The sequence below is a fragment of the Gossypium hirsutum genome, chromosome D08 (assembly GCF_007990345.1).
Source record: "Gossypium hirsutum isolate 1008001.06 chromosome D08, Gossypium_hirsutum_v2.1, whole genome shotgun sequence".
Classification (NCBI taxonomy): domain Eukaryota; kingdom Viridiplantae; phylum Streptophyta; class Magnoliopsida; order Malvales; family Malvaceae; genus Gossypium; species Gossypium hirsutum.
In genome coordinates, this window is record NC_053444.1 from 21,511,603 (window position 1) to 21,566,215 (window position 54,613).

Below are 54,613 nucleotides of genomic sequence, written 5' to 3' on the forward strand. Positions count from 1 at the left end.
CAAGTACTTTTCCTCTCAGTCTCACTACTCAGTACAAGTATACCAAACTATCAAGAAGAAACTCTCCTCTCGGTCTCGTTTATCTAGATTTTCCGCTAGAGGTGTTAATTCTAGCATATTAAGTATTTTGATATAATCAAACAATCAATTAATCAAGAATAATTCCTCTCAGTCTCACTACTCAATACAAGTATACCAAACTATCAAGAAGAAACTCTCCTCTCAGTCTCGTTTATTTAGATTTTCCACTAGAGGTGTTAATTCTAGCATATTAAGCATTTTGATATAATCAAACAATCAATTAATCAAGAATAAATGTTTACTTAAACTAACAAAAAACTAGTCAACCAACCATCAACCAATTTGGCATGTAATCAAACTTAAATTTCAAGCAAGTATTTTATCAAAAACTTGGTAGGCATAAAATAAAATTAAAGGGTTTAAGAAAATGATCATTTAATTGATGAAAATCCAATGAAGCCCAAGTGTAACACCCCAAACCCAGGCAAATTGCTTCGACCCGAATCTGGAGAGCTACATTAACCACCAAAGTGACTTTCCATTAACTCCCAACCTAACCTCCAACACACCACATAAATGCAACATATAAAGTGTTAAGCTACAGCACAGCAGCGGGCTAAAATCATACATATAATGTAAAACATAAGAGCTAATCAAACAAATAATAAAAAGGTTTGCATGTCACCTGAACAATAAAACTTAAAGGTTCGCAAGAAAGAATTTGGACAGAGAGCTTTAAGGTACACGCCTATAAACATATATGCAAGTACATAGAAGTTGTTATAAAGCTTCACATACATCATACAACATAGGTTCAAATAACAAAGCAACACATGACTTTGTCTAATGATCTATCGTAATTCAGTGTAGCAAATTAAACTAGTTTTCACATTTGAGGAGCTTCAATACAAGTACTTTTGTTAAGTTTTGAGTCGAGTTTTCATAATGTCATTTACATTCAATAAAAAGTGTAATTTGAATAATTTATTGACCTTAGGGGCCGAATAAGGCCTAAGGGTGACCTAATATACTTAGTGAGTGTACAGGATACCATTAGAGGGCGTTCAAACTCAGTGTTGGTCATTGTGTTGCAACACATGAAACTTGATGTCGTAACACAGGGAGCAGAATACTAGAATTCCAAGATTGCCTTCGGTGCCGCGACACAACCAATGGATGTCGGAACACACCCCTGAAAATTCTTTGAATATGAGCATACTGCCTTCGATGTCGCGACACAGACACTAGGTTGTTGCGACATCGTCCTATACAGGAAGCACTTACTAGCCAGGGGCGTTTTGATCTGCACAATCAAACGTTTAACACGAGAACATCAGCTTACCTAGGGTTGAGGATGGCGACAACACTAAATCTATAAATAGGCTCATTTAACACTTGTTATGGATAGTTTTTTCATATTATTAGTTTCCTTTGTAAAATTTAGTTTTCAGTTTATTTTTATTTGTCTTAGGGTTTAGACTTCTTTTCAGTTCTTTGTATTCGTGTTCTTTGGAGAACTTGATTTGTTATTTAGGGTTTTCTTAACGGATTAGCTATTTGAGAGAGGAAGAACTTAAACCTTAGGTTTGATGACCCTAGGAAGTCATTTAGGTGGAAATTAACCTAAATTTAGTATGGCCTATCTGTAAACACCTTAGCCCTTAACCGGTCTATACTGTGAGGTTGGAAGATAAGTAGTTCTTTTTGACTCATTATTCTAGTGGGCGTATCGAAAGATCCTACTAGGGTAGTGATTAGTTGATTGAGTAGAAACCCAAAGCAATAGTTAGTTATGATTACCAAAGCGAGCTAATCACCCATGTCTACATTTGATCCAGTTTATAATCTAGTTTTCCAAAGACTCTTTTTATTTCTATTCTTTTTAGTTCTTTAATTATAAACACCAAAACCTTTTATTTATGTTTATTCGTAATATAGTTTATTTAAATTACTAATTAGATCTATAGATCTATTGGCATTTAGGTTAGAATTAATCTAGCAGTCGCCTCCCTTGGGTACGATTCTCAGAGTACTCACTCACTCTGTTGTAACTATATTACAACCTGACCTATATACTTACGGACACTGCCTCGATCTCATATCCTATAGTTGTAGTATTCACACTCTGGATGTTAGTACGTCTAGAGGCAGTCACCTAACAATGTAAAGCATGAGTTCGCACAAAACCATGTGTTTGCATGCAAATGAGCTTCGCCACAAAACAATACTATGTCGTTAAACTGACTCTCATGAAGTATTAAGTCATAATTTGACTAAGTTAAGAGATTACAACATGGCATGCATGCAAGAAGTTATAAGGGAACATTAGTCTTTATTCATAGTAGGAACAAATAGATTAACAAGTAAATGTCTTAGTGTATAGTTTACAAAAACTAATAATAAAATAAGGCAACATAAACTTAAGGAAATTTTCTCAATAACAAAGGTAACATAATAAGACTAAGCCCACATAATAATCCAATCGCCTTTATCCTCTAGTTTATTGGTATCTGTTTAGGATCTAGCCTCACCCTAGTCATCTACCTCGTTGCTGTCATCCTCAACCTAATTACCTGCGAAGTAAAAGAGGAGTGGGTGAGTTCATTGAGAACTTAGTGAATATTTAGAAAACATCATAGTATTCCTAAATTACAGAGTTCCAAAATAGAGAGGAACTTACTCTGAAATTCATTTTGCGTGCTAGGTTCACTGTGAAGATGCGAGACCCAGTTCATACATTTTGCTTATCAGAAAACATGTAAGTTTGTAAAATAGTTTCAATTGTGCTTGTTGAAAATCATACTTAAAAATTTAGCTTATTCTTGTTCGTAAATAGATCTTGTATAGCATGAAACATGCTTTTAAACTTGTCTTATCAGAATCGTTGAATAACATAGAACATGTTCTCAACACTAGTCATAACTTGTCTTATCTTATCTGTTGGATATGTTGATCTCCTTAGAACACCTCAAAATGATTCAAAGAGTCCTTAACAAGTCCCATAAGTGTAGTATAAAGCTAAACACTCTCTTGTACGCCAACATGTCCCTGTGAATGGAGCATAGCTCAACATTCCCTTATCTCTCCACATGTCCTAGGACCTCAACGCCTAAATCATAGAATTGGTAGGTGAGTACTCACAATCCTTTCGTAGACCAATATATCCAACATAAGGCTCACAAAGGATCTTGCACAAAATACTTATAACATAGGGCTAAAATAAGGATATTGCTTGAAAACACTTGTTAATATAGATCTTGCACAAAATCTTGTAAAAACATAATTTATAAAGTCGTACTTTAAAACTACATATCTTTAAAACATAGGCTCATATAGGAACACATATAAAGCATAACTTGAAAACATGACTTGAAAACATAACTTGAGAACATAACTTGAAAACAGAGTTTATAGAAAAGCTTACTCTCAGAACTTAGTTTAAAACCCTAAGTTATTTGCAAAATAGAGCAGTTCACACACAAATAATGAACGCTTTAAAAACCAAGATTTCTATAAATTTTAGTGGTTTACACATACAAATGGTGGCCCAAAAAAACTCACCAAAAAGCTGAGAATTTTAAATGAGATTTTTTTTCCTTTATGCTTGTAGGTAGATGGTCCAGCTGATTCACAACATACACAAATACACAGATTACTTAAACAAACAAAAGTTATAGATTTCACACAAATAACGAACCCTTTAATAACCAAGATTTCTATAAATTTTAATGGTTTATAAATACAAATGATGGCGCAGAAAACTCACCAAAAAGCTGAGAATTTTAAATGAGATTTTATTTTCCTTTATGCTTGTTGGTAGATGGTCCAGTTGATTCACAACATACAAGAATACACAAATTACTTAAACAAAAAAAAACTTACAGAGTTCACACATGCAAGCGAAATTAGCTTTCTGGACGATCAACCTTAATAGGACAGAGACATACCCTAGTTGCTACAAACTTGATTCTGAATAGAGACTTGACAATAGAATAATTGATGAGAGAATTTTCATGGAAAAGGAGCTTATTTATACGCCCAAAGTGTCTTAGTATTCTTAGGATCCTACTTTACTAACAAAACCCTAGTAAGTTTAGAAGTAGGTTATGTGCACAAAAACTATCCTAGATACACAGTTTCTTAATTTCCTAATTTGAGTTTGACTTGACTTTGACTGGCAAACCCTGGTTCACCAAACCAACTACCGAACCTCAGTTCGCTACTCACCTAGTGAACACAACTTGTAATGAATCTAGCGAACCCCCTTACCGCATCTTTTGGCATACACTGCTTCATTATATCTCTTGATGAACTCCTAGTTGATATTCTTTTGGTGTATCCTTAATTTGTTAAAACATTGATGATCCTTCACTAGCGAGGCTAAAACTTTCAAGTCCTCTCTCAAGATGTTACACCAAAAGTTTGATCATCTCTCTTTTGCATAGTCTTCAACAAGAAAAGAATAAATATAAAACCATAAAAATTAAAGTCTATTCTAAAAAGAAAAATAGAAGAGGAAACCTAATCTAAAAATGAGAAGAAGAGAAGAGAAAATAAAAGAACCTAATCTAAAAATATAAGAAGTAAAGAAAATGTCCAACCTCCAAAATCCACTCCTAAAAACTTATGAAGTGGTATTTATACTCTACTAACAGTAACCTAACATTGACAATTATGCCTTTAAATGAAAAGTAACTTAAGCTTGTTCGGACACAAACTTGCCCCTACTATTTTTTCACCATCAGTGTAACAGCTCGATTTTAGGCCTAGTCAGAACAGTGGTTTCGGGACCACAAGTTCGACGAGGAAAATTTTATTTTTATTATATTTTTATGTTCTACAATTTCATAGAATGATTTCTTAAAAATATCATTCAAAAATTTCGACGTTTGGGCACTCAATTTAGCCAAAAGAACTAAATTGTAAAAAGTGCAAAAGTTGAGTTCTACATGGTAGAAGTGTCCAATTGTTATGAAATTTTAAATTAGAGGTCCTTAAATGGTAATTATACCATTGGTTAACTTGTTGGACAAAAATGGGAAAGAGATAAGTGAAATAGGATATTTTTAAGTTGGTGGTGTTTTGGTTATTTAATACTTAAAAGAATTAAAAAGGCCAAACTAGTCAAATATTTGTCCATCTTCCCCATGATGAACGAAAATAGCAAGGGGGAAACCATGGTTAGGGTTTTCAAGCTTCCAAGTTCATAGTAAGTGATTTCGAGCCCCATTTTTAATGTTATTTACTTTTTGAAGTCCCGGTAGCTTAATTTAGCTTATTCTAGTAATAATTTAACCTAGGGTTTATATTTGGAAAAATACCCATAGGTGAAATGTGTTTATTTTGATGTTTTATGGCAGAATATGAAGCTTGAAATTGTGTTAAACAATTTTTTCTAAGCGATTTTCAGTGAAACAAGTGAAACGGCATAATCGGTAAAAATTATTATTGTTCATAAGTGCATTTTAGAGCAAGATTTTATGTTGCTATAGAAGGGAAAAATGTTCAGCATGTTATAAAACATAAGAAAAAGGAATAAAGTTTAATTTCTAAGCCTAGGGGCAAAATCATAATTTTGCAAAAGTTTAGGGGCAAAACTATAATTTTTTAAGTATGATTTCTGGATCAAATTGATTAATATGAGTGCTAAATAGGTTAAATGTGTTGTTAAAAGCGGTGAATGGTGAGAAACTGACCTTGAAAATATGATAGTAAGTTTGTATGTAGATAATATATTGTTTTATTAATGCTTAAGCGTTTTATTATTTTAGTTAAGAAATGTACTATACGTGGAACAAATATTTCATGCAAATTATGAATTAAGATTGGTTAGAGAAGAACTGGTAAAATATTGAAAAGTAAAAATTTCCCGATTGAACCTCGGAATAGAAAAGATATGAATTATCGTAATTGGGTCATGTGTGGTACGAACTAAGTGCAGGCCACTACGTGTACCAGACTGATAGGTCGCATATGTGGCACAGACTGTGTGCAGGCCACCAATATTCTGTTAAGATACAAGGGTGGCACGGACTATGTGCAGGCCACCGAGAGTCTGTTATTACACAAAGGTGGTACGAACTGTTATAGGCCATCGCGAAATCTGTTTTTATTCCGATAAGTTCATCGGGAAAATTGACTAAGTGTAATTGAATGATGAATATATATATATATGTGGATTTGAATTGAAGATTGACTTGAAATTGGAAATGAGAAATTGGATTGCTTTGAATATAGTGATAAATTGAATGGATTGTATTTGAATTGAAATGAACTATTGGAATGAGATGTGATTAATTCAATGGAATTGAGATAGTGAAAAAGTGAAATTACGAAAGAATATAGCTTACTACAAAATAGTTTAGACAGTAGCAGTTGTGTAACTTTGAAAAATCACCAAAAATGGTGGAAATTGAATTAGAGAGTGAATAAGATATGAAATGAAAGCTTAATGAGTTTATTTTTACATAAAATAAACAAAGCAAGCAAAAGAGTTATACATTTTGAGATATTTTAATTTTAGTGAGGCCGGGTCGGATTAATTTCGGAATCCCCTATTCTTATTTAGGAAAATAATTAAAAATTTTACAAAAATAATTATGAGTTATAATTTATATGCTTAGAATCCTTATGAGTCTATTTTCAAAGGAAACAAACGGAAATATCATCCAAATTTTGTACAATGAGATAATTCATTTTTAGTGAAGAGAGGTCAGAGATGTTGAGCAGTGAAACAGGGGTGACTTTAAAGAAAAAAATTGTACTAATTGGACAAGTCAAAAATTCTGAAAATTTTATGGTAAGAATATATGTGAGTCTAGTTTCAGAGAAAATTAACAGATCTTAATTTGGAGTTTTGTAGCTCTGGATAAAAATGAATTAGTGACTTTGACTCAAATATACACCTTTGAATTTAAATATAAGTGAATAGTGAAATTATGTATAATGCTATTTGAGCATGTTATATTCATAAAGGCTGTGGGATGGAGAGGAGGAGGAGGACAATAAAGTATATGAATGAATTGTGTATAATTGGTTATATGCCTGATTATAATTGATAAAAGTTGAAATAGGAGTGACGTTTATATTGGTGCATTACTGGTCATGTTAAGCTCATAAGAGAAAATAAAGTTTCATAGCATATGTGTGTGGTATATCTGGGATGAAGTGATGTCATGAGTGACTCATGAATTAACTCAAGTTGGTAAGCTTATGCATAATTATAGTATTCAAATATATAAATATTTGTAATATTTTGCCATGTGATTCGAAAAAAGGGTAATAAATAGCATAATGAAAATTCGGCCATGGTGCTAGTTTATGTTAAAGGAGTGTTTTATGGCATATCTTAAGTAATGGAATGTTATAAATTTTGAGGTTAATTTGCTAGTCAAATAAATGACAAATGAATTGATTGCGTATTCGTATTTTGACATATGCTTGGTATATGAAATGTAATAATATATTCTTGAATAAACTTTAAGTATTCGAATGACATGGATTTGATGGTGATAAGAATCGAATATTGAATTCATGAAGCACGGGTGAAGTATTATTGTTGTGTGATAGCTTGGTTCAAGAAATTGATTAGGTAAATGGTAAGTGGAAGCATTTATGGTTTAGAAGAAAATTTGGAATGAACATGAAACTTCGCTCAATTAAATGATTTCATCAATTAAACATTGTGTATACCAGAATGTGTTAGTGAATTACATATTTGTAAATTAACATTCGAAGTTCGGTAAATGATATATGAAATTAACATGAAAATATTTATGATTGTTATTAATATTGATTCTAACATAAAGTGGATTCTTTAATATTGGATTGATTTAACGAATATATTAAGCATATGAATTGGTATGTATTGGGTCTCGTATACCCTAATTAGCGACTCGAAGATAATAATTTGAAAGTTTTTAATTTGGATGAAATTTTATAACTCGGTTTAATATGTCTAAAAGTGTATTTATTCTAGTAATGCCTCGTACCCTATTCCAGTGTTGAATACGAGTAAGAGGTGTTACAATGTGACATCACCAGATTCGGCCCTAATGTTTAGGCCGGGTTTAGGGTGTTACATTTAGAGGTATTAGAGCTATGATTTAGTCGGTTCTCAGGCCAAACGTAGCGTATGTGAATCTAGCTATACATGCCATGTTATTTGTAATAGCCCAAAATTGACCCTAGTCGGGAAGTGGTTTTGGGACCACAAAACCGAGTCATAAAAATAATTAATTTCCATATTCTATGCTTATTATGTGTGTACATGAGTATGTGGAAGTTTCATTCTCCAATTTTGCCAATTGCATGAGAAATTATTAAATAGGGATCGATATGAGACATGGTGAAAATATGATAGGCTAATTTAAAATGGTCTATTAATGCATGTTGTGAAAATGATGGGTTTGCATGTCAAATTACCCAAAATTTGAGCTAGTGGTTGGCCATGCTATGGGTGGAAACATGTTGGGAACATGTTGGCCTAGTGAGGTATGTAGGAAAAAAATAAAATAAGGAATATGGGTAATAAAGAAAGGAAAAACAAAAAAATGAGTGGTTGTTCCCCCCCCCATTGCCGTGAGCTAAAGAAAGGAAAAGAAAAATTTTGTTCATCCTTTTTCATCCTCTTTTGACCGAAAATTCTAAGGGAGGAGGAAGGAGTTCTTGCTTCATGTTTGGTTTGGAAGAGAATTAGGAGGAAGTTTGGCCATGCATGTAACTAGATTGAGGTATGTTTGATATTATTCTTTGAGATTCATGTATATTTTAAGTTATAAGTTTGAAATCTACCTAGCCATGGTTCAAACTTTGTTAAATGATGGAGATGATATTCGGCCATGCATGTTACATTCTTGGTTGGTATTTTGATGTTTGATGTTGTGGTGATGAGGCATGAAGATGAGTTAAGATTCGGCCTAGGTGGAGTTTGTGTTAATGCCATTGCATGCTAAATATGAAGCTTGTTAATGATGCATGTGATGGTGGATTGATGATTCTTGAATCTCTTTTTTTTAGCATTTTTGAGTGAGCACATATGTGCATTGGTTGCTAGATGGGGAAGAATCGGCTAGCAAGTTGTGTGCTAAGGCCGAATATAATTTTTGTAGGTTAATGAGTAATGCATGTGCTAAATTGATGGAAAGGGAGAGGATGCTTTACTAGTGTATAAATGATATAAAGATTTTAGAAATTATTTTTTGGTTAGGTGTATGTATGATTAGGTATATTCGGCCATATGAGTAAATATATAGATGATGTTAAAATTGATTATGTATAATGGGCCATATAGGGTACACATTGTGATATTAACTTTGATTCTCTATAATTGATCAAGTGGGTGATTAGTAAGGGTGATTGCCGAATATACTAACATACATATGCATGTGTAATTGGATTGTAAATATTTAGCAAGGCGGTTAAACTAGTTGATTTATTGATTAAGCTCAAGGAGTTAAAGGAGGAGAATCGAGCAAAGGCAAAGAAAAGATCATCGAGTAGCCGAGTTGGAACCATCTTACCCAACACAAGTAAGTCATTAAGCATATCTTTGGTATTGATTAAAGGATCGTAATACCTACACCATTGTGTTTAATGAGATGAAATGTATACAAATGAATATGTAAGTAGAGATGAAATTTGTCGAATGTAAAAAGGAAGTGAAGCCTATTGAGTGGCTGGTTTTCGGCACTAAGTGTGCGGGCAATAAGTGTTCACGGTCATGAGATTGGCACTAAGTGTGCGGGTTTAAATTGTACAGCACTAAGTGTGCGAGTTTAAAGTAGATGGCACTAAGTGTGCGCGGTTGATTATTAAGCACTATGTGTGCGAACCCAATATATATTTTCTATAAATTATTTACATTAAGGGTGCGACTTTACCGAGTTGATTTTGGACAGCGGAAAAGGTAAGTGTGCGAACTTGAAATGCATGGACTAAGTGTGTGAGTTTAAAGTGCATGGCACTAAGTGTGCGTGGTTGATTATTGAGCACTATGTGTGCGAACCCAATATATATTTTCTATAAATTATTTACATTAAGGGTGCGACTTTACCGAGTCGATTTTGGACAGCGAAAAAGGTAAGTGTGCGAACTTGAAATGCATGGCACTAAGTGTGTGAGTTTAAAGTACATGGCACTAAGTGTGCGCGGTTGATTATTAAGCACTATGTGTGCGAACTCAATATATATTTTCTATAAATTATTTACATGAAGGGTGCGACTTTACCGAGTCAATTTTGGACAGCGGAAAAGGTAAGTACCTTGAGTTCATGGCTAATAGGCGCTATGTTTATATTTGGAGTTGAGATTGGTAAGTTTTGAACCTATGTGACGATTATAGTTGAAGTCACGTACATAAGGTTCATTGTGGAATAGGTGAAAGTTCGTTTAATTGTATGATCATAACGAAAATAAAATGATGTATGAAAGGCCAATGTAGGACTTGGTATGAGATTGAACCATAGGGTTTAAGGAACTATGGTATAGTTTGGTATGGATGGAGTACTTAACCTCATTTCATTGTTTCCTGTTGTGATAATTTTATTAATGGATGGTTGTGGAATGCTTATGGCTTACTGAGTTATATACTCATTCGGTGTTTGCTTGTCACCTATTCTAGGTTTCTTGGACTCGTCTCTTTTTGCGTGATCGTGCCGTCGTCGAAGTCATCACACCGGCTAGCAACCTTTGGTATTTTCTTCTTAGTTGGTCTAAGAGAACATTTCGGCATGTATAGGCTAATATGTTTTGTTGAAATTTGGTATGTAAACTTTTAGCCATGCGAAAATGGCATAATGTTCGGTTGAATTTGGTTCTAATGTTGGGTCGTAAGTCTTGGTAATACGATTTTTATGCCATATGTCATGGTTGATTATTTTGGTGTTAAAATTCATGATATGGCAATAGTGTAGTAGGGGGATGTTTGACAATGATTAGCCTTTGGCATGGCTAGTCATGATCATAATTTGTGATATGTATGACGAATCACTAGTTAGATCAAGGAGAAATCACGAAATGGGCATAGTTGCTTTCATAACAGATGCTGGCAGCAGCAGTGACGTGAGATTGAAAAATCACTAAAAATAGTAGGAGTGGGATTAATTGATGAATAAATTATGTATTCGAAGCTCGATGAGTCTATTTTCATATAGAAGCAACGAAAAGATCATATGGACAGTATGTTAAGAGATATTCAGGTTCTCGTGAGACAGGGCCAGAACTGTTTCTGGATTCCCTGTTCCGACTTTGGAAATTCATTATAAATTAACCAGAGACAATTAGGAGTCATACCATATATGGATAGATTCCTCTCTGAGTCTAGTTTCTATAGAAACAAACGGCATCAGTATTGAAGCTCTGTGCAGGGAGATATCCAGGTCGTAATGCGCAAAGGTCAGTGTAGTCGATCCCTGTAACATGGGAGACTTTGACTAATAAACTGTACTAATTGGCCCGACCAAAAATTCTAGAAAAAAATATGTAGATGGGCATATGAGTCTAGTTTCAGGGAAAAATCACGAAACTGATTTTCGAGTTGTGAAACTCAAGATATGATTTTTAAAGCGACTAGTACGCAGATTGGCAGTGTCTGAGAAATATTTTTATAAAGGGTTTAAAGTCTGCTAACACCTCGTGTTCGACTCCGGTGTCGGTCTCGGGTTCGGGGTGTTACATTATTACTCGTGATGATGTGATATCTCCGGGCTCTAACGAAATTTTGTTGTTAAGACAAAGATGATTTTCAATCGAGCTATTTTCGACAATGCTGAAAATGATATTGAGATAAATGAAATATGCTCACATTATGTTGGAATTTGGAAAGGTAAGAATAAAAATTTGTGATATGTATGTGTTCATGTATGAAAAGAGATGATCATAAGTTCAAAAAAAAAGTTTATGTTGTGATAAGCTTATCCAAGTATGTTGGTGATTATATGATGCTATGTGTTCAACATATTTGATTAAGTGAATATGATAAGCGAATTTACTTAAATAGATGGAATGTGTGTTTATGTACATCTTCTTGAATTAGTGAAATCAGTACGTTCATATGATAGAATCTTATGTTTAAATTGTTAAATTAAAGATAGTAAGATATTTTGTTTTATGTCTTTACTACTAAACCATGAATATTATAATAGTATGAAAATTAAATTGGAAGATTAAATTGAGTAGAACGCAAGAATGAGTACTTCCGTTCAGTGGTATGTGATGAATTGACGAGAAAGACCATGGTTGGACCATGGCAACATGTGATATGTGATTTTTGTATAAGACCATATCTAGGATATGGCATCGGTGTGATATGTGCTACTGTATAAGACCATAGTTGGACTATGGAATAGAGAAAACAAAGTACTCAATTCTGTAAGACATTCTCTAATTGAATAAATGTCGGTAAGTAAAATGGAAGCTAAGTATTGGAATTTAATTACATATTAATATTGAGCTTGAGTAAGTAAATTCATTGTGTGAAATTGTAGGTGACAGAATGTAACAACCCGATTTAAGGCTTAGTCGAAACAGTGGTTTTGAGACCACAAATCCGAAGAGGAAAAATTTATTTTTACTATATTTTTATGCTCTACAATTTGACGGAAAGATTTCGTGAAAATTTTGTTAGAAATTTTTGACGTTTGGGCACTCAATTTAGTCAAAAGGACTAAATTGTAAAAGGTGCAAAAGTTGAGTCTTATTTGTTAAAGGTATTTAATTGTTATGGAATTATAAATTAGGGGTCCTTATGTGGTAATTAGACCATTAGTTAGTGATGGACAAAAATGGACAAGAAATAAGTGAAATAGGATTTTTTTAAAGTAAGGGGCATTTTAGTCATTTAGTAAATAAACAGAATTAAAATGGGAAAGAGATGTAAGAAAAGGTGTTAGGATATTTCCTTGCTGCTAAAACTTTAAGGACTCCATAGCTAGGGTTTTGGCCACTTTCAAGCTTGTTTGTAAGTGCATTTTAGCCCCGTTTTTAATGTTCTTTGCATTTTTAAGATTTCTGTAGCTTGGTTTATCTATTTCTACTGTTATTTTGAGCTAGGGTTGAAATTTGAAAAACTAACCATGTGTGAAATGTATGTATTTTGATGTTTTATGGAAGAATATGAAGCTATAATTTATGTTAAATAACTTTTGTTAGTCGATTTTAAGTGAAACCTAGCAAAATAACATAATCGGTAAAAATATTTAATGTTCATAAGTAAGTGTTAGCGTGAGGATTTGATGTTGCCATAGAAGGGAAAAGTGTTCAGCATGTTATAAAACATAAGAATAAGGAATAAAATTTAATTTCCAAACTTTGGGGAAAAAATTTAAATATGCAAAAGTTTAGGGACAAAATTGTAATTTTGTCAAAATTTGAGTCGAGGATTATTTTAATAAATGTGAATATTAAACAAGCTAAATTTGCTATTATAGATTAAGAAAGACGTGGAATCAACCTCGATAAGGGAAAGGAAAAGATTGTGAATTGAATTGTAAAATTCCTATATTTTGCACCTAGGTAAGTAGTATGTAATTAATACATTGTTTATAACTATTTCTGATATTTTGTTATAATATATGAGAAATAGTTGAATATGAAATAGTTATATAACAATTAGAAATATAGAATTGATAGTTGAATCGATTAAAATATGCTGAAATTGTGGATATATCATTGACAAGTAATAAGTGAAGTAGTTGAATTGAATTATTAAATTTCTTATGGGATTGGACTGAAATATTGAAATTGTGATTTGTGTATGGATAAATTGTAAATCGTTGAAAAGTAAGAATCTCTATGGGACTGTCGGAATAAGAAAGGCTTCAATAAAGTGCCTATAAACACGTGTGTAGTACTAAGTGTAGGCTACTACATGTATCGATAGATAATGGTCACATTTGTAGTATTATGTGCAGGCTACTATGTGTACCGGAAGGCTTTGATCACGTGTGTAGTACTATGTGCAGGCTACTATGTGAACCAGAAAGTTTGATCACGTGTGTAGTAATATGTAAAGGCTACTACGTGTATCGAATGATAATAATTACACGGGTGGTACTATGTGCAAACCACTGAATATTCGCTATTATACCGACGTGTTCAATAGGATATGAGTATTGATAAACATATATGAGTATGTGATTGAAGTGTGAAAATTTGCTAAAGAGTAACTGGAGTGATGAAGTTTCGTACTGTGCTTACAAAATAAATTGTTGTAATGTTATGTAAATGAGTGAAATTGAAACATAACAGATTCGAATAGTGGAAGTGATGTTAGTTTGAAAAATCACAAAAAATTGTAAAAATTGAGTTATTGGTTTAATGAGATATGAAATTAAAGCTAAATGAGTCTACTTTTATATAAAAGAAGCAGATCAAGCAAAAGATTTGTATATTTTGAGATATTTGAATTTTAGTAAGACAGCATCGGATTGATTTCAGAATCCTCTATTCTGAATTGGAAAAATAATTAAAAATTGTATAAAAATAATTATGAGATATAATTTATATGATTAGAATACTTAATGAGTCTATTTTCAAAAGAAACAAACTAAAATATCATCTGAATTATGTACAATGAGATAATTCATTTTTAGTGAAGAGAGATCAGAGATGTTGAGCAGTGAAACAGAGGTGAATTTAAAGAATAAACTATACTAATTTTCCAAGTAAAAAATTCTAAAATTTTTATGATAAGACGGTTTATGAGTCTAGTTTTAGGGAAAATTTACAGAACTTAATGTAGCTTTAGATAAAAATAATTTAGTGACTGTGACGCAGAAAAACAGTTTGCTGGAATTTGAATAAACATCAAATTTATGGTTGATTAAAATTATATTATCTATGGAAACATGTTTCAAATTTGTTTATCAATTACATACGTACTTACTAAGCTCTATGCTTACTTCTCTTTATTTTTTTCTTGTTTTATAGTGTTATAAATCATCTAGGAATTTGGACAAAGTCGGGGATCATCCATACTATCTACATCTTTTGGTATTTTGAAACCAATATTTCTAAATTATGGCATGTATAGAAGACTTAATGTTAATGTGATGTATGTATATACTAATTACTACTTAGCTTAAGATGTTAATGTATATTAATTGAAAGGTTGTTTTTTTAAAATGCTAACGAGGTTACTTTGAATGCCGTGAATGATTTAATTATGTTTAAGTATATAGCTGTATTAGTTGAAATATTGAATTGGTTTGAGATTGCGTTTTGAAAATTTGCAGGAGGGATTAGACATTACTAAAAGGGATTATGTCAAAAATTTTATAATAAAAAAACTCCGATTGTATGAAAATATGTATTTCATGTTTGATAATACTTTTTACCCTGTTTCGGCGATGAACACGGGTAAGAGGTGTTACACAGAAAATATTCATAATAAATAGATGTGTTAATTTGCTTGGAATAAATTCCGTGGATATGATGGTTACATTGATGATGAATGCAAAGTCATATATATATATGTATCTATGAGAGCAAGTTAAAAGCTTTATGACTTCACCATCATCCCCTTATCAGTATTATTTTATGACGAAAATTATCTTGATGAGACAGATATGTTTTTCAACTGAGTTAATTCTGATAGTATAGAAGTAAACACTTAAATGTTTGAGTGAAAATGTATTGATTATGAGTTAAAACTCATAAAGGTATGGATCAAAGAATATAACATTTTTTATTAATAAATCTTATAATTATACGAGCATATGAGTTATAATATTTGGATTATGATGCTATATAGAAATTTCGATTGTGAATTAGTGATTTGAGTTGGCATATGAATTATGTGTTGAGAACAAAAGTGATTAAAAGAAAATGTTTATTAAATGCTTTGAGAATGTGAAATTAGTAACAAATTGGCTATTTGTGATAGTATGTGTTATGCGCATTTATGTGTAAGATAAATTTGAGGCTTTACTACACTCACCCCACATATCAGTAAAATGTTACAATGAAATTTGTAAGATTTTGGTTTAATAAGCTTACGAGTGTAGTACAAAAGTTTGTGTATGGGAAATTAATAATGTGGTTGGAAAAGTGAATGAATTAGCAAATGAAGACAAAATAAAAAGAGAGAAATATTGGATAGTTCTGAAAACTGCTCAGATTATGCAAAGTTACTGTAACAAAAGAAGTTAAATCCGATTAAATAATTTATTCAAGTATGTTATTTAAAGAAAGAATTAACTGGAAGTTTTTCTGGATCGATTTCTGTTAGTAAAGAGATAATGTGAAAATTCTGATGACAGAATTAGACAATTGAGTAATATTTGTATTATAATAATAGCTGAGTACAGTAGCTATAATGGGTAATTACTATGAATCCTTTTAGACATTCTGTGTGTACAATTATCCTCAGAAGTGTATGTGACTGTTTAGTTTCAAAAAGAATTCTTATTGTATGAGAACATTAGCTAAACATATTAATAGATGAAAGAATTATTGGTTTGTTTCGGTTATGTTCGACATTGTCATGTCTTTTTCTAGTATTTATTCCCTTATGTGAATATGAAAATCGACGGTAAAGTCTAAGTGAGGCTAATATTTTATTTCTACTGGTTATTGTTCTCTTAAATATACGTGAAGATTATATTGCTTCTGTTACTTTGGATTCCATTAATTATGAGTGGCATTCATCTTCTAGACATTTTTTATCATCGAAATGGATATCATTCTATATGGATTGTAATTTTTCGATACTTTCTGTAGCTTCAGATGCTAAAATATCGCTATCCTGATTTTCTTATGAATCTATGTGATTATCTATAAAAGATATGAAAATCCAAAATCATGTGTGAATTTGAGTACTGTGTGGAAGCAAATCATTAATCTACTATTTGGTAAGATTTTCGAGAACGAAAATCCCTAAAGGGCGGAGAGTTGTAACAGCCCGATTTTGGGCCTAGTCGCAACAATGGTTTCGGGACCACAAATTTGACGAGGAAAAATTTATTTTTATTATATTTTTATGGTATACAATTTCACGGGATGATTTCATAAAAATTTCGTTCAAAAATTTTGATGTTTGAGCACTCAATTTAGCCAAAAGGACTAAATTGTAAAAAGTGCAAAAGTTGAGTTCTACATGTTAGAAGTGTCTAATTGTTATGAAATTTTAAATTGGAGGTCCTTAAATGGTAATTAAACCATTGGTTAACTTGTTGGACAAAAATGGACAAGAGATAAGTGAAATAGGATATTTTTAAGTTTGGGGCATTTTGGTCATTTAGTAATTAAAAGAATCAAAAAGGCCAAAATAGCCAAAAATTTGTCCATCTTCTCCATGATGAACGAAACTAGCAAGGGGGAAACCATGGTTAGGGTTTTCAAGCTTCCAAGCTCCATAGTAAGTGATTCCAAGCCCCATTTTTAATGTTATTTACGTTTTTAAAGTCCCGATAGCTTAATTTAGCTTATTCTGGTAATAATTTAACCTAGGGTTTATATTTGGAAAAATACCCATAGGTGAAATGTGCTTATTTTGATGTTTTATGGTAGAATATGAAGCTTGAAATTGTGTTAAACAATTTTTTCTAAGCGATTTTCAGTGAAAACAAGTGAAACGGCATAATCGGTAAAAATTATTATTGTTCATAAGTGCATGCTAGAGCAAGAATTTGATGTTGTTATAGAAGAGAAAAATCTTCAGCATGTTATCAAACATAAGAAAAAGGAATAAAGTTTAATTTTCGAGCCTAGAGGTAAAATCATAATTTTGTAAAAGTTTAGGGGCAAAAATATAATTTTTTAAGTATGATTTCTGGATCAAATTGATTAATATGAGTGCTAAATAGGTTAAATGTGTTGTTAAAAGCGGTGAAAGGTGAGAAACTAACCTTAAAAATATGATAGTAAGTTTGTATGTTGATAATATATTGTTTTATTAATGCTTAAGCGTTTTATTATTTTATTTAAGAAATGTACTATATGTGGAACAAATATTTGATGCAAATTATGAATTAAGATTTGTTAGAGAATAACTGGTAAAATATTGAAAAGTAAAAATTTCCCGATTGAATCTCGGAATAGAAAAGATATGAATGATCGTAATTAGGTCACGTGTGGTACAGACTAAGTGCAGGCCACTACGTGTACCAGACTGATAGGTCGCATATGTGGCACGGACTGTGTGCAGGCCACCAATATTTTGTTAAGATACAAGGGTGGCACGGACTATGTGCAGGACTATGTGCAGGCCACCAATATTCTGTTAAGATACAAGGGTGGCACGGACTATGTGCAGGCCACCGAGAGTCTGTTATTACACAAAGGTGGTACGAATTGTGTGTAGGCCACCGAGAAATCTATTTTTATTCTGATAAGTTCATCGAGAAAATTGACTAAGTGTAATTGAATGATGAATGAATATATACATGTGGATTTGAATCGAAGATTGACTTGAAATTGTAAATGAGAAATTGGATTGCTTTGAATATAGTGATAAATTGAATGGAGATGAACTATTGGAATGAGATGTGATTAATTCAATGGAATTGAGATAGTGAAAAAGTGAAATTTGGAAAGAATACAGTTTACAACAAAACAGTTTAGATAGTAGCAATTGTGTAACTTTGAAAAATAACCAAAAATGGTGGAAATTGAATTAGAGAGTGAATAAGATATGAAATGAAAGCTCAATGAGTTTATTTTTACATAAAATAAACAGAGCAAGCAAAAGAGTTATACATTTTGAGATATTTGAATTTTAGTGAGGCAGGGACGAATTGATTTCGGAATCCTCGATTCTTACTTTGTAAAATAATTAAAAATTGTATAAAAAAAATTATGAGTTATAATTTATATTCTTAGAATCCTTATGAGTCTATTTTCAAAGGAAACAAACAGAAATATCATCCAAATTCTGTACAATGAGATAATTCATTTTTAGTGAAGAGAGGTCAGAGATGTTGAGCAGTGAAACATGGGTGACTTTAAAGAATAAATTGTACTAATCGGCTAAGTCAAAAATTCTGAAAATTTTATGGTAAAAATATGTGTGAGTCTAGTTTCATAGAAAATTAACAGATCTTAATTTGGAGCTCTGTAGCTCTGGATAAAAATGAATTAGTGACTTTGACTCAAATATACACCTTTGAATTTAAATATAAGTGAATAGTGAAATTATGTATAATGCTATTTGAGCATGTTATATACATAAAGGATGTGGGATGGAGAGGAGGAGGAGGACAATAAAGTATATGAATGAATTGTGTATAATTGGTTATATGCCTGATTATAATTGATAAAAGTTGAAATAGGAGTGACGTTTATATTGGTGCATTACTGGTCATGTTAAGCTCATAAGAGAAAATAAAGTTTCATAGCATATGTGTGTGGTATATCTGGGATGAAGTGATGTCATGAGTGACTCATGAATTAATTCAAGTAGGTAAGCTTATGCATAATTATAGTATTCAAATATATAAATATTTGTAATATTTTGCCATGTGATTCGAAAAAAGGGTAATAAATAGCATAATGAAAATTCGGCCATGGTGCTAGTTTATGTTAAAGGAGTGTTTTATGGCATATCTTAAGTAATGGAATGTTATAAATTTTGAGGTTAATTTGCTAGTCAAATAAATGACAAATGAATTGACTGCGTATTCGTATTTTGACATATGCTTGGTATATGAAATGTAATAATATATGCTTGAATAAACTTTAAGTATTCGAATGACATGGATTTGATGGTGATAAGAATCGAATATTGAATTCATGAAGCACGGGTGAAGTATTATTGTTGTGTGATAGCTTGGTTCAAGAAATTGATTAGGTAAATGGTAAGTGGAAGCATTTATGGATTTAGAAGAAAATTTGGAATGAACATGAAACTTAGCTCAATTAAATGATTTCATCAATTAAACATTGTGTATACCAAAATGTGTTAGTGAATTACATATTTGTAAATTAACATTCGAAGTTCGGTAAGTGATATATGAAATTAACATGAAAAGATTTATGATTGTTATTAATATTGATTCTGACATTAAGTGGATTCTTTAATATTAGATTGATTTAACGAATATATTGAGCATATGAATGGGTATGTATTGGGCCTCGTATACCCTAATTAGCGACTCGAAGATAATAATTTGAAAGTTTTCAATTTGGATGAAATTTTATAACTCGGTTTAATATGTCTATTAGTGTATTTATTCTGGTAATACCTTGTACCCTATTCTAGCGTTGAATACGGGTAAGAGGTGTTACAATGTGACATCACCAAATTTGGCCCTAATGTTTAGGCTAGGTTTGGGGTGTTACATTTAGTGGTATTAGAGCTACGGTTTAGTCTGTTCTCGGACCAAACGTAGCATATGTGAGTCTAGCTATACATGCCATGTTATTACTCGTGATGATGTGATATCTCTGGGCTCTAACGAAATTGTTTTGTTAAGACAGAGATGATTTTCAATCGAGCTATTTTCAGTAATGCTGAAAATGATATTGAGATGACTTCGTTTCTACGTTTTATCGTCGAGGTATGTTCGTACGTTTAAGTAGCGTTATAAATTTGTTGTTTTAAATGCTATCATGTTACATTATCATATCATGTCTCGACAGAAAAATCCAACGACATATCGACGCCCATCAAATATGAAATGGTGATGACTAGAGGTGTGCATGGGCTAGGTTCGGGCTGGGCTCAACTAAAAATTTAGGCCCGTTTGCTAGGCCCGGGCCCAGCCCAGCCCAAAAAATGGGTCTAAAATTTTGCCCAACCCAATCAGGAGAAAAAAGCAAAAACCCGGGCCCGACCCGGCCCGGCCCACCCATATTAATTTTTATATAATTTTAAAATATATATAATACATCAAAAATAATAAAAACATCAAAATAAATATTTCGCAACAAATTGAAAATAAATTTTAAAAAATATGTATACTTAAATAACACTAAGATAGATGCAACCTAACAGCCAAATGCCTTTAAAATAATAACAAAATTAACAAATGTATTTAAAATAATAACAAAATTAACAACAAAATAAGTTTTATACAATATCCAAACAATAACAACAAAATAGTAGCAACATAATAGTAAAATGGTCGCAAAATAGGGAGAAAACAACAAGAAAATAATATTAAAAAACAAAAAAGCAACTTTTTTGTCCTTTAGTGAATTCGGGCCTGGTTGGGTCAGGCTCGGGCCAAAAATGCCTTACTCGAGGCCTAGCCCAGGCCAAAAATGCCTTACCCGAGGCTCAGCCCATTTTTTAAGTTGGCCTTATTTTTTGTCTAAGTCCATTTTTTGGGCCTATATTTTTGCCCAAACCCTCCCACATTTCGGGCAGGCTTCGAGCCGAGCCGAGTGGTCCGACCCATGAGCAGGTCTACTAACGACCATCAAATATGAAAAGGGATGGTTTCGACCATCGAATATGAAAAGGGATGGTGATGACCATCGAATATGAAAAGGGATGGTTGGAAACACGAAAATATACACACTTTTTCATGCCTTTTTTAACTCAAATTCATTCAATTTCAATAAAATTCTTGTTGAAAAATATATAATAATTATAAAATAATTAAATTGTACTTAAATTATTAACATGTTGAATTTTAATTAATTTTATAATAAAATTTTGATTAGTTTTGATCATTTTCGACAGATTTGCACAAAGGGCAAAAATTGGCTCGGTAGACATTGCCAGAAGCACAAAACCAAGAATAGATTTTTGAAGCATCGAGGCAAATTAATTTTTCAGCCTAAGACAGTCGAAATTATGTACATTAATTCATAATATAATTAATTTTAATTTTAATCCAATTTAATTTGTGTTAAATAAATTATTATTAATTAATTATGAAAAGTGGCCCAGTTGAGCTGAACCGAGAAAACCAATCCAACCGAGCACTGGGCAGCCCAAAACCGTCCCATATGCTGACCTAATCAGTTTGTTTGGTTGATTATTTGGCTTGCGAAATGGTCCTTGAAGACTCCTTCAAATTGCATTCAAACCCCTGCACTTTTCATGCCTTTCAAGATTTGCCCCTACCTAAAAATAGCATGTTTGAAATCTTCAAACATGCCACATGTGTGGCCGGCCATGGGGGGAGTCTTTGGCTACTAATTTTGGCTATTTTTATCAGCCTTCTCAACCTATAAGTACCCCCATTGGCTGCTCACTTCAAACACATCTCAGAACCATTCGTCTTCACTTCTCTCTCACTTTTCTCTCTTCATTGCTCTTCATTTTCTTCCCCATTCCCTTGTCAATTTCACCTCTTGAAAAAGAGTCATTCGACCACCATTTGGAGTAGCCTTCAAGTGTTCGTGGAAGCCTCAGTTCAACAAGAACAAGCGGAGAAGGAGGAGCAGAGCAAACTAGTCAAGCCTCGGAGAAACACTGAATTTGATTCTTGTTCCTTATCCGTTTAATTTTATTGTTGTTGTTATGAACATGTCTATGAATATTTTTGATGTTTATATGTTTAACTTAATTAATATGGCTTAAATTTAATTCGTGTTAGGTTGATTGCATTTCATCTACTTGAGTTATTAAAAATGTATTTGTGTTGTTATAGGCATCGGTAAGATGTTTGATTAAGTAAAACCTTAACTAAATTATTCTTGCATTACAATTGTAAGGCAACTAATGAATTAGTTATTTAAACGGATTGAAATTGTAATTAATTGACACGATACTTAATCAGTGCATGTTTAATCATCTAAGGTAGCTGAGGGTTAAATTAGCAACGGTATCTAACGATACATTAGCCTTGCATAACTTGCAAGATTATGTGATTAAATTGTTTTAAGGTAAAAATATATTGCTACCTCACGTAATTTTTTATGTGCTTATGAGATTGAATTAATTTTTTGAATTGGCATAGAGATATGTACAAGAGATTATTTTAATTTCATAAGTATGTATATGCATTAACACATTTGCTTATTAAAATTTGTTTAATCAGTTGAATTGACATAGAGATATAGTCAAGAGATAAATGGATTTGGTAGGTAAGTATGTTCATAAGTTAGCAAATTACCGTATTGCCGTGAATTTATTCGTAAAAACATAAACATGATTTTAATAACTCTAAGTTGAGAAATATAATTAATCTAGCACAATTATGTCATCTTGATTAAAATAATCTTTTAAAATCGTGCATTTGAACTTTTATTTTATTTTTATTTATCTTACTTAGTTAAAAATCTTAGTTTTTAATAACCTCCTTAAATCAAAATATTTTTCTTCACCAAAGTGTTTTTAATTGCATTCATAAATAATTCTTTTCACAGTCTCTGTGGGTACAATAACTCGACATTTACTTGTCACTTTATTACTTTTTGTGATTGTGTACACTTGCACATTTCCGTCGTTCCAATGGTGACAACCATCGAATATGAAAAGGGATGGTTTCGACAATCGTTTAGCACACTTTGTGTAAGCTTCGGTAAGGGTTCAATGAAATTCCCTTTGATATTTTTGAAATGTATGAAGTATGTATATTCATAATTAAGTTTATGTGAATTATGTTTATGAAATCTATCTTATCATGTGATGATATTGTTAAGTTATGTGATTAAACACTAATTTGTGTAGTTGGTGATGCTTAGGCTTGTGCCAAGCTTGAGTTGGATTGATTCATATTTATTTTTAAGCTTACGCATTAAAATGGTAATCATTGTTTATGATTTATGAACTTACTAAGCATTATATGCTTACTTTGTGTTCTTTTTCTATGTTTTATAGTTAATCGGAAGCTCGTTCAGGTTGGAAGATCGTCGGAGACCTATCACACTATCACTTTTTGGCATTTTGGTGCTTGTTGGCTAATGTTGAAATGGTTAGTGATTATATGTTTTGAATGGGTCTTTTGGTATGCTTGAATGTGATCTTGGTATGTGGCCATTATGGTAGGATTTGGTATGGAATTAGGTTGCAAATGTTGAGTTGATAAATGGCTAAGTTATGCTTATGTTTAAGTATATTTGATGTTATGTGAATTAAGGTGCCTTTTGGCATATTTGTTGTATGAATAAGTACCATATTGATCTAGTTTGATTATGCATGTTTTAGGTACATTTTTAATGCTTGAAATGGGTGAAAATGACTTGTATGTGTGCGCATGATTTGGGTGGAGGAAATGGCTTGAAAATGGCCTATTTCTTGACCGCATGACCTAAGACACGAGCGTGTGTCTCAGCCGTGTGTGACACACGGCCATGCGACATGACCCTTTGTCCATTGTAGGTTTCAAAGGGTTGCAAGTCAGGCAGTTACATAGCCTAGCACACGGCCGTGTGACCCCTACAGTGTAAAAAATTCCATCTTTTTCCATGAAATTCTATATGATTCCGGTTTAGTCCTGAATCATTTCTAATGTGTTTCTAAGGCCTCGAGGGCTCGAATAAGGGACGTTATGAATGTGATTGACTATTAATTGCCATGATTTATGAAATATTTTGAATCGAATGTTTTAAGTTATGAATTTTCGGTAATGCTCTGTAACCCTATCTTGGAGATGGATACGGGTTAGGGGTGTTACACCAAGGCTTCTTACAGAATTTTCTAAAATCTTGAAGTGAATCAAGGATCTCAATTAGAGGTAATGGAAACTGGTATGCCATGGAGTCACACTATTTCTACAATGTAATCTCTGCCAGCTTTTTCAAAGTATAAGTGGTGCGAACTACTAAGAATTGTGAACTCTTCGTAAGGTAATCCGCAATCACCCACATATCATCTTTCTTTGTCGAAGTCAGGGGAAAGTCTGAAACAAAGTCCATGGGGATCCTTTCCCACTTCCATTGTGGGATTTTAAGTTGTTGTAGCAAGCTTGAAGGGAATTGATGCTCTGCTTTTACTTTTTGACAAACTAAGCACTACGCCACAAAATCTGTGATAGCTTGCTTCAAACAAGGTCACCCATACAGTTCGCGGAAGTCATGGTACATCTTGTTACTACCTGGGTGCATTGTATAAGGACTACTACGAGCTTCACTATGGATCGCAAGTCGAAGCTCTTTGCCACAAGGTACGCATAGTCTTCCACGAAAATAGAGTATCCCTTCTGTATTTAGTGCGAAGTCCCTATGTATTTCTTGTTCTAGTTAGCGAACCCTCTTCGCCAAGATTTCATTTGTGGTTTGCCTCTTCTTGATTTGTTGTGATAGGGTTTGTCTTACTTGCAGTTCTATGAGCAGTCCCCCATCACTTGTTACATTCAATCGCACAAATAGAGCTCTCAACTCACTCATTGACTTTCTACTTAAAGCATTTACGACCACATTTACCTTTTTAGGGTGAAGTTCTATCACACAATCATAGTCCTTTAGTAGTTTTATTCACCATCTTTGTTGCAAGTTTAATTCCTTCCTCGTAAGCAAATACTTGAGGCTTTTATGTTTAGTGTAGATGGTTCATCGTTCACCATATAAGTAGTGTCGCCAAATCTTAAGTGCGAACACCACTGCTGTTGAACCCAGATCATGGGTTGGGTAGTTTCATTCATAAGGCTTCAGTTGTCTCGAGGCATAAGCCACCACCATTCCTTCCTGCATTAGCACATAACCAAGTTCCATGTGCGAGGCATCATTGTAGACCACAAAGTCTTTTCAAGGTTCTGGTTGTATCAACACAGGTGCTTTGGTGAGTAACGCCTTAAACCCAACCTAAATAAAAATGTTAAAACCCGGGCTCAGTCCATCCCGTATTAACATTTTTATATATATTTTTAAAAATATAATATATAAAAAATACTAAAAATATTAAAATAAAATTTTCCCAACAAATTGAAAATAAATTTTAAAAAAATATGTGTACTTAAATAACACTAAGATAGGTGCAACTTAACAACCAAATGCCTTTAAAATAATAACAAAATTAACAATAGAACAAAAATTATACAATAACAACAAAATAGTAATAACATAATAGTGAAATGGAAGCAAAATAATGAAAAAAACAACAAAAAAATAACAAAATAATATTAAAAACAGCAAAAAAAAAAACTACAGTTTATTTTTTTTGCATATTCGGGCCGGGCTGAGCCCGGACCAAAAAAGCCTTACCCGATGGTTGACTCATTTTCTAAACAGGCTTTATTTTTTTGCCCAAACCTATTTTTCGGACATATTTTTTTACCCAAATCTTATCACTTTTTAAGCAGACTTTCGGGCTGGGTGGTCTGGCCCATAAGCAATTCTAGGCCTAGTGCCTAGCGATACTGTAATGTTTACATTTTCAGTGAGGTTTGAAACTTCGAACAAAAACAAAATTCGGCTTCTATTTCTATAATGTTAGCTACATATGGGATGACCCAAAATAAAAAATGGGCTAAAGGTTGATCATTTATTATGGCCATCAGTCGGAGCTCAGCTTTTAAACTTTAACTATGATTTTGAGCCCAGTCGTAAGGATGGATATACGTATCCTTCAAAATTTTCCAGATGACTTGGAAAAGCTGGAGCCAATCGTGTCTAGCAGTGCGAAAAGAACCTGAAAAACTATAAAGTCTAATATATTCCATTATCCTTTTGAGCTTTTGATTCTGATTTCTTAGTATGTCACACCAAATATAGCAAAGGATAACCCCATCACATTTCTTATTTCAAAGATGGCACTCCTCTTCTCGTTACCTCCGCCTTCTTCTCCTTCCTCTTCTTCTCCTTCGTTTTCTTCACATTGTTTTACCATTTCACTCTCTTCCGGCCACCAATCCTGTCGCCGTATCCGGTTTCTGCCAGTGGCAGCTACCACCACCACTCACAATCGTCAGCATTCCATTCCTCTTGACAAGTCTTCGCTAGCTGTTGCTGAAGCGTCGGAGGAGGACCAGCTTTGGGCAGCCGCTTGCCTCCGTGTTCGCTCCTTCTATGACTTCCAGGCTTCCTCCTATGGCATCCATGTGAGACTTTATTTCTTTCATTTGGTTTTCAAAATAAAGAAGGAAAAAGAAAAAAGAATTAATGGGTTGCTTTTTTTTTTTCACTGGAGAGGCATAAAAAAGGTCAACGCCTGAATGTTAATTGTTTGATGAACGATTTCATAGTAATTTGTTTAGGGCATTTTAGAAGTTATCGAAGTTTTAGAGGATTGTAGATATTGATGTTAGTGAAGAGGGAGTTTCGTGTTAGCTCGAATATAGAAATTTTGGTTCCTTTTTGTCATTGCCGTTTTAAATTTGCCATTAATAGAGGTCCTCCGGAGTGTAAAGTGCCTGGTTTTAGAGTTTCATTTGAAAAATCCTTGGGACTGGGAATTGTCGCCTGAGTCTGTCTAATTTCTTTTGTACGCAAACGTGCTTGTTTGAGGAAACTGGTAAAATCATAAAAAGACCATTTAAGAACTATGATTATTGGTTAATCTTATCATAGAAGAAATTTCCGAGCAAAACATGCAGAGCTATGCATGTAATGGGTTAAATGTCCAAGACTTTTCCATCCATAGACATCTTCTAGCTGCCTAGAGATTAAACGTACTCTATGGTTTTCGTTTCGTCTAATTATTACCGATATGTCAATAAATTGGTCTTCCAGCTGATAGAGAGGCCCTTTGCATGTTTGAAACTCTTTGTAATTGTACTAACAAGGCTCTAGGCGTAGACAGTTTCATCTATGGCTTTCCTCCATTAACACTGGATACTCATGGACAGGATGTGCTCTGGGGAGACTACATTTTTGGTTCTCTAGATGTATTTTGTTTGCAAGTTCTTGGGCATTATGAATGTGGGTCATATTGATATTTTCCTTCTTTGAGTGGCTTTTGTCGAAAAAACGTTTTGGTCAAAGTTGGTTATGGATTTAGGCAAAAAGTAGTAGAGTTAATCCCTGTTTTTTTTATCGTTGAGGGAGAGAAATGGAAGTGGTTTTCAGGCAAAAGACTAACCCTTTCAAAGCTGTTAGATTCTTGCTTCTACACTCTTGCATTTTTTGTGCAGCAAGCAGTTCTTGAACTGATATGATTGTTTAGATTTTCTATTGTTGTGTGAGAACTAGTTTTATACCTTTTACTGCAGCATTGTTTTAGTTATAAGGAAACTTGAAAAGAAAGAAAAATGTCTCTTGAAGGATAGTAATTTTTTTCTTTTTTCTGTTTCTATTCCCCTTTTATTATGGTATTTTGTCCTTTTCAAGTATTAGGATCATAAAAGGTACTTGGCGGAACGTGAATTTGTTGCGCTAAAGGAAAGAATTGCTGGGAAGAGGGAGGGATTTAAGAGAGTTTCTTGCATAAATGCTACGCTTCCATTGTCACAATTGTCAAGCTCTGAAAATGATTTATGTGCTGCATGTAAGGTTTGTTTGCCTTCTTTTTTGTTTATTTTTTTCTATTTATAATGCTTCAAATTTTAAATGTCAGTTTGGCGTGTTAATGCTATTGTTTTGATTGATTAGAGATTTTAACCAGATTTAATGTGTCATAGATTCGTCTAGGGAGAATCTGTATTATAATGATGAAGAAAAATAAGGAACAAGGAATGACTTTAAACCTAATTTTTTTGAGTTAGGATGCCTTTTTGTCATGAATAGACAGCTATTAGAGAAGAGCGACATATTAAGTTCTAGATTTGCGCGTCTGGAACCTAATCTGTTAAAAACAGAGAAATGGTAGTTGAAATATGAAATTTTACTTCTTGTTAATACTTTCATTGAAAAAATACATGGTTTTGTATATACAATAATTACGAAGGAGGAAACAGAATCCCTAAAGGTTAATTACACCCCAAAGAATCTGTCTACATCCCTAAGAATCTGCTATATACACTAATTTCATGCTAATTAGTCAACACTCCTTCTCAAGTTGGTATATAGATATCACACATGCCCAACTTGTGGATCAAATTATGATAAATCTTGTTGTTAAGACTTTTGGTAAATATTTTGGATAGTTGTTTGTTGGATGTCAAATGAAATAAGCTTAAGGCACCATCAATTAATTTTTCTTTAATAAATTGTCGATCAATTTCAATGTGTTTGGTTCTATCATGTTGTCACAGAATATGAATAATATATCTTCTTTTGATAATTTTATTTCTTCCAATATTATCTACAACCACTAAAGCTCACAGACATCTTGAACCATAGCCATACATTTAGCTTCTGCACTATCTGAGTAATTACACTTTGTTTGCTTTTCCAAGTGACTGAGTTTCCTCCCACAAATGTGCAATACCTCGAGAAAGATTGCTTATCATTCGAAGATCCAACCCAATCAGCATTTGTGAAGGCTTTTAATGGAAGGTGACCATTCTTTGAAACCGCTTACACATGAGATTCTCGAAGATTATGCATTAAGTGGCTTACCAAACTAATTGCATATGTTATGTCTGGTATTAATTTGCGAGAGATTAATTAGTCGTGCAACTAGTCTATGATATCTCTCCTTGTTCACAGAATCTCCAACCCTTGCTTGCAATTTATGATTGCTCTCAAGCGATTCTGCTGGTTTGTAACCTTTCATGTCTATTTTTGTTAAAAGATCCAAAATATATTTTCTTTTGAGGAATGAAGATTCCTTTTTCTTAACCTGGTAAGTTTGCTTACTAGAAAATATTACAATTTTACCAGATCCTTGATTTCGAATTCTTGAGCCAATCGCTTTTCAATCGAGTGATCTCTTCTTTGTCATCTTCTATCATAGCCATATCATCAACAAAAAACTATAAGAAGAGTGATATTACCTTTGCGATGTTTTATGAAATGGGTATGATCAACATTGCTCTGTTGAATTGGCCTTATCAACACCACCACATACTCCTGTCATGGGACTAGACCTTTAGTCTTGCAAACCATGCGGCCTCAAGCAATTTGCTTGCTCCGAATTTTCTTAAGTCAGCCTAACTCTCACAAAAGTGATAATTCCTACAGAATTTCTCTAAAGCACCAAAGTATAGACAAAGCAAACTCGAACCGGAAGAGCAACGGAAAATAAAAAAGGCAAAAGAAAATAACATGTCAAGTATTTGAGTAAATACTTTAAAATATATTTAACTAAGAATGAAGTGAAGTGATTACAAATGAAGGGGGAGACTTCTATTTATAGTTAAGCTCTTCCAAAACCAATGGTATAGATTGAGTTATATCAACGGTCGAGATTAGAGCTTATTTATAATTGAGAGTCTTAAGAGATTTAAACTCTATATAATATTAATTTTTTAGGATTTGTACTATTTACCCTAGTAACTCTTGCTTTATTCGAGTGTTTCACTTGGCCACTAAAGCTTGAAGTAGATGGGCTTCTTCACAGGTTGCACGAGTCAGGCTAGTTTAGTTGGGCTTAATGAGCCCCATTTCATTCGCTAACCTCTATGGGACACTTTTTGCGCAATCGTCATGGGCTTTGATCCTAACCCGTGACATTCTCTCCCACCTATTCTTGCAACGCCCTAATTGCGTCCTCGAAATTACACTGATTTAACTCGCCTTGAAACTTTCTCGATTCTTCGGTCGTTCTTGACAAGACTTTCTGTCTGGTAGTCCTACCCCTCGGAACGCTTGCTTTAGCTTCCGTTAGCTCTTAACTGCAGCCGTTTCTCTTCTTTTTGGTACATCTCGTTTGCAAGAGTCCACTACTCTTACTTGTCCACATTGTGACTTGCTCCGATCAGGATCTCCTTAATCTGTGCAAATAGGCTTCGGCACAACCACTTTGAACATTGGGTTAACTTTGAGTCTCGCTATTAACTCTGGTTTGTAAGCATCTTGGCCTACTTGCTTCAGAACTCTAAAAATGCACCTGGTCTTTGCCAAACCAACAGTAAGTTAAAATGTAAAACACTATCAAAGTATTTGTGATGTACCTCGCTTGTTGCATTTACTCGTTTCATTTGCCTAGTTTGCATCATTATTTTATCCTAAAAGTCTGATACACAACTCCCCTCTCTCTTAGGTGGTAGTCCCGTCTAATAACTCCATAGGCTTCAATCGATTTTCTGTCTGTCTAGCATTTTCATGTAGGTCTCCTTAGCACTCCGATCTACGAAGTTGATGTTCTTTCCACAATGAACATCCACAACTAGTTGGATTGTCGATAATACCTTCGTTCCGGCCCTCATGTCTCGACTCTTTAGCATAACGCATTGTTGTTGAATATCCAGGATGCACATGCAGTCAGCAAAAGGAACCAAAAGAACATTAATCTTGTCAAGAAAATTTAAGTAAAGAAAAAAGTCATAATCATCCAAGTGAATTACCTCAAAGTCTTCCTTTACTTTTCATTGACCGATCTGTAGCTCAACTCCTTGTACTAATCCTACATTCGGGTCCTTTTTGGAATTTATCGTCTTGATCTTCTTCGTCGACTCGCTTACTGAGAGATCAAGTTTACCCACGATTTTTTCGATATGAACAGGTCTGATGGCCTCTTATCAATAAAAGCACTTTTCTTTTGACCAATTTTGATGTCCACATAGATCAATCCTTTTCTACTTGCGATCCCTCTTTGCTTTAACAGATTTGAGTATCAGTGATCCAAGCTCCAATACCTTACCATCAATAGGCTCTGCTTCAATTTCTTTAGTGGCTGCAGACAACTTAAATCTCTTTGGACAGTCTCGCATCCTATGCAAACCACATCATGAGAAACACTTCATTGGCTTTTTCTCATTCTAGTTACCCCTCTTAGCTTCAACCCCATGCACAATCGAACCAAGTCTCATTGGAGCTTTTTCTGGCTCATCATCTTCTTTGATGGCAGAAAACAAGGATTGCTTCGAACAATCTTTCACCATATGTGAACCTTTACAAATGGAGCATTTTAATGACCCCTTCTTTTCCCATGGCTTGTCGGGTTTTCTCTTTCCATTTTGTGGTTTCTTATTATCACTATGACCACCATTATTGTTGTTAAACTCAACTTAACTATCTTCATCTTCCCCATCATTGCCTTTCACTTTTGGTTTGGAAGACTCGAACTTATCTTTCCTCAAAACAAGCTCGATTAAATATTCTGCCACGATCATGACTTTCAACAGTTTTTGAACCCCTCGACGTTACAATTTTTGCTTAACCCATGGCTTCAACACATCAATGAAAAAGAAGAATGTCTCCTCACTTAGATTCGTGATTTGAAGCATCAGTTCACTGAACTCCTTCACATGCTCTCAAATTGTGTTTTATTATGAAAATCGTTGCAACTTAGCTTGAGCCTCTGTCTCAACATAGTAAGGGTAAATTGAACCTTGAATTCATTTTGAAACTCCTTCCAAATCTCAATTGCAGCCTGACTACGCTTTTCATTTGTGGATCTATGTCTCCACCAAAGAAGAGCAAAATCAATAAAATATTGAGCAATAATATTTACTTTAGCATCATCATCCTTAATGTCCACGGTATAGAAGTATTGTTCCATTTCTTACAAGAAGTTGTCCACTTCCCTTGTGAACCTTGCTGCCTTAAACTTCTCCCATTTGGGAACATCAATCTCTCAATTTAGTTTTGCACTTAACATCCCTTTACCCTCAACAGTTCTACACACATCAAGCTCGCTCTCAAGTTCCTTGATTTTTGAGTTTAAAACTATAATTGTGGCTTCATTTTATTCTTATATAGCTGTCATCTCAATTTTAAGAGAATTATTTTTTTCTATCAGCTTACCCACAAAAGTATTAAGGAGTGCTTTCACTATATCCATATTTGAACTAAAGGACTCTGCCACATATTCCTTGAATTATTTTTTCATCAGGTCTAACTCATCAGTCAGTGTGTGTCTTCATTACCTCAAGTGTTTCCTTCACTTCCCCCATGAATTCCTCGAGATGGATCATATGACTTTCTAAAGCTGATAGCATATTCCTTGATCTGCTATTTTTTTCGACCTCCCACGAGTGTCTATCGGGACATTCTGCTTGTCTCCTTCTTTTGTCATCTCCACGGCGCCTTTGATTCCTAGCTCTGATACCAACTGTCACCGTACTAAACTTTTAATCTCGTAAATCGTGCGGCCTTAAGCAATTTTTTTTATTTGAATTTAAGTCAGCCTAACTCTTGCAAAGGTGAGAATTCCCGCAGAATCTCTTAGGCACCAAAGTGTAGCAAAAGTATAATCGAACCGAAAGAGTAACGAAAAATAAAAAAGGCAAAGGAAAATAAAAATGTCAAGTGTTTGAGTAAATGCTCTAAAATATATTCAATTTATAGTTGAGATCCTTCAAAATTAATGGTACAGATTAAGTTTCATCGATAGTTTAAATTAGGGCCTATCAACAATTGGGAGTCCTAAGAGATTTAAACTCTATACTGTTTACACTATTTACCTTTTAGGATATACACTATATACCCTGGTAACTCTAGTTTTACGGGAGTGTTTTACTGGGCCATCAAAACTTTAAGTAAATGGACTTCTTCACAGGTTTCACGAGTCAGGTCAATTCAGTCAGGTTAAATGAGTCTCATTTCATTAACCTCTATGGGACACTTTTCGCGCAATTGTCATGGGTTTTGATCCGTGGCCAGTAACACTCCTCCTTACCTCTTCCTTACTCCCTTGTACACTGTATCAACAAGTTCCTAATTGGGTTTGACAACAACCTAGATGAAGTCCGAGGGAGGATCATGGCGTAGAAACTATTGTGAAGTATTTGTGAAGGCCTTTTAAAAGTTTGCAAAGAGGAGGGCAGAAAAAAACTTATGATGGGAGCACCATAACCAGTCCAACAACTCAGCAGAAAGCTCAATCTTAGCAGCCCGTGGTACCTAACCTTTCACCAACAATAAAAATGGGTGTCCATGGTGTGAATATTGAAAATGAACAGGCCACAATCGAGACAATTGTTGGAAAATTCATGGGTAACGTATGTATTGGAAGCCATCACCCCATAATAATGACAAAGATTGTAGAGGTAACATAGAAACATTAGACGGAAACTCTCCATTAGCTAAGCCCTCAACTTTTAGCAAAGAACAATTGGAAATACTCCAAAAATTAATCAGCCAGGCTCAATTTTCAGCCTCTACTCCTTCCCATGCATCTGGAATAAATGTAATGATTTAGATGCTTTCAATGTCGGAAAAAAGGAAGTTAAGTGATTGGATTCTGGATTTAGGAGCAATTGATCGTATCACAGGTAATGAGATCTTATTTGAATCTTTAAAATCATGTTATAAGAATTCGGCGGTAAGGATAGTAGATGGATCACTCTTCACTCTAAAAAATCGTTGGAATAGGTCTTGTTAAAATTTCAGAGGACCTAATCCTTCATTCGATTCATTAGGTTCCAAATCTAGATTGCAATCTTTTCTTCATAAGTAAACTTCCAAAAAAACACAACTTTGTTACTAAATTTTTCAAAATTCATGTGAATTTTATGACTTGAAGCTGGGGAGGATGATTGGCAATGCAGAATTGTACCCAAGTCTCTATCTTCTTAGAATTCCTAACAGCCAAAGAATATAAACCCATCCAAGCCTAAGTGTGCCATGGGTCAGTCCCAAGTTACCATTTTAGTGAACTAGCGGATATTGGACAAATCACTTTGTGGACATACTTATGCTAGTTAATATTATTTTTTTAATAGATTCTTTTGTGTTTAATTTTATGTCTGGTAAAAGATTCTTTTGTGTTTAATTTTATGATTTTGGAAAAAGAGGGTTTTAAGCTATTCTATGTTCTCTTTATCAGTTGTAGATTTCCAATATGAAAGTTCTACCACATTTTCAAATATAATTTGAGCTGCAAAAGTTTTAGAGAAACTTATGCCTTCTTGATTGTTTGTTTACTTCACCTGTATTGTGTGTAGTTTACTTCCAATGGAGAGGATAGAGTAGTTGTTGGAACCCTTGATCTTAACCAATGTCTTTGGCTTCCAGAAGAAATAGCTGGAACAAAACCAGAGGTATACATCATATCTCAACATTTTTCTTGTGTTATGTGTGTGCTTATTCAGTTATCCATATATCTTTTGGTGTTAAGGCTTCTTAATTGTTCTTCAAAACAAGAACATATTTGCTTATGACCTGAGGTAAGGCTATTGTATATTGTATACAGATTGCTTTGCTCCACAACAATTTGCAGTCAACTTGCATATTGTATATTGGGTTGCATAATCCAATTGTGGATTGTTCGTGTTTTGGGGTGGAGAAATAATTAATCCAAATGCTGGACTCAATCATGCCTAGAAATGAAAACTGTCGAATAAGATATTAAAAGTATATGAAATTACAGCTAAATTACTACAAATATGTTGGTAGGACCTTTTATTTTCCTTGTAGCACCAATATCCTACACGTATCCAAAGAAGGGTGTATGAAGATATATGAAAAAAACCTAGAAAAATTGAAGTAACTCATTTGCATACATTCTCTTTCGACATTCACTGCGAAGTCTTAGTAATAGAATCTAGAACCGTTAATTCGCCTTTATTAATACAAATCTTCAATTCACTTCTTTTATTGAAAACGACTTCTGAAAATAATTTTTTGAAAATGTATTACTTTATCCGAAATAGTTGATATTTTTAATATTTGGATGATTATGCGTAAAATATTTTGTGTTGTTTGTTAAATTTTCTTAAAATAATTTTTTGAAAGTTTTTTCAGTAAAACAAACCCAACTTAAATTGTATTTGTTACAAAGTATTATAAAAGCATTCTTTTTAATAACCGAAATTTATTTTATAATAAGATAATATTTTATAATAACTAATACTTAATCTATACTATTATTTTAGTTTCTAATTTAGTTAATGTCATGAGTTAATCGGGTACCAATTTAGTTGAAAAAAAGAACTAATTTACCTTTTTTATTAAATGATTCTATTATTATTTTAATAGTTTTTTTTCTTTTCATATTTTAATATAAATTTTAAATTAAAGTATTAAAATTAACATTTACACGGATCAAACATATGTTCAATGAGTTTATAAATAAGTTCCTTACCACTACACCAATGATAAATATTGAGTAAATTTTTTAAAAATAAATGTTTTACATAAAATATTTTCTCACCAACATCGTGTATATAGATGATAGAATTTTTACTATAGGTAATGTCATTGATTGAGTTGATGTTATAAGTCAATTCGATGTTTAATTTTTTATAATTATATTTTTAGTATTAAAATTTTCTTTCACCAACTTGATATTTTTTGACATGTTATAGATAAATGACAATATAATGACAAACAATTAGGTTAATAATTTATTATTTTAAATATTTTAAAAACTAAAATTTAAAAAATTATTATTAATATAATAAAATTTTGTTTGATTTGAGTTAGCTTTTATAAAAAAAAGCAAAGTTAATTAGGGATTATCTTTGATACATTGTCAGTACAAGAACTTTATGCACCACTAGTATATCACAATTTGCTGCACCGTTAATGAATAAACTAAAAAAAGTTGAAGAACTTTTTAATAAATGCTTAGAATTATTTAGACCTAATTAAAATTAATTTTAATTTCTCACTATAATTTTCTCATCTCCATATATCTGTATCGACACAAAACTAAGAAAGTTTTAGGATTCACTGAAGTCTTTAAGATATTTAAATACAAAAATTGGGTAATCACTAAAATGGGAGGCAATGATCAAACCACCATTGCCCTATAATTAAGCCCAAATAATGCAACATAATATAACATATTTGATTGTTGCTCGGTATGAGATTAGTTTATGAAGTGATCATGATTTTATGTTGTTGTTTCAAGGGAACTAAGTCTTTTTAATTTTTTGAAAACATTGTTAGTTCATTGTAATGGAAGTTCTGCAAACTTATAAGAGAAATGTTTATCAAAACTAAGATTTTAGTGACTACCCAATTTTTGTATCTATATTTTCTAAGATTTTAGTGAAACCTAATTCTTTTTAGTTTTGAATTGATACACAAGGAAGAAGATGAGAAAATTATAATGTGAGAAATTAAAATTAATTAAGTTTAAATAATTTTTAAGTATTTATTAAAAAGTCCTTTAATTTTTTTTAAGTTTACTCATTAATGATGTGGCAAATTCTAGTGTATTAATGTTGCATAGAGTTTATGTAGTGACAATTCATCAAATATAATCCCAGTTATTTATAAGAGGTTTTTTAGAAAGTAAATTTAAAAAAAAAAAAAACAATCCTTATTTTTTGTTGACTAAACTGTTTTCATGAAATTAAAATAGAAAAGTATTAAAAACATTTTTCATAAATAATTTTCCGAGAAATAAATAAATGGAAAAGAAAATTACCCCATCCATCATTATGAAATAACATGGATCGACTTTATCTTGTTATAATTTTTCGACAGGGGATTGAAGCTGATTTTGGAAGAGCATACTTGAGCAATGTATGTGTTGCAAGGGAACTGCACAGAAATGGCTTAGGTTATGACATTGTCACAAAATCAAAGATAGTTGCCGAAGAATGGGGTAATGAATGCATTTATCTTTTATTATAATTCTGTCCCTGTCATAATCATTTGACGTAGATTAAACAATTTTCCTGGTCTGTCACTCACCAAAAATTGAAATCATGAAGTTCTGCATCAGATGGTAGAAGCTAAATGCATCACCAATACCTACTTGGGCCATTTGGTTTAGTCATTTAGAAATTTACCCTTTCAAATATATAAATGGATTGACTGTCTGTAAGGTCCTGTCTTTAGGATCATATTTTCTTAGGGTATCTCTCAATGGTAATGGCATAATGACGGTATCACCATGCCACTGGGTAGGGAGACCTTGGCCTTATCAAAACCACTCTAGAATTGCCAACCTCAGTCTTCATATAACTTTAAAATGAATAATGAAAGGTTAATCACCCTGACTTTCACCCACATTTTCCAAATATTAATTCTGTTTATCCAAGTTTTCCTTATGAGGAAATTGAAAGGAAATGATATTGATATAGTTTCTGATATCAGTTTTGACTCCTATGGAGACACGTGTAAGACTTAAGGCATTAGCATGCATTTTCTTCATACAAGAGGATTTCTTTATTCTTGCTCTTTTGCTTTCTAATCCTGCCTCGCTATTTAAAAACGTAAAGCATAAGGTTCTATATAATAGCTGAGGGGCCGCCACATACTTCTAAACATTAAACTGGTTTAGCACTGAATCATCTCTGTGGTCTTACATTTCTAGTTTACAGGTCAAGCGTAATGAGTATTTTCAGGTACTGTCTAAGTTAATCATGAATAGATTGTTTGATATACTGTTGCTGGAAATGGAACTTGAAGTAATCAAATAAGCGCTACTAGTTTCTTCAATTTTATTGGAGGCAAGCGAAGGTTGCCCTAAGGGATGATGTGAACCATGTTATCTTGTGTATTATTAATGCTACCAAACTTTTTCAGCGAACTTTGCTTCCTCCAGTGCAATGTTTTCCTTTAATTATAGTTGGTAAAACGTCAAGGACATTGCTCGTTGACAAAGACTGACTAGAGGAGTCTGCACTATCTTAGTGCTCGCCTTTCATGCATTTTAGCATTCTGCTGCAACAATGTGTTTCAAAACTTTTTGGGGGCAATTACTTATAGGAAATTGCATATGAGCATTTGCTCATTGGTGGCTATATACGTATATACATAGAGAACTCAATCTGGATATGCGATATTTAGATGCTGTTGTTGTATATTTCAGGCATAACTGATCTATATGTACATGTTGCTGTCGACAATGAGCCAGCGAAGAACTTGTACATGAAAAGTGGTTTCATTCATGAAAATGATGAGCCTGCTTGGCAAGCTAGATTTCTAGATAGGCCCCGACGGATTCTTTTATGGATTGGTCTTCCTTGCACTAATGAGTTGTAAACTTATAATATTATAGTCATTTCATCTTGCTTCCTGTTCTTGTTATTATACGTTTTGATTCCATGCACGTTTATATCATTTGGAAAACTGCCCCATTTCAAAATGCAATATAATCTATAAACTATATAATATAAAAGGAAGTTCCAAATACCTTCCTTCTTTGACAGATGGCACCTCATGGTGCTTTTATTATTATTATTATATATTAAGATTAGTGGTTGAATTTCAATTTTGGTCTCTCTATTATACTTAAATTTGTAATTTAAATTTTATACTTTAGTTTCTAATGTAGTTTGGTCCTTATATTTTTATAATATTATTAATTACTCCAAATAGTTAATATTGTTAACTTTTTATTAAAATATTATGTGGTTATATATAATTTGAATGTTTTAAGAGTATTAGAAATTGACAAGTAACTTTTCATTTCTTGATTTTGTCTTTGTTTTTTATTTTTCATTTTACATTATAGGGTAATTGTCAATTTTTAGTTTTTGCTTTTATACCATGCTTGTTGATGGAGAAAGTGTGGTTTCAAGGAGGCCAACATACCTGTGACAGGTAGAGAACTTGAGTTGAAAGCTAAGGAAATGAAGAGCTGGAAGTAACAGAGGAAATACATGGGGGAGAAGGGAGGTTCCTCGTGTGTTCGAGTATATATAGGAGAGACCCCCTTGTCATGTCATTGAAAGTACGGATGGTAGGTTGCTTGTATGGTCAGTTAGGTGGTAGGTCGGTTAAATGTTAGTTTTTGCCATGCATAGTACTTTGTGGTCTTGTTAACATACTTATTGCTGAGATTCTTCGAGATTGTTATGCTTTAGTGGTCCCTTAATAGTCCTCTTGGAGGCCAAAGGCGGGTGGCCTCTCGGTTGGTTTAAGTGAGATTTGCAGGTGTTTGGTTATGTATGTTCCAATGGAGGGGTCGCCATGAAGGGTATTCAATAGGTAGCCATTTAGGGGAACTTGTTTGGGCTCTCATCACTCTTTGTTTTGATGGATGTCCTTGTTGGGGAAGGGTATACCAGTATCGAGATTTTAGATTTAATATATATGATTTGATTTATTAAATAATTTGGTTTCTTTATTTTATAATGTCATTAGTTAGTCTAACTAATTAATATTGTTAATTGTTTCAATTAAGTGTGAACTATCAATTTTTCTTAAAAACACCAAAAAAGCTTGTCATAACAAGTTTAAAAAAGTGTTTTGAAGAAAAATTTTAATCACTATTTTTAACATTATTTTTATTGTTGCATGGCTATCAAGTGAATGTATATATATATTAATTTCAAAATGTCATTCTAGTAATTTTAGTAGAATTTTAATAGTGATAACAACTGAATTTAAATTTTTTAAATTAAAAAATAGTAGAAAGATTAAATTCTTAAAATAAAAATAGAGATTAAATTTAAAATGTACAAAGTGTATAGAGAATTAAAATATATTTTAACCTTTAAAATTTTATATCATAATTTAATATAAATAAATAATCAATTCAATATAAAGCGTGAGAACTATAATACAAACCTCTAGCATTTTACTAAGTTTTATTCGATAAAGGAAAACATAGAAAAATAAAAGGAAACCTTATAGGACACCCCATTTAAGTTTGTTTGATTAACAATCATTTGCCTTTAGAAAGCACTTTGATCAAACTCAAACCTTATACATGAAAAGATTGAAACGTGAAAATCGTATCAAATGTTATGAATGTGATACGAGAGATTATAAGTTGGGTATAACCTTAAATTGATTTAATTTGAATTGATTAGATATGAATAATTTTTTTTTAATTTATATGGAACTTGAATTCTATTTATTTTAAGAATATTTTTTATTACTTAAATTTAAATATAAATTATTTTTAAACATTTTTTTATATAGAATCAAATCGATTTTTGACAAATAAAAGTTAAATATGTTAAATTTGAACTTGACCATGAACACTTAATAATTATTTGTCATGTTAATTATATTGTGGAATATTACTCGGTGTCCCGAACAATTGGTATTAGAGCCATGGTGTGGCAATGTTATGTTAGTATGCTCTGTGATTGCAACATCGTTTGATCTTTCAATTGAAAAAAATATTGGAGATTATTTGTGGTTTTCAAGTTACTTAATGTAAGTGTAATTGTGTGAAAGTGCATGTTTAAGAAAAATTCTAGCTAGGTTTTAGGGCTAAGAGTTTAGATTTGGTATTTAAAAGTGTCTTTATAAACTGTCTCTCTTTTCTAGGAACTTAGTGCATTATTTTTGAACTACAGTCACTATTCTAGTATCAAGTGCTTACTATTGAATATTGTTAGTTGGTGTTGAAATGACATTAATGTAACGCCCAAATTTTTTTTTGTTCTACCATACGTGATTATTCCGAGTTATTTGACATTAAATTCTATATAAAAATATTTTTATGAATTTATTTATAAATGAATTATGGAGAAGAAATGAATAAGTATTTTAAGCTGTTTTCGAAAATTTGTTCCTAATAGGATAAAATACAAGTTGATAAGCAAAATAGTGATTGTCACAGAGTATTTTAGTCATTTGAGGCATAATCATGATTAAATCGTGGTGCTTATAGACTTGTGTGGTGATGAGATGATTTTATAATATTAAAATCACTTTTTACCATAAAAATGAATTGTTTCCACATATCATGATAGTTTGACCATTTGACTACATTATAATAATTTTAAAATGGTAAAAAGGGGAAGAACCCCATTGTCATTACTTACTAGTCGACCATTTTGGAGGAGAAAAGAATCATTTCATTCTCTTCTTTTACCATTTCTTTTTCATTTTCTCTTCAACCCATCACCATATTTGAGCCTTATTCTTGACTATGTTCACCATCATCTTCATCACCCATATTTAGGGTTTTGTGGTTTTATGAAAGAAAATTTAGCTAGAGTGAGAAAGTGAGAAGTAAGGGAAGATTTCATGATTTTTCATCAATACTATATCTCATTACATGTTTAAATTCTTTGAAAGGGTTGTTGAGCCATTAATATGGTTATTTAATGTTAACTTTGAATTTTGATATTTGTCTAAAATGTTGTTTTGCATGTTATTTTGAAGAAAAATAGGTTGCTAGAGGTGATTCTAATAAAGGAAATGATAAAGTTGTGGACTTTTCTTTCATTTTTGTTGATTTTGGAAAGGTAAATTCTCATGAAAGTTACTATATTTTCTTGCTGATGTTGTGAGTTAGTATGTTTAATATGTTAAAAGTGTTAATAAATGTGGAAATATATTAGGAATATCAATAAAATTGATATGATAGGCTAGGAAACAATAGAACATGGTTTTATATCTAAAAGAAATGTTTAGTTGGTACATTGTTATGATAGGACTTCAAATGTAATCATGTGAATGCTTATTGAATTTCAATGTGTTGTAACTTGAGAATATGAAATCATGAGTATATGTAGATGTTATAGTATGTGGACAAATATGATTGAATATAAAAGTTCATTTGGTATAAATTCCCATATAAACTTGGTTGAGAGCTTATTATATGATTTACATGCCAATTAGAATCATATGTGCATTTTGTATCGATACATAGGCCTCTAGATAGAGCCATTGCACTCTGTTCATGCTTTTGAGCCCTTTAAAGCCCATATTTGGTCCCGAACTTCTCTGGAAACCTAAAAATCAATTCTAAATGGTTTTAACATATTTTAAAGTTATAAAATTGATTATATATATTTTCTACAATTTTATTAAAAAGTTTTAAAGTTTAATTTCTTAAATAAATCTAATATTTTTTTCATGAAATGTTTCGTTAGCACCTCTCATTGTATCGCATGTCAAAATTATAACACCCTAACCCATCTCTATCACTAGATCAGGGTTATAGAGTATTATGGTACATATCAAAACAATTTACATCATTAAACTATTCATTTATTAATTTAAATAACAACATTTGAATCTACATTTCATTCATAGCAAAATAACATTTACAAGCCTTAAAACGAGCTTACGGAGCTTTAAAAATAGTTTGGGAACAACCAGGGGATAAATTGACTCAAAATAGAAAAAAACATGAAAAGTTTTGAAACTTTTGAAAACAAAGGTCACACGGCAGTGTGAAAAAGACCAGTCTGTATAACCTCGAACTTGGTTGTGTGGCTACTCTACACGCTCGTGTGGCTATTCCAATTTATTTTGTGCTCAAACCGTATAACTAACTATGACCGTATGAAAAATCCTGCAACTAAAATTAATAAGGCACACGACCATGTGCCCAGGCCATGCCCAGGCCGTGCGCACCTTAAAAAGCTTCCAAAACAAGGAAAGCTTCCATCCAACACATAGGTACCAAGCCAAATCAAAACCAACCATTTACATACTTTAAAAACACATTCAAACAAGCCTTAAACATGCCAAAACACTCAACCTAAGTTCCTAACCAATGTGTCCTCATTGACACCACAATTTTATTATTAACTTCAATTAACATATTACACCAAACTTATTTGCATTCAAGTTCATAAGTTCATACATAAAACTCATGTCAAGCTTACCATTTCTAGTTATTCATTCACATTCATTCATACCATGATTCAAACACTTCTTTAAGGTTTATATCAAATGACCAAAACAACTTATATGAACATATTAAGATGAACTTATAGTAATAATAATTAAATATACTTCAAATGAACTTATAGTAATAATAATTAGAGATGCATTAGAACCACCCAACAAAATTTCAAAGCAATTCATGTAAGTATCGATACTGAAACAAATGTATCGATATTTGTCTTAAATGGTATCGATTCTAATTGAAAAATTGATACAAAAACAACATTTTGTTTCTTGTCCAAATATCAAAACTAGGAAATTATTGGTACCTCTATTTAAGTATCGATTATTTTACCTCAAGTATCGATACTCATGATATGATATCAATACCAAATTGCAAAACTGACTACCTGTGCTTTCGAAAATCACAGAGGTAATGTTTTTAAAAACTTGAATATCGATACCTTTGCTTCAGGCAACAAAAATCCAGCAGTTTAAAGCATATAATCCATTCAAACTAATAACCATTCAACATGTATCATTTACCTTATCAAGTAGTCGTCAAAATGGCCACAATAATAGTTCAATCATTGAAAATATGTCTGAGTAAGTATACGATATAACAAGAACAATATCCATAACTCCTAAAAATAAATAAGTTATGAATATAACCATAACATCATGGAAAAATTCATGCAACAATTCTACCACATAGCCTTAGTCTACCCAAAACATAAACGAATAAATAGTACCTGCGAAATAATGCTAAAGTCTTGCTTGGATCACCCTCTAGAACTGCGACGCTCACACCGGAACACAACTAATCTACAATGGTTAAAGAGAGTGGGAGAGATTAAACAAGCTCAGTGAATGTCAGAATAACCACAAAATATACACATCATCAAAGTTTAACCAAGATCATACTACAACACATTCACAACCATATTCTAACCCACGCCACAATAACATATTCACTCTTTATTAAACCATAAAACTAGCATATCCTCTCACATACAGCTACACTCAACTCATCTTCAAATAATGGATTTTACAATAACTACTCAAGACTAAACAATGTATACATGTTTTAATAACTCACGAGTCCAGCTTATATATTCACATACATTCACAAGTTAATTGATAATGATCCACACTACAATTACATACACAATTTGCCATGAGAAGATACTAACATTTTCATGAAACTTAAATTAACTCATTCAGCATATTATTAACATGTTTTTGCATCCGTTTCACATCGTATTATCACAATATGAATGATCACAGCATAAAAGTGGGCTCTATCACCACACATCGGATACACGGATCTCCAACACATCGATTGACTCATAAAGTTGAACAGATCATAAAAAGTGAAGCATAAAGCTATTACTCTCCAACAAACCAAACATGTCTCGTTGAATGGAGCTTAGCTCACATTCCCTTATCTCTCCAACCTGTCCCAGGGTTTCGATGCCCGAAAACACAATAAATGTAGGTGAGTACTCACAATTCTATGGCATGCCAAATATATCCAACAGTTTCAAGAGAGCACAATGCCAAAATATCCATAACCACACATTTTTAATTACTGATTTAATGCACATAATCTCTGTTCATATTCTTCAATTTACATCTCAACTTGTACACAATGTGTGCCTCTCGGATTGACATTTATTGCACTTTAAGTGCCACAATAATGCTCATTGAGCCATTGTAACAATCTAGTTTTAGCTAAATCGGAACAGTGGTTTCGGAATCACAAATCTGTGCTCATAAAATTATTTTAATATTATTTTTGGTGTTTATAGCATGTTATTTGATATGTGTGAAAATTTTGTGAATTAATTTTACCGATTGGTTAGTTAATTTGAGAAAATGACTTAATTGCGTAAAATACAAAAGTTGCATACCGTTTGTTAAAGTGCTCAATTGCTATGATTAATTAAATGTGAGGTCAGTATGATGTGATTAGACCATAGTTAGTGGACAATGACATAAATGGTCATCCATTATATGATTTTCTAATGATTTCAGTAGTGGCATTAAAGTAATTTGTAAAATAAAGATAAAACTAATAAAATAAAATAACCCATCATCTTTATTTTCATCTCTTACAACAAAAATTAAGAAAGTTTGGAAGCCATGGGAGCTTGAAGTTTCGGCAAAACAATTTACATTTCATTGGTATGAATTTTTGCCCCATTTTTAATTATTTCTATGTTTTTGTGATCGTTGCTTCGTATTCTAGCTAGCTCGTGTCTTAATTTTCGAAATTGTTGATGATTTTGTGAAACGCCATTGATGAATATTCAAGCTTTTTATTGTTTGATGGTGAAAAATAAATATTTATTGATAGATTATTATATTTTATTAAGTGATTTTTGATAAAAATGCTAATTAGGTTTAAATTGAGAAATGTGTAAATTGAGTGGTTGAAATGTGAAATAAATGCAACATTTGGGTTGCTAGGGACCTGTAATAAATTCGGCTAAGCATGAGTGTATTGAAATTTTGTGTAATTTGTGACTTTGTGAAATAAAGACTAAATTGTAAAAGTGTAAACGTGGTCAAATGTGTGTTTTGGATTAAATTGATTAAAGTAGTGATTGAATAAGCTGAATTTGATATTATATAGATCAAGAAAAGCATAATTTGAACCTAAAACGGGGGAATCTAAAGTTATCGACTAAATGACTCGATTCACCATTTTAGCATCCCAGGTAAGTTCGTACGTGATAAACCTTGTTACAATTATGCTTTTAATTCTTTGTTATTGCATAAATTGTACACACGAGAATACAATCATGTTTAATGATAAATCAACTATGTTTAGCACTTAGTATAAAATTCGAGAAAGCTTCGGCTAATTATGGCACTTAGTGTGCGATTTGGAAAAGTTTCAGCTATATATATGGCACTTAGTGTGCAAGACTGAGATAGCTTCGGCTATGTAAGGCACTTAGTGTGCGGGATTATAATAGGTTCTACTATACGATGACAATTAGTGTACGAAAGATTAAGTGTTCGATAATGTTACGAGAAGGTTTAAGTTCATTATGAATTTGTACAGGTATATACAAGTAAGTAGGAAGTTCAAATAGAAAAGGTTAAGATTTTGCACATATGTATATGAATAAGCTTATGGAAGGTTTTGATATTATCGTGAGTTATACATTAATTTGTTCAAATTGCTGATTTTGTGTTTTATGATTTGTTGAGTATATTTAGTACGAACTTACTAAGCTTTGTAGCTTATCCTATTTGTTTTCCTATGTTTTATAGATTTGAAAGCTAGCTCGAGTTCGGGAATTGTTCAGAAACATTGTCACACTACCGATTGCTATTTTGGTACCTTATAAATTTGTACTATCGACTTATGGCATGTATAGGCTAGTTTCGTTATAGTACATTTTGATTAGTGTATATATAGCCATGCGAAAATGGCTTAATAATACTGTTAATGTTTGTGAAATATGTGCCATGTATTGAGCTCATTTTGGAAGTATGTTATATAGTATATAATTTAGTGATAGTAAGGATGTCCAAATAAGTTTGCCGATTTTGCTTCTTAATGTTTGGATATGAATATTAAGTCATGCTACAAATGTGTTTCAAAGACATTAAAATATGGTTATTTCGCATAATAATATGATATTCAAATGTGGCTATTTTTAGATGCATAAATGCTGCCTAATTTGATGTATAAATAGTGTCCAAAACAGGGTAGGTTACTTATGTTTGTATTATGTTGCACAATTAGTAGTTTGTTAATGAAATAAATGTATACAAATAGATGTTTTGATATATGCTCGTTATATGTTATGTAATGATAAATGTTTGAAAATGTTTAAGTATTTGAATGATATAAAATTTTGATTAGGTAAATGGTAATGATTTGAGAATGTAATTTAATTAGTAAAGCATGATTGATATTTGGTGTGGGTTGTTAATGACCTATGTTTTGACGAATAAATTGTTTTGATCATTAGGTGAGATAAATTAGGGTTTAAATATATATAATTACATATACATGACGCATATTTATATACAACTATGATATTTGGTTCATTTTGTTAAGTATGAGATTTCAATATTTAGTAATGCTTAGTAACCCTAATCCGACAACGGATACGGGTCAGGGGTGTTACATCCATCACATATCCGACCTCATATGTAGGCATTAAAATTAGTACATCATATATCATACACAAGTATTCTCACATATTACCCGTCATAATAATATCACATTCCACAATTCAACACACATATATACTTACTGGAAATTCACTTGTTTTTGCTACATATTTGCATTATTAGCATATCATTATCACTATCATTTGGCATGTATATCATGCCCACAACGTAGCACAATTCTTAATAGTCATCACACATGTCTCATATCACAATATCGTATCATAATAATCAATTCACAATTATTCACAGAATTATATATTTTGCCAAAATAAAGCAAGAGAAATAGAAAACTTACACTTGAAACTTAGGATAGGGGTTTAGGCTATTCCTAAGCTCCCAATTAACATTATGAATTGTGTCTACAAGTAATGATTCCAAACACTCACCGATCACGCTTTCCCCTAATTGTCAAAAACTTAAACTAGCTTTTCCTTACCTTTATCTTTACTCATTAAAGTTCCTAATGATTCTGAAGTTTAAACAAGGTAAATCACACAACAACACAATCAACAATTAGCCAAAGACACACTTCAAACAATCAAAACAAAAGCCTAAGCTAAATTCTCATGTAATTGAAACTTTCGACATAGCAAATTTGAATTTCAATTATCTCGGTCTATACTTAATATTTTTGTCTAAAATTGATTCCGTTCATCTAATTATTCACCTACGACTGATTCTCAACCTTTAAACTACTCAAAACTACCCAATTCATGGTGTCAAAATTTTCGACATGTTTATGAAAATTTTCACGAAAATTCATTAAAACATTGAAAATCTTCAATGGAACTTTAAAGTAAGTTTAGAAACCTTCTAATCATATTAAAACTAATTGAAAAACACTTTGAAACCATGTTTTTACCTAGAACATGCGATTTAATGGCTAAAAATCGAATTTAAAGGATCAAAGAACATCAAAAACTAATAAAGAATTGAGTCGTTAGCTTAGTTGATGAAAAACCGAATGTTTGATCGAAAACCCAAAAAATAAAAAAAATTCCACAATGGAGAAATCTATGGTGTTCATGGATGTTTTTCTTGAAATACTATGGAGATTTATGGCTGGGGGAATGATAGAAATCTAAGAAATTAATTTTGAGAATCAAAATTGAATGAGAGGAGCTTTGGAATGCAATGGATGACAAAACAGAAATATGGAGAAGAGGCTAACGTGAGTTTTATAAAGATGAAGGGGAAAGTTTAAAATTTTGTTAAATTGCCTTTTAAAAAAAATTCATAATGTAGACTTTTTTACAAATCAGTCCTTATTTCAAAATTGAAAGGCTTTTGAACATTACTTTCAAAAATTGTTTTAATTTCGAAAATGCCATAGACAGAAACATGTTTGAATACCATGCTAATGAAATTCCCGACCTCATTAGAGATAAAATCCCCAATTTACCCTTGAAAATTTTAGGCCCAATTTTGGGGTGTACAATTCTTCCCCTCTGAAAAGAATTTCGTCATCGAAATTTTCCTGCTGACATGTCACTTGCTTAATCACAAAATATGTTCTACTTTTAAATCATCACACTTTCGTTATGCACTCTAATTCCTATTCTTCTTAACTTCATACTGTTTTTCTTAAAGATTCTATTTACTACCACGAACTATTCTACGGTAACTTTGTTAACAATTTCCTCTATTCACTACGACACTCTTGTCTAAAGAACTTGTAACAATTATTCCTAATTTAATAGTCTCTATCAGAATTTTTCACTTATTAGCTAATGCACTCAGAACATACGAATATATTCACACTCACTTTAACACATCTATGAGTCATATTGAATCTAATCTAACATACACAAACAAAACCAAAGGTGTTGGCGGGAGAAATGATCCAAGTTACGTCCTTGCAAAAAGAAAAAAACTTTAGGATTAAGGTAATGTGTTCCTGTTCCTACCCCACATGTAATTCAATCAGAGTTATTTTCGATCAATATAAGCAATCAATCAATATAGATTGGAAAATCAATACAAAAATAACATTCTGTTTCTCATCCAAAAATGAAACCCCATAAATTATTGGTACCTCTATTTACGTATCGATTATTTTACCCTGAGTATCGATACCAAATTACAAAATTGACTTCCTACGCTTTTGAAAATCATAGAAGAATCATTTTTAAAACCCGAATATCGATACCTCTACTTTAGGGCAAAAAAATCCTGTAATTTAAAGAATATAATCGATTCAAACTACTGACCATTCAACATGTATGTTTACCTTATCAAGTAGTTGTCAAAACGACCGTAATAATAGTTCAATCATCGAAAACATGTTCGAGTAAGCATACGATATAACAAGAACAATATCCATAAATCTTAAGAATAAATAAGCTACGAAAATAACCATAACATCATGGAAAAATTCATGAAACAATTCTACCACATTGCCTTAATCTACCCAAAACATAAACGAATAAATAATACCTTCGAAATAATGCTAAAGTCTGGCTTGGATCACCCCCTAGAACTGGACTTTTCACACCAAAACACAACTAATCTATAGTGGTTAAAGAGGGTGGGTGAGCTTAAACAAGCTCAGTGAATGTCAGAATAACCACAAAACATACACAACATCAAAGGTTAAACAAGAGCATACTAAAACACGTTCACAACCATATCCTAACTATGCCACAATAACATATTCATTCTTTATTAAACCATAAAACTAGCATATAATCTTACGTATGGCTACACTCAACTCATATTTTAAAAACTCATTTTATAATAATTTATTAAGACTAAATAATGTATACATGCTTTAATAACTCACAAGTCTAGCTTTTATATTCACATGCATTCAAAAGTCAAATGATAATGACCCAAACTACAATTACATACACAATTTACCATGAGAACATACTAACATTTTCATGAAACTTAATAAACTCATTTAGCATGTTATTCACATGTTTATGCGTCCATTTCACATCGTATTATCACAATATATAAGATCGCGTTTAAACGATAATTTGACACTTGAGGCTATGAAACATAAAAGTGGGCTCTATCATCGCACATCAAATACACAGATCTCCAACACACCAATTGACTCATAGAGTCGAACATATACTAAAAAGTGAAGCATAAAGCCAACACTCTCCAATACACCAAACATGTCTCGTTGAATGGAGCTTAGCTCACATTCCCTTATCTCTCTAACCTGTCCCAGGGCCTCAATGCCCAAAAACACAATACATATGGGTGAGTACTCACAATCCTATGGTATGCCAACTATATCCAATGGTTTCAAGAGATCACAATGCAAAAATATCCACAATTACTCATTTTTAATTACTGATTTAATGCACATCATCTATGTTCATATTCATTAATTTACATCACAACTTGTACACAATATGTGTTTATCACATTCACATTTAATTACACTTTAATTGCCACAATAATGCTCATTGAGCCATCACATATCCGACCTCTTATGTGTGTATTTAAATCAGTACATCATATATCACATACAAGTATTCTCACATATTACCTGTTATAATAATATCACATTCCACAATTCAATACATATATACTTACCGAAAATCCGTTCCTTTTCACTACATATTTGCTTTATTAGCATATCATTATCACTGTCATTTGGCATGTATATCATGCCCACAACACAACACAATTCACAATAGTCATCACACATGTCTTATATCACAATATCGTATCATAATGATCAATCCACAATTATTTACATAATCACATAATTTGCCAAAATAAATCAAGGGAAATAGAAATATTACACTCAAAAATTAAGATAGGGTTTTAGGCTATTCCTAAGCTCCCAATTAACACTATGAATTGTGTCTACAAGTAGAGATTCCAAGCACTCACTGATCACACTTTCGTCTAATTACTGAAAGTTTAAACTAGCTTTTGCTTGCCTTTATCTTTACTTGCTGAAGGTCCTAACAATTCCAAAGTTTCAATAAGGTAAATTAATCAACAACTCAATCAACAATCAACCAAAGACTCACTTCAAACAATCAAAACACAAGCCTAAGCGAAGTTCTCAAGTAATCGAAACCTTCAACATAACAAATTGGAATTTCAATTATCTTCGTCTATACTTTATATTTTTGCCTAAAACTAATTCTATTCATCTAATTATTCACCTATGACTAATTCTCAACCTTTAAACTACTTAAAACTACCGAACTCATGGTATCAAAAATTTTGATATGTTTAAGGTAATTTGCACAAAAAATTATCTAAACGTTGGAAATTTTCAATGAAACTTTAAAGTAAGTTTAGAAATATTCTAATCACATAAAAAATAATTCAAAAACACATTGAAACCATATTTTTACCCAAAATCTTGAAATCCATCATTATCAAACTAATTTTTGGCTTTTATTTAAAACATGTGATTTAATGGCTAAAACCTCAATTTAAAGGATCAAATAACATCAAAAACTAATAAGGAATTGAATTGTTTCCTTAGTTGACAAAAATTGAATGTTTGGTCAAAAATCCAAAAAATCCAAACATTCTACAATAGAGAAATCTATGGTGTTCTTGGATAATTTTTTTTTAAATATGATGGAGATTTGTGGCTAGAGGAATGATAGAAATCTAAGGAATTAAGTGTGGGAATCAAAATTGAATGAGAGGAGCTTTGGAATGTAATGACGACAAAACAAAAATATAGAGAAGATGCTAAAGACGCTAATGTGGGTTTTATAAAGATGAAGGGAGTAAATAGGGTGAAAATTAAAATTTGGTTGAATTGCCTTTTAAAAACTCATAATTTAGACCCTTTTACAAATCAGTCCTTATTTAAAAATTGAAAGTCTTTTGAACATTATTTTTAAGAATTATTTTAATTTTCAAAATGCCATAGACAAAGTTTTTTAAATACCATGCTAACGAAATTCCCAAGCTCATTAGAGTTAAAATCCCTATTTTACCCTTGAAACTTCTAGCCCAATTTTGGGGTGTGACAGAATGTCATCGACATATAAAATGAGAAAGAGAACCTTTCCATCCCCAATACGTTTATAAGCACAAGGTTTATTAATGCTTTGCTTAAATCCATAAGTTTTGATCACTTGATCAAATCATTAATTCCATTAGCGGGATGCTTGCTTAATTCCACAATAGATCTAAGTAGTTTCCAAACTTTATGCTTGTTTCCTTTAACTATATATCCGGTGGTGTACCACCCCTCGCTTGACCTGACTGTCGGGTCTGAGTTACGGGATGCTACAGTCGATACCGAAACAATTACAACATTTAATAACCGAATTACACCATAATACAAGAATTCATAGTAAAAATTTTTTATAAGTACATTATGCAATATTTTTCGTGACTTGATTGAGCTTACGAAAGCTTGAATACTAAATTTGAATATGAATAGGGACCAAATTGCAAAGTTTTCAAATTTTCAGAATAGGTATCGATACCTTTGCTAGGTACAGATATCATTTCAAGCTTCAATTTCCAGAAAATCAATTTAAACCAAAAGGTATCGATACTAAAATTATACTAGCGATACCTTACCTTCGTATTGAAACCGTTTTAGCATTCTGTTTTGCGATAATTTTAAACAAAAGTTCAGTAGTATCGATACCTTTGTATAATATCAAGACTCTGATATTAAGTATCGATACTTTAGTCTGATATCGATACCATTTTGACATTCGATGGTTTCAAAAATTGATTGAAAAATACAATGTATCGATACCTTAGTGTCAAATATGTCAAAAAACCTACATTTTGGTCTCTTTTCTATGCCTAAACTATCAAAAACGTAATTTGTGCTTGTAAGCATATTTCCAACCTACATAAACCAATACAAACATACATATATTTCAATTCTCAAATTTCTCAATCATTAAAAACATTCGTACTGTTGGGACTGCCGGTACTCCCCGTGGCGTAGTGAAAAATTATTTTGGCGATCCATAGCCAAGGATCCATGTACGACGAATGAATTAGGTTGAAATAAGGTTGAAAATATACATTTTTTATTAAAAACATTGAAAGGATGCTACTAATTTGATGTTGATTCCAAGCCACAAGGAAAACATCCTAGCCTCTGCGTAGTCCACCCCGTAAAAAATGAACAACCACTTTCTCTTGAACTTTTTAGAGAGAATTAAAAATGGTTGATAGACCTTTTAAATTATTAAGTTGGTAACCTAAACACACTAAGAGATTATCATCCTTTTATTCTTTTTGATATCACATATTAAAAAGGAAAACCATGATTATTCCCTTATTAATAGAAAAGACAAATGGAAAGTTAGAAAAAAAAGTTATATTCTCTCCAAAAGAATATAGGATTATTCCCTTATTAATAGAGAAGGCAAATGGAAAGTTAGAAAAATGAATTATATTCGTTTCAAAAGAATACTAACCTCCATGTCTTTTATATTTTGACCGAAATTAATTAATATAATTGTTTATATTAATAAATTCAATAAAATAGATACATTTAATATTTTGTATAAATCAAATTCATATGTAATTATATTCTTTTCAAAATAAAATTAATTTCCAAACCTTTTTTATGTTGATCGAAATTAATTAATATAACTACTTATATTAATAAATTCAAAAAAAATATACAAATAATATTTTGTATGAATCAAATTCATATATTAATTAATTAATATAAATACTTATATTATTAACTTCAGTAAAATATATACAATTAATATTTTGTATGAATCAAATTCATATATTAATTATATTCTTTTCAAAGGAATATTAATTTCCATGTCTTTTATATTTTGACCGAAATTAATTAATATAACTATTTATATTAATAAATTCGGTAAATTATATACAATTAATATTATTTATAAATCAAATTCATATATTAATTATATTCTTTCCAAAAGAATATTAATTTCCATGTCTTTTATATTTTGACTGAAATTAATTAATATAATTATTTATATTATTCAATTTGGTAAAATATATGCAATTAATAGTTTGTATGAATCAAACTCATATATTGATTATATTTATCTTCTTTATTTGTGTACAAGTTTGTACATATAATGTGTTTAATATTGAATTAATTCAACAATTAATTTAATTCATGTGACAACTAAATACAATACCAAATATATTTGGATTTTGTTCATTTCAATCTGACCCTATAGGATCTTGTAACGTTGGTAGT

General features: G+C 32.0%; 1 protein-coding gene across 3 annotated transcripts; it reads left to right on the forward strand.

Annotated features, from left to right (window-relative positions):
- Positions 1–26,342: 26,342 nt before the first annotated feature.
- Positions 26,343–38,944, forward strand: LOC121202947 (uncharacterized). Of its 3 annotated transcripts, XM_041099225.1 has the most exons (5): positions 26,343–26,891; positions 28,126–28,281; positions 34,722–34,817; positions 37,213–37,333; positions 38,546–38,944. In XM_041099225.1, the coding sequence occupies exons 1-5, from the start codon at positions 26,601–26,603 to the stop codon at positions 38,716–38,718; spliced, it is 837 nt and encodes a 278-aa protein (XP_040955159.1). In that variant the 5' UTR covers positions 26,343–26,600; the 3' UTR covers positions 38,719–38,944. The 3 variants fall into 3 exon arrangements, with proteins under 3 accessions (XP_040955159.1, XP_040955160.1, XP_040955161.1); XM_041099226.1 differs by lacking the exon at positions 34,722–34,817 and having other exon boundaries at positions 26,410–26,891; XM_041099227.1 differs by lacking the exon at positions 28,126–28,281 and having other exon boundaries at positions 26,410–26,891.
- Positions 38,945–54,613: the final 15,669 nt, after the last annotated feature.

Excerpts from the sequence above, each read along its gene's own strand:
- LOC121202947 (XM_041099225.1), top strand. The coding sequence starts at position 26,601 with ATGGCACTCCTCTTCTCGTTACCTCCGCCTTCTTCTCCTTCCTCTTCT. Across the intron at positions 26,892-28,125 it reads CTTCCTCCTATGGCATCCAT|GATCATAAAAGGTACTTGGC; the intron begins GTGAGACTTTAT and ends TTCAAGTATTAG. Across the intron at positions 37,334-38,545 it reads GATAGTTGCCGAAGAATGGG|GCATAACTGATCTATATGTA; the intron begins GTAATGAATGCA and ends TGTATATTTCAG.